The sequence below is a fragment of the Pyxicephalus adspersus genome, chromosome 3 (assembly GCF_032062135.1).
Source record: "Pyxicephalus adspersus chromosome 3, UCB_Pads_2.0, whole genome shotgun sequence".
Classification (NCBI taxonomy): Eukaryota; Metazoa; Chordata; class Amphibia; order Anura; family Pyxicephalidae; genus Pyxicephalus; species Pyxicephalus adspersus.
The window spans coordinates 23498510-23564722 of record NC_092860.1 but is presented as its reverse complement, the minus strand read 5'-3'; the positions used below and the strand labels follow the sequence as shown (position 1 = coordinate 23564722).

At 37.6% G+C, this 66213-nt stretch overlaps 2 protein-coding genes across 2 annotated transcripts in view; one reads left to right on the top strand and one right to left on the bottom strand.

The window, feature by feature from the left end:
* Positions 1-19915: 19915 nt before the first annotated feature.
* On the bottom strand, positions 19916-39847 carry USH1G (USH1 protein network component sans). Its single transcript, XM_072403939.1, has 3 exons — positions 39684-39847; positions 21002-21385; positions 19916-20759 (listed from the first exon to the last, which is right to left on the bottom strand). The coding sequence occupies exons 1-3, from the start codon at positions 39845-39847 to the stop codon at positions 19916-19918; spliced, it is 1392 nt and encodes a 463-aa protein (XP_072260040.1).
* A 13703-nt stretch (positions 39848-53550) lies between these two features.
* LOC140325855 (proton channel OTOP2-like) overlaps positions 53551-66213 on the top strand; it is a 24591-nt gene continuing 11928 nt past the window's right edge. The window contains exon 1 of the mRNA XM_072403938.1: positions 53551-53726. The gene's annotated coding sequence lies outside the window, so the exon portion shown is untranslated. The remainder of the gene's footprint in view (positions 53727-66213) is intronic.

Here is a 66213-nt window from a genome sequence, read left to right as displayed (position 1 = left end):
TGCATGGCCCTGTACAACAAGAGAGAAGACCATGTTTATAATATTTACTGTTACTAAAAGACTAGAAGAGGATCATGCATGGTACAGATTTGGACAGTGGCCTCCCCATAGGCGATCAAGGCTGTGCGTAACACCATTCACTAAAGTCCAATCCTTGTTTCTTAACTCTGATGTATTTAGTAAAAAAGGAAGTTTTGATTTTTTTTTTGAACCACACATTTGCCACTTTTATACTATTTACACATGCACTGTTATTTCATTCATTTGTAATTCTGCCTATCCATCCATGAGGTTTGCACAGTTTTGCAGCAAAGCCCTGCTTGGAAAGAAGGGAATTTAATATTTATCAGCAAGTTTTACTTTCCCTTTTCATCCCTGTGACTGAAGAGAAAAAAAAGATAAGCAGTATATTGATAAGCTCATTGCCATGTCATTGGACCTGATTTATTAAAGCTTTCCAAGGCTGAAGAGGATACATCTTCATCAGTGAAGCTGGGTGATCCAGCAAACCTGGAATAGATTTCTTAAAATTAATTTGCTATTTCTTAGCAAATGTTTTCAATCCTGGTCCTTAATCATTCCAGTTTTGCTGGATCACCCAGCTTTACTGATAAAATGTTTATTTTCTCCAGCCTTGGAGAGCTTTAATAAATCCGGCCCATTGTGTCTTCTCCTCTTTTCAGTGCAGGTTGGCTCTCTCTGCTGGTCTCCTGTACAAGGATTGCAAGAGGCTGATCAGGTACCGATCAGAATCACATTTAAAATAAGTACATGCAATGATGTATTAATTGATTCCTTTAATTCTTTACTTTTCTGCATGCCCATAGTTCATCTTTAATTATCTAACTGTATAATTCCAACTCATCCATTGATAAGCATCAAAGTTGTTCCTGCAAAGTCATATTTTTACAAATGATGCAGCACCAGTATTTATTTTCCACACATGAAGGACATGACAGATATTTGTGTCAGGGCCATCAAATCACCAACTGAGATCAAAAACCAACCAAAATGAGACACTAACAAAAGGTTAATGATTTGACTGTGGGGTCAGATATAAAATGATTCATATAGTAACTAGGCAAGCATGATGTTAATTATTTCTTTCTGTTGTTTGCTTGCCCTTGGTAAGATGACATTGGTACACAAGTTCGGGCTTCTCTGTTTTACTTCTCTTGATTTTTCCCCAAATATGTACATAGTTGGGAACTTAGAATGGCCACATGATGATGAACCAGAAAGCAGGCATATTTCCGCAAATGATGATGGGGGGTATGAGTTTCCATTGTACTTCCTGTTGCATCTGTGAAATAGGAAGTTGAGGCAAACAGTAAAAAATATTCCTGACTCATTCCACAACTAAAACAAAACAATTTAGCTAAATATTTACCTTTTTTGAATATTTTTTTAGTGTTTGACTTTTTTATATTGAGGTGTGATAATACTTGTTTTAGAAATGCCAGGGAAATGTCAAAACTGCCCTTGCTCCCCATCCCAACACTGAAAACTCCTTATGTCAAGAGGTTAAGTAAATTCATTTTTACTTACCTTACCCCTGGCTACCCTGGCAGCCACCACTCTCCTCTTCCCACCATCATTCAGGGCTGTGGGGGAACCCTCTGCACCCTAACATACAATGCATTGTACATGGTGACATCTATGTGTCTCAGTAAAGGCTTTGGGAGATCACTTAGGGAATAGGAAGCCTGCGAGAGTGTGGAATAAGATTTAAATACAGTCGGCTGCATTTCCCTCGAATTTAGCATATGGTTGTTGGCTGTGAAAACTTCCAGCAGTTATGATCCTTGAACCCCTATACTATTTTTCAGAAACTAAAAACAAATATAAGTGTAATTTATAAAATAGTGTGCATGGTAAATTTACCATTCCGTAATTCTTCAATATCCAATTGTCTTAAGGAACAAGAAAACTTTTTTTCACTTTCCTCTGGATCAGCTTTGCGTATAAGCTTCTGAACAGAGAATGTTGGTTTTTCTAATATATATATATATATATATATGTGTGTGTGTTTTTTTTCTTTATTTAAAGAAACCAGTGCATTTTATTTAAACTTGACTTACTATGTAATGATATAATTTCAATGTATTCCCTCCTGCAAAGTTTTTAGATTTTTTTTTGATTCACATTTTGTGGTGGACTAGTAAAATGTAAGATGAGGTTATAATTAGTTACATAGTAAGTCAGGATGAAAAAAGACACAAGTCCATCAATGTCAACCACTAGTAAAATAAACATATCCCCGATATAAAACCGTATGAACAGAGCTGGTCCGGGGAAAGAATACAATTTGCTTCAACAGGGGAGAAAAATTAATTCCAGAATCCATGAGGCAATCGGATGTTCCCTGGATCAACAGTCACTGTTATTTTTACTTTAAAGCCTTAATACCCAGTTATATTCTGTGCTTCTAGAAATCATCCAGCTTTTTCTTAAAGCAATCTATAGTAGTTGCTGAAACTATTTCCTGAGAGAGCTGATTCCACATTTTCACAGACCTTACAGTGAAGAATCCTTCCTTATCCAGAGCTTAAACTTCTTTTCCTCCAAACGCAAAGAGTGTCACCTTTAATGATCCTAAAGTGAACAGTTAGGACTATAATGACTCTCTGATATCTCCCTATAGCATTACATCTAAATGTATTCTTAGTCCTCTACTAAAGGGAGCCAAAGGTGACCAAGCTACTCAAATAACCACATCTACAGGACTGATCTGTACACAGGAGTCCAGTTATAAAGCAGTGAATCTGACATTCCCATCCCCATCTGACACATGGATCTGGAAGACTGTCCACTAGGGAATGTTTCACTGCTTGTCAGATTCATTGCTTTGTAAATAGACCCCATAGATTAGGTTAATCAAATAAAATTAGTCCACTTGGACCCCAACAGTGAACAACATCAGGTCTCGTATCAATAGCAGAAATTTTGACATATTGAGACCATTGTGATGTAGATGTGTTCAAGTGGGAAATAAAAGACAAGAGTAAGTAAATTTTGTCAGCCACATATGAATTTTGTATGCCGTTTTATAAGATATGTATGTGTACGCATTTGATCTTTATTGTAATAATTTGTATTATATTACTGTATCAGTTGTAAATAGTATTGCATGCTGTTTTTATTGTATTACTGTATCAGCTGTAAATAGTATTGCATGCTGTTTTTATTGCGTACTGTAAGATTTGTATCAATATATATGGCTTTTTTTCTATGACTTTCTGTGGTTTTGTAATCTATGCACAGGCTGACTGTGAATGTACATCTGGCCCCTGTGCAATCTCTTTGTATTGGGTATGGTCAGTGCTAATCCTGTTTGTAAAAGTTTGTTCAGCACACATATCCTATAAAAAAAATCAACAATGATGGAACCCGAGTTGGCATTCAGACAATAGCCTGAAGGATATTTGTATTTGCTCCTTCACCTTGTGAGTGCAATAACAATTTTTGTATTGGAGTAGGTTTACATTAATAAACTGTAATAAATGCTCTGCTTAGTAATGCTTCAGAGATCAAATTCTTGGAGCTGTAGGAAGCTTTGACATCAGGGCCTCCTATTCAGACATATGGCTGATGTAATGGGCCTGATTTATTAAAGCTCTCCAAGGCTGGAGACACTTTCATCAGGGAGCCTGTGTGATCCACAAACCTGGAATGGATTTCTTCACATCATTTGCTTTTTGCTAGCAAATGTTTTGAATCCTGGACCATATCCATTGCAGGTCTGCCGGATCGCCCAGCTTTACTGATGACAGTGTATCTTCTCCAGCCTTGGACAGCTTTATTAAATCAGGCCCAATAGAAGAAAGAAGAATCAGAATTTTAGGGGGACATTGAAGAGAAACCAAAAGATGAATTGTTGGCAGAACTGGCTGTACATGAAATTTACCAAAATTTTCTCTGTTGGAAATAATTATGGTATTGGTGCCACATCCAGTGTTTGTATCAAAAAACCTCCCATCCACAAAGATTTTTAAGCCCTTTTTTTTATTTAATTCACATACATACACACTAGTTCTTCAAACCATAATTTCGGCATTAAAACGTGAGCTTTACCTTACTGTATGTCCTTCAAAAATGTGTTCATATACAAATGATACAAATTTAGTCCCAATTTCTTTTTGATATGTTTCACAGACTCTGCTTCTTCAGGAACCAAGAGATTGACATAAAAAAAAAGCTGCGGCAAACATAACACTGTATTTATTTACCAAAACCTGCATAGTTTCTCATCCTAATCAAATAATGATGGATAACTATTAGCTATTAATTTGATTGCTGGTCCCTACACAGTGCAGGGGATGGTTGGTGATTCTAGAGCAAGGATTGTAGAGTCAGATTTCAACAAGTTTGGTGAGTTTCAGCCATCTTCAGGAAATCTGCATTTTGCTATAAGTATTATTCTCTGGCAAAATAAATTCAAAATTCTGAACTGTTTTCTCATGTCTGGTAACAAATCCCAGGTAACTTTTCTTTCAATGTATTCTTTACAGGGGGAAAGAAGTATAATTCGTTACTGCCATCTTGTGACCATACATTGTAAATACAGCCACCATGATCATGATTCTTTTTTGGTATACTTTCTATTTTATTAGGTAAATTCTCTTTACAGGCTAAAAGACTTAGGGCCTATTCACACCTGCAGTATAAAAAAACACCCGAGAGCAGCAAACGGCACCACAGCTAAGAACCCTTGCATGCAACTGCAGCCAGGTTGCAATTCTTCAAGTAGCAAAAACCCAAAAGTCACTTGTCACTATGAGCAACTATACCCAACCTGCCACAGCTGCATGCAAAAATGGTTCACAACTCCTCTTGAGAGATTAGGGCTGCGGTTAGGCCTTTGGCAGACTGCTACAGCTCACTGAGAGCCTGAAATGGCCCTGGGGGCTTATTCACACTTGTGAAAACTGTGTTATATGTTCAGAAAAGGCACTTTACCAACATGCATGGCAACAATCCTCCTCTATGTGCAGTGCCAACCCACTGTACAGCTGAGCCCAATGTGCATCAGTGCAACCCAATGCACAATATAGGTAGTTTTGGTTTATTTAAATAATAATCTCAACAAACCTTGACACATTCCATATCACACATTACAGTGCATTACCACAATACAATTGAATGCTTGAGTGTGAATGGGCCCCTAAAATAAAAATGTGCTCATATGGGGCAAAGCAACTGGCTATCATAAAGCAAAACCTTCTACCTTCCTCTGCAGACTATAGGTTTCTGAAACAGGTGAGAGCCAGGTCATGTGACTCAAAGCTGATTCAGGATTATGCAACCTCCATTGTTCAATATTATTTAGCACAGTAATGTCACCCTTGTTATCTGAATAAACAATATTTTTCCATTTAAAATGTTGCTGTTCTCAAGAAACAGAAGTCATGTCATGTCTTGGCCATGCAACAAAAATGAGATTTCAGCATTTATAGTTTTTAAGCTGTTGGACATTCTTATTTCAGAAATACAAATCATAAACCTTTAACTCTCTCCTTGAATCACTGACTAAGGTGATACAAGACTCTACTACTATTGGGTTCTACTGATGCGAGGGGGTGCTGAGTAGTTCCTGGCTTTGCCCCCTTCCAGATAAAACTGAAAAATGAGTGTGGGGGCATATGACAGCCTAATGATATTTGCACAGTTACATACTAAGATATTAGGCTGTCATATGCCCCCACACTCATTTCTCTATTTCATCTAGAAGGGGGCAAAGCCAGGAACTTCTCTGCACCCCCTCATATATTTATTGCTATGCAATAGACACTGTCTACCAAAGAGATTTGTATAAAAACTGAACTTCATGTAGGAAGTGGGAGCCTACAAATTATATTGTATCTATACACAAAACTTTTTTTTTACTCTTTGGATAAAAAAAGTTTTGGATAAAAAAAGTATCAGGTCTTACTAAGGGAAGAAGAAATCTCTCTTTAGAAAGTGAATTATCACTCTGCAAGGAATAATTCACCTATGTATATACTTGATTATAAACCTATACTCAACCAAGGTACATACTTTTAGCTAATACTACAGAAAACCTGCTTTGACTGAAGAATAAACCTAGGGCACAAAATGGAATCGTAATTGCTAACAGTCAAAACAGTCATTGATATAAACAGCAATAAAAGTATTGTGAATAAATAGATTCATGGTGTATTTTATTTTGTTTTTATTTAAAAGGAAAAAAAAATGTAAAATTGCACAGGCTCAGTCTGTATCCTTGTTGTCCTTTTGTAGTGGGTATGCTTTGAGTGGGTTATGAAAATCACTTTTGTGGATGGTAGTTGGCCACTAATGGATGGCACTGTGTCCACATGTGTAAAATGTGTAAGAAACTTTTTAATAACAGCATTTATCTCCGACGATTTAGTGTTTAGTTTGTTACACAGGTTATGTAAGGGCACAGCGCCATCCACTGGGGTGTGACTGTAGTTCAAACCAAGCTTTTTTTAATGCTATTGAGGCCAAAAATCTTGGAATATATTTAACTATCCACAGTAGTTTAGTGAATGATGCAAAGTTTTTGTTTGTTTGTTTTTTTGTATTTTCTTGCATGTGATTAAGTATTCTTTGCTAAATAGATTTTTTTTACCACTTTTAGTAAGCATACCCTTTCATTATCTTGCAGATCCTAAACCTTTAGCAAATCAACTCCATTATGTCATTTCTCCTTTTTTTCCTCCCTCATTCCATCAGCCAGTTTGTATAGCACACCTAATTAGCGCCATCCATCCATTTACTCCTTCTGTTCAGGGATTGTAAGAGGCTGATATAATTCAAATACAGTCACTACACGAGTTGCATTAAAATTACATTTAATGATTTATTGATGACAACAGAGCTGCATTGTTGTATCTTTTATATCTCCCTTGGGTGCAGCCTTATATAAAAATTCCTGTGAGTATCACACTTAATTTCCACCAGCTGAAAATTAAATACAACCAAGACTATCAGCTATTTATATCTAAATAGAAAAAAACACAATCAGGACGTCCTTCACCGATGTATAGAATGTATCAGGGCAATCATTTTTCCCCTGTGTCAGAGCAGCATTGTTTATTGCACTCTGTTCTATGGGAATACTTGGCCCAGTTAATTATTTTATTATGTATTTTAAATATAAATATTCATCCATGTCATGTAATTATATTTTCAATTTTTTGTTCAATAATAGATCATCTGAGTGTTGCATACTAAGTTTTTTTTTAAAAAAAGAGAAATGTTGGACAGACACTTACCTGTAGTTGGTGGGTGGCCAATCTTCGGAAATCCAGCTCTCCAATAATATATTGTATATTCATGTATTACACATTGATACAGTGCCACAGGGAAATCAGTAGACAAACTTTGTTTTATTACAGGTCATTAGAACATAGGCCAATAGGTTTTACTTGCTGAGATATTTTACCTGTACTATTACTACTACTAACAATTGTTTTATTTTATGAATTATTTTATTATTTATTATTGTATTAATCAATTATTATTGTTTTCGGTCGGTGTCCTAGACATCATTACCAGACAGCACAACCTGATTTTTGGTTTTTCTATCGACTATGCTGCTTATAAGTAACATAGACTGATGCAGGACTTACTGGGCCTGTCATTGGACAGCAAGAGAGCAGCAGCAGAGTGAAAAGCTAATCCCTATGTTATCCTGTCCTTTAACAACATAGGACTGATTGGCTCAGAATTGTGCTCCTTCCTCTCCAAGCTTTAGTGCTAAAAGAAACGGATGAATATGGTTGTAATGTTATGTCAGAGTCAGGTCCATATGAAAAATAAATTTGTTCATGATTAAATACAAAGGGCGACCTGATCACAATTATTGTATAGTGACATATAATAATATTTTAATAAAAGTGTATGTGATGTGGGTGGATCCATTGCAGAGTCCAAAAAGTGGCAGCCTACTGCCTACTTATGTTTAATCTCTAGCTAATTTTGTAGAATAATAATAACTAATTGTAGGATTAGCACTGCACCAAAACTTTGGCATGTATAATTATCTGACATGACACAAGCCTTGCTTCATTTTCTCTTCACAGGCTCACCAATTGTATTTGTCTGTTAGAAAGTATACATTGGTTCTGGAAATAGAAGAAAAAAGGAGATCCAAAAAACGTAAAGTCCTACAAACCATTGACAAATTTCATAGAATTACAGATATAAAAAAATAAAAATTGTTATTGTCATTAGGACTTATGAAAACTGGAAAAACGTTTATCCCTTTTCTTTAGTAGTCAAATAGATACAATTACAATATTACTGAATGGAAACCTGTTCTCCAAGTTCCAATTTTTACTGTAATACTCTTGAGACAAGATCTAAATTTATAAATGCAGGTTGGTGGAATCCAATGGCTGAAGTACAACATCATCCCGAGTCTTCCTTTGCCTATATTCCTCTTTGGCAGCACATTTTCAAGTGCAAAGATAAAACTGTGTACTCCATCCTAAGCAAATCTCATATCTTAATGGCTAAATAAAATCTAATTACTGGCATAGGTTTTACAGATAATGAAATAAGCTCTGCCCAAAGGCTTGCAAACATAAGCATGGGGCTCCATATAAACGTAAATTATCTCACATTCATATTTAATCCTTCGTTTGGATAGAAAAGGAGGAGGCTGTTATTGCAGTAAAAATTAGGAGATTATACAAAGGAGGACATGAGATGAAATTGTACCTCTGAAGACCAAAATACTGTTTTCTGGCCTATATATAAAAAAGAGATACATGGCATACCTCTGAAGCATCCAGTACAACATTTTTTTTAGGTATTAAGAAAAAAATTATTGTACATGCTTGGCCATTGCTTAGAAGAGCTTTTCTTAGCCTTTTTATCCACAAGGAACCCTTAAAATAGTTTTCAGGTCTTGGGAAACCCCTACTAAAACCAATTTATAGCCTCTTTAATTGGTGCCCAGTGGAAAGACTTCTGCCATCACAGCTTCTCCCTAAAAAACAGTTTTAAGAATCACAAAGACCTGATATTTGCACAGTTACATACTAAGATATTAGGCTGTCATATGCCCCCACACTCATTTTTCTATTTCATCTAGAAGGGGGCAAAGCCAGAAACTTCTTAGCACCCCCTTGTATATTTATTGCCATGAAATAGACATTGTCTACCAAAGAGATTTGTATAAAAACTGAACTCCATATAGGAAGTGGGAGCCTACAAATTATAATGTATCTACACACAAAACTTTTTTTTACTCTTTGGATAAAATGGAAGTATCAGGTTTTACTAATGGAAGAATAAATCTCTCTTTGGAAAGTGAATTATCACTCTGCAAGGAATAATTCACCTATGTATATACTCGATTATAAACCGATTCAAGTGTAAAAGGAGGTACATATTTTTAGCTAATACTACAGAAAACCTGCTTTGACTGAAGAATAAACCTAGGGCACAAAATGGAATCATAACAGTCAAAACAGCAATAAAAGTATTATGAATAAATATATTCATGGTTTATTGTATTTTGTTTTTATTTAAGAAAAAAAAATGTAAAATTGCACAGGCTCAGTCTGTATCCTTGTTGTCCCTTGTATTGGTTATGCTTTGAGTGGGTTATGATAGATCACTTTTGTGCATGGTTGTTGGCCACTAATGGATGGCACTGTGTCCTCATGTGTAAAATGTTTAGGAAACTCTTTAATAACAGCATTTGTCTCTGACTATTTAGTGTTGAGTTTGTTACGTTGGGTTATGTGGGGGCACAGCGCCATCCACTGGGGTGTGACTCCAGTACAAACTAAGCTTTTTTTATTGGCATTTTGAGGCCAAAAATCTTGGTTTATACTTGATTATCAACAGTAGCTTAGTGAATGATGCAAAGTTTTTGTTTGTTTTTTTTTTTTTGTATTTCCTTGCATGTGATTGAGTATTCTTTGCTAAATAGATTTTTTACCTCTTTTACTATACATACCCTTTCATTATCTTGCAGAGTGATCTCATTTAACAATGTGCCTAAACCTTTAGCAAATCAACTCCATTATGTCATTTCTCCTTATTTTCCTCCCTCATTCCATCAGCAAGTTTGTATACAGCACACCTAATTAGTGCTACCCATCCCTTTACTCCTTCTGTTCAGGGATTGCAAGAGGCTGATATAATTCATATACAGTCACTCTGTGACATTCTGTGAACTCCTGCACCATTCAACTTGGATCATGGTTCCTTTCACTAGAATAGATACACTTACAATATTACTGAATGGAAACCTGTTCTCCAAGTTCCAATTTTTACTGTAATGCTCTTGAGACAAGATCTAAATTTATAAATGCAGGTTGGTGGAATCCACTGGCTGAAGTACAACATCATCCCGAGTCTTCCTTTGCATAATTTCCTCTTTGGCAGCACATTTTCAAGTGCAAAGACGAAACTGTGTACTCCATCCTAGGCTAATCTCATATCTTAATGGCTGAATAAAATCTAATTACTGGCATAGGTTTTACAGATAATGAAATAAGCTCTGCCCAAAGGCTGGCAAACATAAGCATGGGGCTCCATATAAAAGTGTTCCCACATTCATATTTAATCCTTCGTTTGGATAGAAAAGGAGGAGGCTGTTATTGCAGTAAAAATTAGGAGATTATACAAAGGACATGAGATGAAATTGTACCTCCGAAGACCAAAATACTGTTTTGTGGCCTACATATAAAAAAGAGATACATTGCATACCTCGGGAGCATCCAGTACATTTTTTTAGGTATTAAGAAAAAAATTATTGTACATGCTTGGCCATTGCTTAGAAGAGCTTTTCTCAGCCTTTTTATCCACAAGGAACCCTTAAAATAGTTGCAATTCTGCCATTATAGTTGTGACTAGAATGCCACTTGTCATCATTGGTATCATTCAGCTGGCTCTATCATATGGCATTGACCCCAGAACTGTGTAGGAATCATGAAAAAGGAGGACAGTTGGTCACAGTTCGAGGAACCCCTAGCATTATCTGGAGGAACCCTGGCTTAAAAATGGCTGTTATGAAGCTCTCCAAGATTGGAGAAGATAGATCATCATGGGTGAACATGGGTGATCCAACAAACCTGAAATGGAATTCCTAAAATCATTTGCTATTTTTTGGCAAATGTTTAAAATTCTGAATCAGGTTTTCTGGATCATTCAAGTTCACCCATGATAGTTTATCTTCCCCAGTCTTGTAGAGCTTTAACAAACCAGGCACATTGTTTTATTACATATATACCCATTACTCTACAGATTAAAGTGTACGTAAAGGCAAATATTTTTTTTCTTTATATTTTGGTTAGAGCTGGGAGGGGTAGTCTACCAATCAATTTTTTTGCTGACTGTATTAGGGAGATGCACTCTTCTAAAATCCTACAGGAGGAACTAAAGGTAAGGAATAAATAATTTATTGGGAAAATGTTTTTCTGAAATTTAAAATGAGAAATCTTTTATTTTGCAGAAAATTTTATTTCCTGTTGAGTCTCCAGGGCCTTTCTCTAGATCAGCGGTTGGCAACCGGTGGTCCGTGAGGTGGTCTGTGGCTCTGGCTGTTCTCAGGACCCCGCTGATCATGTCCCCCATATGGACACAACAAAAGTTGTGCTATTGCCCTCCCCGAGGATGTTTAGCAAGCACGTCTGAATCTGCAATGGGAGAGTGAGCTCTCTACTCCTTTGGGTGACACATGGCTCCTTGCATATGTGTGGTCCAGTTTCCTGACCTGGCGCATGCTCACTCGCTTCTACTACATGCCACCGCATTTAATATTATGAATTTAGTGGTCTGTGAGATTCCAAATGTTGACGACCACTGTATATCAAATTTCATTCGAAATATCTGGAATATGGAGCTTTCTAGTATGTTTATTTCCCTGGTAGTTAAGCTTGATGGACTTGTCTTTTTACTAATGACTTCTCTGCTCATAACCTCATCACACGCACGGCTCTAAGACGGCTCTAGAGCTGTCCCAACTCTCTGGAATGGTCTTCCTCATTCTATTTGGCTTGCTCCTACTTTCTGCTCATTTAAAGAGCACTCAATATCTATTTTTTCATACTTGCCTACCCGTCTTCTTCTTTCTCTTAAACCCTAACTACTTCCCACCATTACATATCTTTCCTCCTATTGTATCCGAAATATCTGGAATATGGAGCTTTCTAGTATGTTTATTTCCCTAGTAGTTGAGCTTGATGGACGTGTCTTTTTTACAAACTGACTAACTGTATATGTAACTAAGTGAAGTGAGTTCTCAGTGGGACACAGACAGCAAAAAATAACCCTTCCCTATACCATACATCCTAACAAATGTTTTGGCTATACATGCACTTTAATTAATTCTGTGGTCATGGTATTTCAACAAATCACCATATGTAAAGATATACAATCACTATATATACAATACACATCTACCATTTACACAAAGTCATCAACATAGAGACATAGCACCTAAATACATTGAAAACTCAGATTATGTGATCATATGGCCCAATAGGAATAAAACACCCCCAAAAAAGTGATTGAAATTGTGTTGTTTTTCTTGTCACTGTTGCAATAGAAAAGGTTTCATAACATATTCATTGTAGTAAAACATAAGCAACTTTAAATGTGTTTACTGCTCGCATAGAATCAAAACTAAAGTTCACCGGCCAATATAAAATCAACAGCAGATCTTACTATAGATCCCCAAATAAAAGTAAGAATAGATGATTAATAATGATCTTCAGAAGGGATTATATTTTGGTGGAACCGCATGGTGGAGGCATTTGATATATCAAGACAAAAAAGAGGAATATTGTGAGTGCACAACATAGGAGTATAGAAAAGGAGTATGGATAGTAATGATCAGCTCCAGTAAAAAGTAGTGAACAGAGCTGGGAAGGATTACCGGTACATGTGTTGGGTTAAACCTGTCTATAACTCCACTGCAGAGACCTCCACTCATTTTCATTCCTACAAAGGACACAAACTGATCACAATAATTGGCCTGAATAGTTAAATATTGTATACAGTAGATTTCAAATGTAGAGGATTCTTTATAGAGATGAGTGAATGTTGACAACTATTGACGCCAGATATCCTTAGAAATTAGCTTTGCTGTGGTTTCCCCCTGCATTGCAAGGGATACATATTTGTTTTATCTAGGGGGTGATATGCTGAGTTACTTTCTGTATTTCTCTCTTTCCTAGCAGCTGGTACTGTTCGGAAACTCTTGGCACCTTCATTAAACTTCAGGAACACTGGTCTTGCATTGTATGTGATGTTACCAAACAAGTGGCTTTGTTGGACTAGTCATTCAACAAGTAGAAATCCTGCAGCTTGCAACACTGAGAAATTTGCTTTATTCATCATCCTCCAGCCTAACAAGCAATTAAACCATATGAGATGGGGGGATGGACAAAAGTCCATCCATTGACCTGTGTGTGTCAAGTTCTTATAGGTAAATGGAGGGGTAGAAGTGTTTGCCTTTTTTCCTAAATGTCAATAGGAAGAGTGGTTTGATGGATGTTCACTGCACATCAGTTCTGTCTCTATATGAATTGGTGACTTTCATATGGGACCAATGCAATGACCCAATACAATCCTAAAGTAACAAAGGTTCAGAAGGTGAACTTTTTAAGTTTTTTTGAAAATTGTGGATATCAGTAGATTGGAGGAAGTTCAGAGAATGGCAATGGAACAGAACCAGAAGGAGTGAGAAGGAACTATAGAGTAACATTCATATAGGACCCATTTGTGGTTAGTGTGTGTAATGGAAGATCTCGTTCTTGCAGTTAATAAAAAAAACTAGTTATATTCCTAAATTGTTAAAAAGGGGCATTTTTTAAAAAAAAAGTGCCTAGCTGTAGTTGGCTTCAGTAACTCTAAGCCGCATACACAGAACTTCTTGCAGCTAATGTCTATCAAAACAAGGCCAAAATCTCTGCTTGTTCAGGTCTTACTGAAGCAAAAGCTTTATTGTGACAGCTAAGCAACTCTCCTTTTTTAAAAGTAATCATTATTAGGTTACAATTTGTTTTAAACTCTATTTTTTTTCTTTGCAATCATTTGTGCCCCAATGTTTTCTCTTGTCTGTCCTAGCTATCAACTTTACAAACCATCTTGAAATAGATCTGACCTACCTAAGATGATATTACATGTACATTGATACCTAAAAATATTACATTTATTTAAGGATTAGTAGTTGTATTGGAAACAAATCAGAAGCTTTTAATAGCTAATTATCTAATAACTAAACTACAACTATCATACTTTTATCTACAGATACTTTTAACAAAGGAGCTTATTGAGACCATTAATGAAGTTGTTCATCTTCCTGCTTCCTAATGACCCTGGAGAAGTCTTTTGTATGCAGAAACTAGAACTTATCATTAAGTGAATATGGAAATCCTGTCTGGGATGTAGCTTTTTAATAATACATATAAATGACTTGTGTTTTGTGCTTCTACCTAATGGGCAGCTTCTGAACATTTTTTTATTGATCGCAAACTAATATATATTTGTACAAATATACTAAAGCCCTAATTTAAAAAATATATTAAAATCAAGGAAAAGTTTGTGCTCCTGTTGGGATTTATAACGTTGAGGACATTTCCCCTTGGGAGAGAAAGTGATGGCAAAAATTTCCAGTTAGGACACAAACCCTCTCAAAAACACAAAAGGTGTTTTCTTTTTTATCCTTGCACACAGTTCTTTTTGTGTTCTTTTTTGTTGCGTTTTTTTTGGCACAACTTCCAAAGTTCAGTTCCTCTTCCGACTAATTTGAAAACACAGACGCCTTCATTTGTGTCTTTAACATCTGCCTGGAGTTCAGCTTAGTATATTATAAGTCATCCCATAGATAGCCAGTCATTACCCTAAAAAAGGTCAGGTAGAAATATATTGCCCTGTCCTTACACAACTCATGCCAATACTATGTAGAAACCCTTCTAGAGAGAAAATACTTAACAAGCAGGAAAGTCTTCTTTTGTGATAATTTATGTTCCTGTCTACATGGGGCACTCCTAATTCTGAATGCGAGAAGAGTTGGCCTGATAATCACACGGAAGTCTGGAATGATATGGGGAAATTGCTTCTATTAATATTTATATTATTACTAAGACCAGTCTGTTTGAGATTGACAACTGAATGGAGGATGTTTTATTGGCATTTTAGCTTTATGAAAGGTGAATGAATCACATTTTTTGATAATAAAACCTCAACTTTCAAAGAACCTTTGAAACTGAAATCTGGTTGGTTGATTTTGGTAATTTGAAAAGTTCTTTATTTCAGTCTAAATCATAGGACCAAGCAGTATCATGGAAGTGTGAAGTCTAAAAAAATAAAACTTAATTAAAAATGTTCAATGGTTTATGCCACTTAAAAATAATATGAAAGTTGGGGGAATGAAGAAAAGATAGGAAAAGCAATGATGCCTTTAAATTCTGCTGTTGAAGAAAAAAACTTAAAACCACAAAGGCCCAACTTATCAGAAACCCAAAAACCACTTCCTAAAAAAAAGTGCTTACAAGTAAAAGATAAAGAGGTCAGACAGCAATAAAATGGCTGAATACAATCATAAAAAAATCAGTTCTTTAAGAATAAAATTATCAGAGGAGCTCCATGACAGAGAAGAAGAACAATCTCAGGAAAGGTGAGAGAAGATCGTAAGATGAAATTCATGTGGGAAGATCTGCTAGGAAAGAAACTAAGGGACTTCTTTGTGGTTATTCTAGAAAAGTTGATGGGCAGAGATGGTGTCCCATTTACCCTCAATATATTTTGAGAGCAAGTGGAACATTCTGATAGCAGGAGGATTAGCACAGCAGTTTGGTGGGTTAGGTCAGAATTTGGCAGTCTGTGTAAGAGAAGAATGATAGCAAGATGGGGCCAAGAGTTCAATTGGGGGCCAATCTGGTGCTATGGTGCTTCTCCTTTGGAGAATTCCTGAATTCTGGGAAGCTGGGAACAAGGGTGAAGATTAGTCAAGACTTTAGGTTGGAGGAATGGTATGGATAATTGTGGTATTGTTTTTTATTAAATTAGTGAATAAATAAATGGATCGCTGTACCCAACTCATGACCGATCCATGAAGCATAGTCCAGGTATTTATTTGGGTATGGAAAACTGATGAATACCCCAGTCAGGTATTAACGTGGTGTTTAGAAAACAAAAGGTCCAAATGGAAGAAACACTATCCAGAAGCTGGCATTGACTTGGCAGGACTAAATAATAGCTAACAAAAGTGTGCCAAGGCTAGCGTGGCAATAGCACTGGGAAGACAGGGGAATGCAGGAGAGGAGAGAAGGATGAGTACGATTAGGTTAGGAAGCATTGGTGTGTATATACATAGTCTATATTGTTGCATATTGAATAAATATATTAGCATTTTGTTATTAAATGCATGTGATATGTCCAGTCCTAGAACTTAGAGCGGACTATTTTATAAATGTTTTTACCCAAAAATTGCACATTTTTCCCAAAAGAAAATGTATGACCCTTAAGTAAAAGTTGATCCACACATTTTTTAATTCAATCAAATGTAAACAATTTGTAAAAGCTGTGTGAATCTTTGGTGAAAACATTTATAAATACGACCCATACTGTACAAAAAATATGTATTTTCTGTATTGCAAATTTTGCATAGTCACGACCCTCGTTCCCAACATGTTTCCATGTTTTTACAAGATTGGATGACTCCTATAATGGCTGTGAGGCAGATAGATCTAGAAGACAAACCCTTGGAGAACAAACATGTACTGGTCATGCTGGAAATGTACATGACGTGATATGTTACTTCCCTATTCTCCTGGTAAACAGGTGGGCTATGCACCTCAGATCTGCAGGCACACTCCTATAAGTCATTAAAAAATGATTTAGTTTAGGTGACACCATATTGGCCCTGTCTAAAGAAAGGAAATTACAGTGCACTGGAGATATAAAAAGGACACAATACAATAATATATAACACAGGCATTTTCCACAGGAAAAAAAATCATAATATAGAAATGAATAGTATTTTTTACAGCTCACAAAAATATGTAAATAAAATCCATGCATTTGCTTTAAACAATAATCAAAAAAATATTAAATGGTAAAATCATTCTATTGTCACTATTAGTTTTCAAGCTGACTTCAAGGACCTTAACTATCCAGTCCAGGACAAACATAAGCATCGAACTGGGAAGCTACCCCACAGGTCTGGGTAAAAATGGCAATCCCAACCCCCAATATAAAATGCTATTCATAGCCAATACTACTCATGTACTCGTGAAATCTTTTTACAAAACATTGCATAAAGCAAACAAATGGAATTTGAAAATACATGCCGGTAAACCTGGATACAGAGGTAAATGTTCTTGGCACCTGAGTGAATCGCGAGGTATGGGAGAGTTTCGGGTCTCCTCTAGTGGCACATATTTGGCCTGTGGCAGTCACTATCTTGTATGAGTCCGCCAAGTTTTCTGGCACGGTAAATCAGTCCTTGCTCACTCACGTCATGCCACTATCTGTAAAGAAACAAGAATGTGACAACATCTATTTAAGGATAAAATGAAGGTACTTATAACCTCCATCTACTTTAAAGACAACATTCTCAAGAAGGGCTTGAGGGGTCAGTGGCCCATTTACAGCACAAACATTTTTACACAGAGCACATACAAAACAGGGATACAGAAACCACCGTACCCATAACACATGGTGCATGCACAAAACACACAATGTTCCCTAAAAGAGGTCACAGCTGTAACCATTCTCCTGCAATATCAGTATTAATAATTAATTCAATCCGTACCTCACTCTCATAGTTCCAAAATCACCCTCATATTCCAAAAAAACATGCAGTTAGATTAGTTGGCTTCCCCCCAAAATTGACCTTAGACTATAATAATGACATATGACTATGGTAAGGACATTAGATTGTGAACCCTTCTGAGGGACAGTTAGTGGCATGACTGTAGACTTTGTAAAGCGCTGCATAATATGTTGGTGCTATATAAATACTGTGCAATATTATTAATATTACAAAGCAAGGCATCCTTTTACTCCTACAAACAGTCCACACTGATATCACATAAAAGACTCCCCTTTATTTATCCCCATCCTTTATCCAATTGGGATCCTCCAGTCACATTAACAAAAGATCCTATTTACCCTGATCTTGCATGGTCAAATGGTATATTTAGGAATTAGCCAGGTAATGTCACACTGCCATCAAATGTTTATATTCTTATACTAAAATGACTAGAATGCAAGATAATAAGCCATAAGTAGGTTTCCACACTGTTCACAAATTGGATTTCTGAATATATCCAATTGTCTCTTTAAAAGGTAATAAATATACAAGTTCAACAACTCCATAGAATGACTGTACAAAGAGAAGTCACCCCATATCATTCTATTTCAGGATCAGAAAAACAGATATTTTTTCAGCTGGCTCTTACCTGTTAAGGGTAGAAATGATTTAGGCAGCTATAAAGACATCTGTGATGTAGGAAAGGGTTTGCACCCACCAAACCCCATGTTTATCACACTTAACTGACTCATGTGGGAGCTTGGGACATTCAAAACCAGTATACAGAGCAGAGGAAGACTGAGTAACATTCCTTCCATGAACTCTTCTGTAAAAATGAACCTAGATCCCTGAACCCCTGACTATTATACTGGTATCCCAATGTTTCTATAGCTGTTGCTGGAAAAAAAAGTAAATTGGATACACTTTGTTTAGGCTCAATACAGGGGAGGCACTAGGGGTCTAATACATTTACCTCCTTGTGATAGTAAATCATTTAAGTAAAATAAAATGTATGAAATAAAGTATACAATACAAAATATTAACTTGCTCCCATGCACATATACATACATGCTCAATGCCCAACATATACTGGGTATCTATGGACACATCAAAGTAAAAGGGATAGTTCTAAGGCCATCATGTACACCTAACTCTGTAAAGGTTTTTAAAGTGTCATATATTGACAATTTGGAATATCCTAGTTTGGTACAGTTTTTCCGACACGTGCTGTCACACTTGGGGAGACAGGGCCACTAGGGGCCACTATGGCTTGCACAGAAATGGTGTGAGCCCTGAGAAGGGCAAGGACGCAGAATAAGAACAAGTTCTTCTCCAGAGCCTCTAGTGGTGAGGATGTTGCACTGCTGGTTACTGCCAGGTTGAAGTCCTTGGGCACACCAGGGCCAGAAAAATTGTCAAGAAAGGCTGGAGTCAGGCAGCAAGCAAGAGAGGTCAGGTCACAACCAGGGGTCAAATACCAGGGATCCAGGAAATAGACTCCAGTGACACAGGGGCCACAGGAGACACTGGATTTAACAGAAGGCACAGGTGACACAGGAATATCCACATACAGAGAGGTACACTGGAACAGCACAAGGAAATTGGCTGGGTAACAACAGACTGGGCAACAAGTGGTTATCACAGGAGCTGAACAGGGAGACCACTAAATTAACCAGCAGGTGTACAGGAAATCTCAGCAGAGCTAGGAGGGTTGGCACTAGAAGAGACAAGTTGCACAAACACTGAGTACTGTGTCTGAGCTAGCTAAATAGTCAGGGATGATTAAGAGGCTATTTCTTGATTGGCCGGCAGGATTAGTGAAACCGATAAAGCTTGGAAGTGCAGGCATGTTCAAAGGTAAAACTGCCTGGCTGTGCAGGAGAGAGGCACATTAGTGTGCTTTAGTGAGGAAGAGGTAAGTGTGACCCGTGCATTTTTGACACAAAAAATGAAAAAGGCTTTTAGCCCCTGGACACCCCAAGTTAGAGTCACTCTTTAGCGCTTTATACTTTCGGATGTGTCCTATTGTGACAATGCTCATTTTTTTCCTTTGAATACATCTAACATTTACCTAATATTAGCATGTAAATCCCTGAATGAGGTTGGCCTTGATGTTGGCCAAAGATCATGTTATCATTGAAATACTTACAGCTCAGTATCTTCTATTGATAGGGGTCTATCTAGTGCCTGTTTTCTTCTTTGGATACCATCAAGGATTTTTTTTCGAGGTCCCAAAGGAATGCGTATACTTTTAAGATCATTGTCTGAACAAAGTGTCAAGGCTGCCAGATCTATCTTCTCACCCTGCAAAAGAGTGAAAAACTCAGACATCTGCAGAGATGCTAAGAAAGTCTCCAGGGGGCTGGTGTCTGGTTCCTCTTCATCATCCAACCCTAACTCTTCCTCTTCCCATGGCAGCTCCTGCTCATTTCTACCCTGAAGACTACTGGCACTGCCAATACTATCGTCTAAACTTGAAGAACGCTTGAGTCGGCTATGAAGCTTCACCTGCATACTTTCCAAGTTAAGTCCATTGTCTTCTTTACTGCCTATTCCAAACAGCCCACTGCTCAGATAGTTTCTTCTAAAAACCATAGTGCCAAGGCCTGGTCTGGTGAAAAGTGAATCATGTCCAGAGTCAGTGCTGACTTCAGAGTGAGTTGAATCCACATGGAGTCCGGGGTCACTGACAGCCCTTGATAATGAATCTTCCTCATGAGCAAACATATCACGGAGATGTTGTCGCCCTCGATCCCGGGGACTAGCATAAGTGCCTTGCTTCACAAACATGACATCATTACCTAACTGCAGTCCAGAAAGTGAGCGCACACTTTTCCGACCATCTTCATATATCTTAAATGTTCCATCATTCTGCTTCCTTTTTTCCAGTTTCTTCTGCATCTTTGATTTGCCCTTCGTAGTGCCTGCAGTGTGAGAATATGGCATGGTGGCAAGTAATGTGGCACTTGGAAAGCGCTGGCTTACTGAGCTGGGGAAAAGAGAAGATGTATTAGTTTTTGCTCTATTATTCTGTTTATTTAACAGGTTATGTACATAAAATGATAATATTGGGATATAATTATCAATAGTTTATTAGTCATTTCGCCCAACATTCCCTTCTTCTATTTATCATCTATGTATCATTAGTAGCAATTCACCAAAGATTCCCCCAAAAAAACTCCCTGTGATTTGGCAATAGGTAATTATAGTAATAAAGGGTTATTCAGATACCTGGAGAAGCTGGAGAAGCTCATAGTATCAGAATGGTCAGACATCTCCTTTCGGTAACGTCGTTCCATCCGCTCATGATGCTTGCGTTGCAGTTTTGCACAATCACGAATGCGTTTTTCTGCCTCACGGAAGGCACGGTCCTTTAGTTTAGAAACCAGCTTGGGATTTAAACCGTTCTGCTTGGCTGCAATGGAATCCAGATAACGCACGCACTCCATGTGGCCCTTTGTGGCAGCCATATCCAGTGGCGTATGGTAGTCATTATCCAGACACCAGATGTTGGCCCCGAAAGACACCAGAAAGGATAAGCAATTCAGATGCCCATTGGCAGCAGCCAAATGCAAAGGCGTGTTTCCCCAAATGTCACATTTATCTGGATCCCCCCTATAAGAGACACATCAGGTATAGATTAAAATAAGATAAAATGCATATAGCTACTAAGAATAAAGCAACTGTAAAAACGCAGGCTGATCATATATTTATTACATTATATATTATAATGAAAAAAGATTTAAAAGTGACACAATCTGAATGCTGTATAACTTATTATCATACTAATTACTTTATGCAGATTGTTGCACTTTTAGCTAATTTTTGGTGTGCCTAGCAAAATGTGTTTTCAGCTTGTTCAGTCTAGTAAATTCTACCATAACTCTTGTATTACAATAAATAAAATTAGTGTAACACACACACATATATACATAAAATTGACCACCGTAACATATACAGGCCATCACATTTTTATTCTTTTTATATTGATATATCTGTAAGCCTGAAGAAGGAGGGGAAGCTTGTACCAAAAATGCATTTGCTGTATATAACACATTTGTAAATAAATGTATTAAATCACCAAGCTATATGACCATTTGCACCAAGCAGTTCAATTCTCACACCCAAATAGACCATATAATGATATACAACAATATTCAAAAATTTGCCTTAAAAGCATAAATAAGTAGTACTTTACTTTTGTAGGAAGTGGTGGGATCCAGCATTTGTACCCCAGCCAGAGAGTGAGCCTTCATAAACCTCATCGGGAGCGATCCCTAAGCATAGAACATGTTTCTTTTTTTATTATTATTAATAAACAGGATTTATATAGCACCAACATATTACGCAGCGCTGTACAAAAAAAAGGGGTTTCTTCTACTTACTGTTGCTTCAGCAGAGTATGGAAGAGGGATATCATTGCACGGTATGGTTGTTTAATGTCTAGCCAAACAGCAGGATTGGGGGACCTGGTGCTGCATGCTGAAATTACAAGTTAAATATCTGGGACACTTCCTGGTCTGTTTCTTTTAACTACTGAACCGTTTGTATTTATAGGGATACGAGAGGTACTATAAGAAAAATTTAGAAGATATTACAGCTTTGGGGATATCTAGATTCACACGTCACCCTCCTTCCCTAATTGCCACATGCAATACACTGATTCTTGTTTTAGGCTAGTTCTGATCAATAAAGGTACTGGTACCCATATATATTCCTAAATGAACAAAACCACACCCTGAAATGAATGCTTATGAGGCTTTATTTCCAATTAGGGGGTTTGAGACATTTGTAATGTAGTTTCTGGTCAGTTCAGGATTAGTATTTACTAAGGGCCCATCCTCAGCCCTTGAGCACTTTCAACACTTTTTGATGATTTCTTATCAGAATTAAAACAGGTTCTTTCAAATTTCACAAATCCACACCTGCAGGTAAGCTCAACTGCAGCAACGTAGAATGGGACAGGTCCAGCTCAGAACACATCAGGAAGGTCACTGGTTTTTGCAAAAGAGATGAGGATGATGAGGTGTAAGTGATTCTCCATATTAAACAATAATTGCATAATGCAGTTAGACTTAAATATAATAAGAAAGGCAGGGCACTTGGCCAAGATAGCACCATGTTTCAAAGTGGTAATTAATAATTTACCTAATGATTTTGCAGTGCAAAGTAAACAGATCATGTAATCACCTTCCCCCAACCCAAAAATATATACTGGGAAATGCCCCAAACTATAAACCAGTTAACTTTATGCAGAAAAATGTTTGTTTATTTGTAAAAAATTCTACAATCAAGTTCTCCTATTTTCCTATTTTTGGTCTGTGAAATATACAGGTAAATACCTTTTGTTATTGCTTATGTATGTTAAAAATATATAGGTCCTATTAGAAACATGGTGACCTTGTGGTCACCAATGGGGCCAGTGAGATCACCAATGTTCATGTCTTTACAAAAGACTGGCTACATTCTGCCTTATGGAGGAAAGCCATATCATCCTTTGGTTATACAGCACCTTGCCTCCCTGGTCATTACTTTATTGCTTGCTGCCTGCTTTTAGGTAACATTAAATTGGGTACCATGATTTTTTTTTGGTGGTAACTTATAGATAATACAACAATTACTGTTATATATATCCTGCCTATGGGTAGTCACTGAAACCCCCCTATCACCCCCTGCTCATTCACGCTTGGTAACAATATGGCTTCTGACAATGCCAATTGTGTTTGTATTCTGACAGTCTCCAAAAATGTTAACCTCTATATTCCCTGATAAAATGTATGTAATTCACAATGAAGGTCCTTTAAATTTAGTTTACAAGACCTTTTCTTTAAAAAAATATATATACAAATGTTTCAAAGCAAATAAAAATAAGAAAAATCATAAACAATTATCATACAAATTTGTTGAAATACTTGAAGTATTTTTTCGAAATGCCAATGAACAATTAGATTATTATTTCCAACCCAATAACTCACTGGAGAGTGCCAGTGTGAAAGAATTTCCTGTCTACAGCAGGGTGGGAACACCTCCTGGAAAATCCCACAACTTCCAAGTTTAAAGTAGATACTGGGAAGGCAAACTTTACAGGTCACAAGGCACAAATGATAAATGTTGTAATAGTAATACAAATTATACACTTGTCAAACACATACCAATGGTAAAGGAGAAAACAAATTTACAGCACACGTCACACATCAAAGCAGCATGGGTTACAATTATGTGATCATAATGTCAGTAAGTAAGTAAAGTAAGCAAGCAAGTAAATTACATGCAAGCTGGATGCCTCCATAAAATAAAAGCTTTTTCCTGACCAATAAACATTTTCACTTTTAGATTTAGTTAGCTGAAACATTTATTTTTTTGACAATCATATGCATTTGAAAGGCTAATATATATACTGGTATACTCATTATATATATTGTAATATGTAATGTATATATTACTGTATATATTCAAATATAAACCAAAGTACCACTTGAGTATAAACCTAGGGCAAAAAAATGACCTCCTGATAATATTAAAGTAGAACGATAGTTTCACAAAAAAAAACTGTGAACAAGCAGTACTTTTATTGGAGAAGGGACAGGTTCCTTCTGCAATAAAACATACTTAGCAGCCTGTTCTTGATATTTTTCTAAAAGTACACTAAGCTACTTATACTCATTGTAGGATGCTGGATATGCTGAGTATACTGGCATTATTATTGTTATTATTTTTTTTTAACAGGATTTATATAGCGCCAACCTATTACGCAGCGCTGTACATTAAATAGGGGTTGCAGATGCCAGACAGATACAGTAAGACAGGAGGAGAGGACTCTGCCTGAAGAGCTTATAATCCAAGCATTCCCCAGGGCCGGGGAATTAATTAATTGCTGTGTGCATGTGCTGGAGTTATGTCATCCCGGCATCATAGCAATCAAAATGGCCAAAGATCCGACACCTGGAAGAGGACAAAAAGAATGCCTGGCCTGGCACCTGACAATGGAGTGAGGACAGGTAAGTGCAAATTATTGCAGAATTTTTTTTTTATTGCAAAAAGAACATCGCCTGTCCCTTCTGCAACAAAGGACTTGCTCAATTATTTAAAAGAATATTGCATATTTGCTAGATAATTTACCATCCTCCATTATCTGTTGTTTAGTGTAGAATGGTGCTTCTTTTAATGACAGACGCTTTTCTTTCACCTTCTTTTGCTATAGGAGCCTCAGGGTTTTCTGTACAGGTAGTGAGGGCCAACAGAGTAGTTTAGTTTTCTCAATGGCCACAAGCAGTGTCTCTGTGCAATGCAACTAAAATTCCCAATTCTAGAAACGCCAAATGGTTCCTATTTATCTAACAATAGATCTGTGTTCTAGGACTTTAAAAGGACAGCACAAACATCTCTCTGCATAGCATTAAATTCATTAAACCGTTGGTTCTTCTTCATCGGTTATGTAGCTTTTATTATTGTCATATAAAACATTTATGACATATTCCAGCACAATGTGGGCTTAGTTCCGCAGGCTTCTATCCCGAACATTTGCATCTTTACACCTGCACACACAACCTGCAGGATAACCATTTCATACACATACATTATTCATGGTCTTGGGTTAGTGAGAAGGAGGAATGTAACCGAGCCTATGAGAGGGAATGGTGACTCACACACGACAGTGATCCTTATGCAGTGACCTCTTCACAGACACTTTACAGTATCCAGAGACACTGGGTCTATATAAAACACCAACAAGAAATCCAGTGATTTGTTATACCCCTAAACGCTACTTTTAAATAATTGCATGCATTTTAGAAACACACATACCGTGTATGACTACAGACATCAACCCAAAAGAATTGTTCAGGATTGTAGAGATCCTTATTACTGAACTCCAAACAAGTATAAAATACTAATAATTAGTAATAATAATAATATAATATAAATACTATGTAATAAAATATACCACAAACACAGCTCTAGATTCTTTATTAAATCACTAAATATATTTTTTTAATGTAAGCTGTGTAATTATTTGAATCTGACCTAGAGTCATCCTATTGAAGTCTCATATATAGCATGCTGAATCTGACCTGGGGTCATCCCAGTACCATCTCCTATACAACAAGACATGGAAGGGATCTGAGGATTGGTACTCAAATATCTAAAAAAAAGCTTATGGGACAGAGTAGGGGACAACTTTAGTAGTCTGTTGCTGCTCTTTCGCTGCTAAGCATGGAGGGAGGACACCACTGAATTCCCTCTTTACAAATGATTTTATTAACCTGGCTATGCTATGCTGTTTGAGAGGTTGTAAAACTCAGGAAAAACTCTGGAAAAGTTTCATATAAGTTTTTAATATGTGCATATATGTCTGTTTTTCTGGAGTTTAATTTTAAACATATCTCAGTAGCAATGCTTAATCTTCTAGGGCAGAAGAAAAATTAAGGGACCCTGGATGTGCCATTAAAGTGAACCTGTCAATCAACCTGTGCGCTGTTCATAAGAGAATTTTATCTCTATGGAGGATGAAGTTGATTACAGCTTTGCACATTGGGTTCTTTGCTTACTGTTGGTGTGATTGATTTCAAAGAATTTATAGTGGATACACACCTCTAGAGCAGCGGTCACCAACCAGTGGTCCGTGAGAAACTTTTGGTGGTCCACAAAAACATTGGACATTTTTTGCAATTTTTTTATTATATATGTTTTATTAATAATAAATTCTAATAAATTCTTATATTCTGAATGACAATTATCACCTTTATATTGAATAAAATTCACGAACTGTACTAAAGACGTAAAAACAAGGGAGGCGCAGCGTGACGTCAGTGTGGTGTTATGTTGTATGAGGCAACCTCTGCCGAGCCGTACACTTCAGTATTGTTCCCACCATTACAACAGTCACCTTGCTCCACCAATACCGATTCTCATCAGATTGTTTTATTTTATTTTTGATTCTCAGATGTTCTTTTAGGTAAGTATGACCTTAACTGTGTATTTTCTTTAACTGTTATATTTATTGGCATCAAATAGTTTGACTTTGATACCTATCATTTCTTGTTTGGTCTTAGATCTTAGATTCAAATGAAATAAACCCATAATGAGTGAGAAAAAGCAAACAAATATTTAGCATTTCTTTAGTTATACCAAATATAATGCAACTAATGATAATAGTAACAATAGTAATACTTCACTTAACCGTGAGCTGATCAATGAATCAGAGCCTCCACAGTCCTTGTCAGGCACCATTAGGAGGATCATTATTTTACAAAAATTTTTATCTTGTTTAAAAAATTCATATTAATGGTCCTCAGGATTTAAAATGATAAATTTGAGGTCCGAAAGGTTGGCAACCGCTGCTCTAGAGCTCCCAGTTATGAATTCCCTAGCAATGTACTGGAGCAGGTAACTTTAGAGCTTGACTTGATTTTGATATTAATACTTGTACATTATCATCTTTAAGTATTTACTAAATTATAGGTTTGAAAAACATTTGTGCAAATATCACACAACATAAAAATGTGCAACTTATTTTCTACACTTTCTATGTATTCAGAAAATATGAAACTGGACTTTAAGTCATTTTTTGCCCTACATTTTATTGTTTAAACATATAAAAACAAAAGACAAAAATGATCCATTCCTGAAGGTAAAGAAATGTTTTAAGAGTACAAAAATGTATATTATAAAAATGGTTATTATATTATTATCCCACTGGCTGTTCAAAACTCAAAATAATAAAATAAGAATGTGTTCTGTATGTGAACAATTTAATCAATGCTCCTATCAGCCACTCATTCAATGATTACAGTCCTGCATTTTGTTAATCACTAAGACCTACAATTTCAAGTATTCAGCCTTGTACCTGTTAACAGAGTACCAACAAGGAAGCTTTGCCTTCCTAAAGGTATAAGGTATCACACATGCATGCATTAAGCAATCTCAAAGCAATAGAAGTACTTGATAGAGCAACACATGTTCAGGTACAGCCTTTAAAATGTACTACAATGATATATGTACCTTATGTCATATACACAAAATGTTGCCAACCAATTATTTTAAAATAAAATGTGATTTTTGAGAATGTATAACATCTGATATATATATATATATATATATATATATATATATATATATATATAATGTATACTCTATTTAGTACAATGTATATAATATTCATTTTATGTTCTTTAGGCATGCCCCCAGCAGTGGAACCAAACCCCCAGAATCACAGACTAGCAGAAGCAATGTGTTGAGTCAGGTGGATAGATAAAAGGAAAAGTGCTTTGGGTTGATTTCATTTCCTTTTTCTTATGCACTACTTAAGCCCGCAGGAGGGGGAGAGGGGGTTACGGTACAGAGTGCTGGGCGTTTGCAGTTCAAATCCAACTGGTTGGTAGGCAATCAAAGTTAAGCAATAATCTATACCTATCCAAGTTCATGTCACGGTGGATTTTCCTTTGTGCAGTGGCAGGCCCTGGATAATCCCAGTTTCTTCTTGAAGTAGTACCTTCCTGCAGGTCCCTTCTTCAGCAGCTTCTCCGCAACAACAGATGAGCCTCCAAGTGCTGGAAACCCCAGCAATCCGTAGCCCAGGCCCTAGCCCAGCCAGAGCCAAGGTATATCCTGACCTGTAACCCCAGAGTCCTATTTTCTTATCATCAGAGTGCCCTCTGGCTCATCCCAACCACTTATCATTTATGAAGTGCCCACCTAAACGGCCGCCAATTTCATCCATAGAGCAAGGGTGGTGATTGGCTCCCACCTCACTAGAACCGAGTCCCTCCCGAACAACAGGAGGTAGTCAAAAAACAATTCTAAAACTTTACCCCTTCTAACTTAAAGGGACCACAAAATTCTACTGAATGTACCACAGTATAACATGAAGTTGCCAATCTCCTCTATTTCTATAAAGTTCATGTAGCAATATTACAGAAATATATTCATAGACTGGGTTATAAATTAGTGAGGCATATATGTCTGTGGACAAGGAGCTTCATTTCTATGGACAATTACAAGTTGATTACAGTAATCCACATTGGATTCTATGCTTAAAGCTGGTGGTAGTGACTTCTAGGAAAAGTTTGGTGGATACACACCTCAGGGGTCCCTGTCATGAAGTCTGTAATAGCCCTCTGTATGGAAAAGGGGAATGCAGGGGGAACGCCGCAGCAATTCACTTATCACTGATGGTGATCAGATGGTCTGGAGATCCCTGGAGTGTTTCTTGATTTTTATGTTAGTGTCAGCAAAGTTCCCAGACTATTATTCAATTGACAAAAGTTAGAGACAGCGTTTTCTGAGGATAACATTGATTTGCTGAATTAACTAGCAAATCTCTAAAGTTCACCTCTTTATTTTTTATTATTTATGAGCCTAATCAGATAGGACCAGATAGATTGATGTGTAATATCTCCTTTGGGTCAACCCAAAACACTGAATTTATTCTGCAACCACAAATTAGTGACGTATAATGAACTATGTAATTATCCATTTTGCAAGAGACTTAGTCTGCTACCTTGTGTTGCAATTCTGGGAAACTGAGGCTACGACATTGCAAACTATTTAAGTGCAATACACTATGGGCTTAGTACAGACGTTTTCCCAAGTGTTTAACCTGAGCCAATGTTTGAAATTCCCATGCATTCCAATGGGCTAATCTAAATGCAGGGTAAACATGGTAAAACGTGCGAAACGCTTGAAAATTGAATTTAATGGAGGCTTTTACAAGCATATTTAAGCTTTGTAGGAAAACTTCTATTGAAAACAATGGGGCTTTTTAAAAGAGTTTTAAGCAGGACTTTGGAATCTGGAAGCCCCTTTTATTAAGGAGACTCCCAGATCTCCACCACCCCACCCTGGGGAATGAGTACAGGAGTACATAAAACCCCTTACTCATTCCCTGAAAGGGTTTAAAATATGTGTAAAATGAGGCTTTAATGGTAAAGTAATTTATTAAATGTGTGTTTTGTGTAACTTGAACTTTTTTTTCTACAGGTTATCCCACAATAAAACAATGATTCCCACGGCTGCATTCATGACATGAGCACAGTCACAAGACTCCTGACAGTGTGGGATCCCCGGGCATTAGAGGGCAAATGAGGACAAGTCTCCCCATTCACCTCTAGTGCTTTGTGATTGGCTGCGGAAAGGGAAACCCCGATGACTCTTGAGCCGTCATCAGGATGTCTCATGTCACAAATGCAGCCATGGGAATCATCCTTTCATTGTGGGATAACCTCTAGAAAAAAAAGTTTGTTACACAAAACACACACATTGAATAAATTACTTTAACATTAAAGCATCATCTTTTTTTTACACATATTTTAAACCCTTTCAGCAAATAAATAAGAGGTTTTATGTACCCCTTCCCTGAAAGGGTTAAAAGTAAACCTTTTATAAACGCTTGTAAAATCACGGTAAAACGCAATTATAGGTGTTAATAGGAGTTTTTTAGCGTTTTAAAGACAAGCTTTAAAATGCTTGTAAAAGTGCATAAACCCGCATATATATATTAAATCTGTCCGTGTAGACGCAGCCTAAAAGACATTTAGCAATGACAACATCACCATTTTAATAGTAAATGGAATAGGGCTTTGTGGTAGTTTCTTAAATCTAAGGTCAGAACAATCTAGGTAAATTAAATGTAATTAAACAATTTAAACTGTAGGCTGTGGTTGGCAGCAATGTATATCCCTTTGAATAGGCCATAGCTATGACCCTGTAGGTTGCAAAAGAAGACCTCACAGAAGTTGGACAGCCCTGGTCTAAATTGTAAATGGCAATAATCAATTACTGAAATAAATGTTTGTGAAATATTTTGTTTACATGGACTTTTAGGACCTATGAATGTGTACTTAGAATTCACTAAGAACAATATAAATTACAAATATAGTTGAATGTATTTCCATCTATAAATTTTGACGGCTTACAGGAGATAGAAAAATTGAGATCTTACTAGCCTATAATTGGCTCAGGTTTTAATGGATAGTGGACGGCTTAACAAGCCAGGCTACTAACGATAGTGACGATTTACCAGCTGAATCACACTACAAAACATTATTAAATGAATGAGTAAGAAAGGAGATCAGCAGTCACAAATATTTGTGGAAAAGTCAAATAGGTCAGTTTATTGTAAAGGAGGATCCAAGAAGCACTTCTTCATACTTTACACACACATCATTTTTGTGGGAGTTCCACAACAATAGAGCTCTGCTGACATGAAATTGTTGGCTTGAAAAGTTTTGACCCACCCTCTTGCTGTCTATAAATCTCAGTGGCTACATAGGGAAAAAATGGCTGCTTGGAAACAGAAAAATCTAGATTATGAAGTAAGAAGTAAGATACAACTTCTTTTCAATACGTTGACCATGTTCAGAAACTTTCACTGTAGGAATTTAATGGATAAATATGGCTGACATAATGGTCACATAACATGACCACCTATGGTCCACTTATATCACGAAGGAGAACTCCATTTCAAACGTGTTAGATCTGAACAGACACAGAAGTATGATGGGGGTTCGTTACTGCTGTAAACAACCATAACTTTAGATGCTGGTGCTCACCATAGGGGCATGTTTAACTCACACACAGAAATTACAAAGAAGAAAGCCCAACTTTAATAAAGATCACAAAACTTTGGTTTCTGTATTGTAAACACTACTGAGAATGACATTCAAATATCCACATAGTATATAGTTTACATCTCTGGATTTGACTTTTTGACCTCTGGCTGATGTAATTTATTCACTCTTACTACTCAAATGTGTTATACTCAAAGGAGTTTACAATAACTAAACCAAAGTTTTTTGGATTTTCCTTTAGTGCGTCCTTTTCTTCTATGTATCAGATTTGAATTTATTAAAAAGCTACATATATTTTTTAAAAAAGGTATTGTGTACAAATACTACAGTGATTAGCACATTCATAGAAACTTTACATATGGTGGACAATGGCATTTAAGAAAACAGACTATTAAAAATAAAAGAGGCTTTACATGTTAAATGCAGAGAAACAGTTATCTTTGATATTACAGGACACACATTTTTACTGCACTAATTAGTCCTAAAATTTCCCCAGCATATACTGAATACCCATTTAAATATATACTTGCAAGGCATGACAATGAAAAAATAAGTTCTAAACATCTCCATTCCAGAAAATACCAGGTCACATATTAGATAAAAACAGCACCGAATACCAGGTCAAATGTATGCACTTAGTCTGCTTGCATTTAAAAGACCTTAGGCATGTAATATTAATTTCAGTTCTGTGTTAATTGTAGAGTTAAACTTTATATATCAAGACACTCCAATTTTTGCCATTATAAACTAGAAACTGCATTATAAACTGCATGTTTTTGGAATGTGGGTTTCCTCCCATAATATGATGGCCCTATACAAATACTGTGTAATAATAATAATAATATTCTTGACCTTAGTAACACATATATCTGCCTAATTACTACTGTATCTATGCGTGGCAATGGCTGAGTCACCCTGAGCCATAAAGGCAAGTCTGAAGGTAGAATGTCATGTTAACCAACACACATCTTCAACAACAATGCTACCATTTTTAAACACAAAGGAAACTAAAGTATGTTGATGTGACCAATCAGAATGGCATTGTATTACATAAATAAAATAAAATAGTTAATGTTTGGCAATATTATGGTAAAATACTGCAGTCAGATATATAAAATCAGAACAAGTGTAAAGAAGATATTAGTCAGCATTTGTTTAGACAAAACTTATTACCATCCATACATGTGCCAATTGACTTAATGACTGATGGAACTTTGATTTGTTAGGCATGATTCACTGCTATAGGTGCTCCCAGCTGGGCACAGCTACTATCTTTGTGCTTAGCTTTTAGCAAAGATGTTCAGCTGCAAAAGGGAATGTTGTGGGGTGTCATATTTGGACACCATATGACCAGCAAATGTTATTATTAGTAAAACGGAAATAAATAAACAAACATATTGTGTAGATTCTAGGGATTAACCTGTTCTATGAACAGACAATGTATGCTATATGCCCCTGAACTTATTCTATAGGGAGAGGTAGTGAATATCTGAAGGCCTCCTTATTAAAAGAAGATTCCCAGGTTCCCATAAGCTCCCCACCTGCACACCCCCACAACACTAGGGTCAAGTTGTGAGGATAGGGCCCCCTTTCCCAACAATGGCATTTGCCCTTCGTTGGTCTAGTTTTGCCATAGTAAAGGATGCTACATTTTCTCCCTTACTTCTTTGCACCCAAGACTCCATAAGATCTTTTATGGTTAAGAGGGGGAGGGGGGCACACACTCGCTGCTCCGTTTATTATCCACAGGGACAAGGTTAAAAGCCTGGTTGAGTGTCTGGGAACCCCTTCACTACTCCCAACTGCCTCCACTGCCCTGTCTGATTTGCTCAGGGATTGTGTGCATGCCATGCAGCTCCCTTTTTCTCTGTACCATCCTTGGTAGACCTGGGTAGGCGCCTAGGCTCCCCTGATAATCTGAAAAGATTTGGTCGAAGCAAAAGAGAACACGGTCTTCCAGCAACCTTATTTGCGCCAATGTCCCTTCTGCAATTAAACATACTGCAAGGTATGCAAGGCCTGCCCCGACAGAAGGGGGACAGGTGAGTGTATTTAAAATGGCAGCTAAGGTTATTTTATAGCAGAAGGGCCATTGACTGCAACCAGGCGTGGTTGCAGTTTATTCGTTTTTGGGTAATGGAGCAGTGTACTTCATAGTTCAGAGACTGTTTTTTACTTGCATTGCACTGTGTGTCTTTGGACATATTGAGTCTCGATGAGTTGAAGGCAAAGCAGGTCAAACTCAACCTCTCCACTGCATTGAAATTCATACAAGGAAATAAGTCATAGGGTCAGAAACATTTTCTCTATACTTCTTCAGAATAGTCAAAGGATTAAAACAAGAGAAATTGCATAACAGCCAGACAACTAGGACGTTGGCAATGAAAGCTTTAATGTTTTTTTTTTTTACAGGAAATATTTCATTAAGTCCTTTAAAAGGTAATTAAAATTCCAGTTTAAAATATTTACATACATTCCAGGTGCAAAAAACAAAAGGCTTACATAAATGTCCAGTTCATTGGAATTAAAAAATTAGCCCTGGCCTAAGAAGAGAAGCCTGAGTTCTCCCAACATGCTGACTCTTGTTCTCTGTGGCAAAGCAACAATTTCACTGCAGAAGTCCAACATGCCCCTTACTGAGCCAGAGCTCTCCAAACAGCAGAGAACACATCGGACCTCTGCAACATGACCACTGCTTTCCTACACAAAGGGTCCCAGTCTGCAACTGCTAGCCAAGGAAAGATCTTTCTACTCTAGGCTTTGGTTGCTTTAGAATTGGTTTTGAAGAAATGAAGAGACATGTTGTTGTTGTCTGTGTGCGCTGCTGGAGTAGTGGGGGTATTCATGTAAATGAAGTCCCCAGTACTAGGATCCCTACCTATACTGTAAGCTGAAATAGTATTATAATAATAAAGAGGTCAACCAAAAAATACCAAAATTAGGTAAGGGTAAGGGATATGGAGGGTGGTGGGGGGGGTTGTTGCATGATGCAAAAAACATTACCTCCAGTTATTCAGTAGTACCAGGATACGCCAGTTGCCATATATATATATTTATACTATTTATATATACAGTTTCTCTAGCAAAAGGCCAACATCAATACCAGAGTGCAACAAACAAATAATAACTCTTCTGCATGTTGTATTTACCTACACTAAATTAAGTTGCATTAAAATATGTGTTGCCTCCATAATTATGTATAGTGACTTTTTGTTTATTTAAAATGCATGTAAACCATATTAAAAAAGTTTCTTTTCTTTATTGCTTACCTTTGACATGTTAAATATATTATTAAAAGAGTTTGGTTTTATCTTTGGTACTTTGAGTGCAAAAAAAGTATAATTCTAGGAGAGCTGTCGTGTGTCTTCTGCTCGCTGTCTGTGTTATCTAAAGCAGCAGTCCCCAACCTATGGTTGGTCCGCAAGAAAATTTTGGAAGTCCGCTTCTTTGGCTGGTGCACCTTTCAATGGGGACAGGAGAAGGACCCCACTTGGGGGGGTGCACCAGCCAGAGCCGCAGACCATGTCTTCTGTATGCATCGCAGACTCAGGGCCGTGGACGAGTTGTGTCTCAGACTTGCGATGGGAGAGTGGTCGGGCTCTGGCATCATGAAGTCACTCTGGGGGACATTTCTACCCCTTTGAGTGACATACAGCTCCCCACACATACGGCTCTCCGGAGTCCATAAATTTAGTGGTCCATGACATCCAAAAGGTTGGGGACCACCGATCTAAAGGAAAGTAATGAGTCCTTATAGTTATACTTATTTTGGGACTACAGAATGATTTAGATCTATGTTGTCAAGATTGTGGTGGGTTTGTCTATTTTTGTCCAGGGGCAACACTAGCACGCAGGACCCAGGGCACATGCCCCAAATCTCTTGCTAGGTCAGCTGCCAACTAACAATATCTCTGTTGTCTATGGAATCGCAACATGTCAATTACTGGCATCCAGATTTGTTCTGCAGAGATATGAGGAAGCCAGCCTTAAACAGGACACACTAGTCAACTCTATATTTCCTGCATTTAGTAAATTACCAATACCTGACCCCAAAACCCTGTAAATTACATGTAACTGCACCCTACTCTCAGTATATTACGTACTGCTAACTCTTGCACTCTTTACATATTTATGGCCACTGTACCGTGTATGTTACATACTCATGACACACTGATTTGGTTCCATAGTTCTGCACTCTGTGTGTTACTTACTGCTGTCTCTTGCACCTTGTACATATGTACAGGCTGTATGGAGCACACTCTTGCCCCTGCACCATAAAATGCACTTTAGTAGGCACATTACATACTCCTGATCTCTGAACCCATTTTACTGGGATATACAGTACATTTCTTATACTCTTGACTACTAGAATCTGTTTGTTGGGCTGCGTGGTACTTTAACTACTGTGTGCTGGGTTGTAAATAATACCCCCGATAAAAAAAAATTATCAGTTGACTGTTAATAAATGAACAAAAACAAGAAATAGTGAAATATGACTGGTTGACAAGATTTTGTACACATCTAGTGTTTTGTACTACCCTAGAAAATTGTATTGCTAAGCATTCTTTGATGAAATCTATATTGTGACAGCCACCGCGTTTAATTACATTTCCGTGATGTGACTCACATAAAAGTCTCGCCAATGCTGAAGTTTATGTTAGGTAAATGGAATGTTTTAACTACTTATTGCATAGATATTTAATTACTGTAAGTTGATTTTGCCAAATGGCAAAGGTTGTGAAATACATGGAAACCCTTTTGCTTGCTGTGTCTCATTAAAGAGATTTATATCCCCTTTATGTCACAATGATGATGATGATATATCTACAAAGTGTAGTAAATTCCCAACATGGTCACCAGAACAAGTGTCACCAGTAAAAGATTTTTGCCTGCTTTTTTGGTGGCAACTCCTAACTTTCGATTTCCTATGACTTTTTAATTATGTAAGAGTGGTCTCCAGGACAAATGCAGAGAGGAATCTATGATTCATATCGTATATATTGTATATCATAGAGACATGAACAGCAAAAAAAACCTCAAAGGGTTCTCATCTCATTCTTTTATTTTCCCCTACTGTACATATCCCTTAACACAGCCATTCTCAACCCGGGTTCTGTGGAACCCTAGGTTTTCCTCCAGAGGCTGCCAGGGCTGTGGGTGACTGTCCTTCTATCTGATAATACCTGCACAGTTTAGGGTCAAATCCCACAAGAATGGTCGGTATGGTTTTTTTTCTGTCTATAAGCATTGAATTTGGACCACCATAGTACATTCTTCACTGCCCAGAGACAACTAGTCAGATGTGTTAAATACCTGTTAACTCCACGACATGCTGTGCTTCCTCCCTTTGGACCGAATAGAAGACCTCAAAGCATACAAAAATGCGGTAGATATTCTATACACCCATAAATGTGAATGCATGCAGTTACTGGTGAGCAGTGCAGAGGTAGCATTTCAACAAATGAGCCACTGGAAAGGTAAAGCCTAGTTCACACACAATCCCCTAACATTTGTTCTCAACTGACTAGTTCCCATCGGTTTTCTTCGGTCAGAAGTCCTAAAACACACTTGTATGATATCTTACCCTACAAATAATGGGGCGCGGTGAAACACAGGACAGTTGGAAGCTCTCAATATGATTTGCCTCATTCTTGATATACAAAACATGACTTGTGAACTCCTGGCTGATATATATCAACATGGATCTGTGCAATCTGTACATGTCAGGTCAAAGGACCCAAAGCTCTGTTGCTTGCGATCATGTGATTATTGAAATTCATGTTCACTTTAGATCTGGTCATTTTATCAAACTTGGGAATGTGACAAAATTGAAAATCGCCCTGTGTATACTAGTCGTATGTTCAGAGATTCTTCTTTTAGCAGGTGTGTGATTCTTTTCAATCGACCCTGAATGTCTCCACCAATTGATTGGCTCCACCAAACCAGGACTTGTAGATGACCAAAGGTAAAACCCCCTTGCCACTTCCTACCCTTCTGAAAAAATCCAAATAACAGGAAGAAAGCAGAAAAAAACTTCTTGCTTCTAAAGATATTGGTGTGCAACTTGCAACACAGTGTACATGGAAGTGTTTCCACCATACAAATGATTGTAAAGCTAGACTTGACTTAAAGCAAGATGCAATCTTAGAAAGTAACTGACCTCTTAAGGTTATGCCTAAAAAAAGCAAAAAGAGAGTAAAGAACTACCAGTATTCCTTACCTGCATTGTCTGTGCTCTCTCAGCAGATCATTTTTCTCATTACGAACCTACCATACCCTGCTCCACGCTATGGGCCTGATTTAATAAAGCTCTCCAAGGCTGGAGAGGATTCACTTTCATCAGTGAAGCTGGGTGATCCAGCAAACCTGAAATGGATTTCTTCAATGTAATTTGCTAGCAAATGCTTTGAATTCTGGAGCAGATTCATCCCAGGTTTGCTGGATCACCCAGCTTCACTGGTGAAAATGTATTCAGCCTTGGAGAGCTTTAATAAATCATGGCCTGTGTCTCTGTATGAAGGTGGCTTTGCTTCCTCACACAAGAACCTCCAGCAAGGAAAACAGTGATCAGCACAGTATTAGCATTACCAAATCTTACTCTAGTCAGAGGCCACAGTGCCTTAGTGATCACTGAACCTTTTTAACAAAATGTTAGCAATATCACCACTCATATTTCTATTCATAAATAATATTTATTTATGATAGATGAAAATCAGTAACAGAGACACAGACCATAACCAAAAATTTGTGCATAGGGAACCTGTAGAAACAGCAAGCTGCTGTACAATTAGGGAGTGCCACAGAGAATCAATATTTTACAGCTCATCTCTAAATCCCAATGATCGCTGGTAGGCCAATGACCATAACTTCTGAAAATCCAGAATCCAAGGCACTCAAAGCAAAAATACTTCCTTTATTAGCAGCTTCACAAAAAAAATGTGTCCTGGTCTGAATGCTGCCTCCCCTTCTTTATAAAATTGAAAAGCTGAATGGGATTCTAACCTTTTTCTACTCTATGAAAAAGGTTAGTTTTGTATGGACATAAAGAAGAACCAATGTCTGGAGATACTCACCTCCACTACACCAATGCAACATATGAAAGCTCCCTTGTCACACCAACATCCTCCATCTTCTCCTGGATGTTGGGTCTTTGGCCATATTGATATGCCACCATGGGTGTATTAGTTCTGGCAAAAGGTAAATGCTGCCATTGTACACCCAATAGTGCAAAGAAGATTGCAACGTACCCGTACGGAGTGAATGAACATGTGCATATAATATCTAATGACCGCTGATCAGCCATCTACTGCTTTGACCACAGCAATGGTATGGTATAAAAGTCACAATTCGTTGTCATTGTGAATCACTAGTCCATGCATCTTGAATCTGTCAACATTGTGCTAAACATCCCCAGTTCATGCACAGGATCATACAGAGGGCAGAACAAATGGATGAGAGTTGTGGTGTGTTTTTGAGATCTCAGTTGATAGTCATGACCTATGTCAAAAGTCAATGGATTCACCCAAAGAAGTTAATCATCCATCTGCCAATCTAATTATTTCACCATTTTTACTAGTGATCTACTGATCACTACTACTCATTAGATGGCAATTCACTGTGTATGGAAACACAATATCCCTTTTCTGTATTCCAAAAAAATCCCCTTATGCTTTTAGTTTTATATCTGATCAGTTCACATTAAGCTTTGGTTTACATTTCATCACTAACATTTTGAACTAAAGTATGTACAACATAAAAAAGTACCTAACTTTCCAAACCATCATCTTCAATACCATTATTATAGACATTGTTTACACTTCATAAATCATCATGAGCATCAATAATCCTGTGCAATACTATCCAGGCTGCACTGTTTGCACTGTGTGACCTGTAAGTCACTTCACATGCAATGTACAGTGTATATATTATCACTGATCCTAATATTAATATTATTTTAATATTATTAAACAGGATTTTTATAGTGCCAACATATAATGCACCGCTGTACATTAAATAAGGGGTGCAAATGACAGACAGTGGCACAGGAAGAGAGGACCCTGCCCTGAAGAGCTTACAATCTAGCATGTTCTATGGTTTAAAGCCAAGTTTATTCTCTATATGCCTATTACAATACTGCATGCCCGTCCTTATTTAATGTACAGCGCTGCATAACATGTTGGCACTATATAAATCCTGTTTATTATTATTTTAATCATTTCTGGCATCACAACACCAACAAGGAATTGATATATAACTGGAGGCATGAAGTTGGCATTTTGCATGGCATTGTTTAGAAATGTCAGTGCCCTGGCAGGGGGTATACAGAACTCTAGAAGTTTAGGACTTACCCCCGGCTGACAATGACTCGCAGAGCTCCTAGGTGCCCATGATAAGCTGCCCATAGGGTCGGAGTCATGCCATCCTCATCGGGTGAGTTCAGATCTCTTCTGGTCGCTTCTTTTAGCACGTCCAGGAACCCGTCCCGGGCGGCTCGGTGATAACGCCCGTCCATGCTGCATGACCTGGGGAGCCGGAGTTACTTCTCTGCTCCTCTATCCAACGAATCCTCCTTCCACACATAGCATGCATCCTTGTATCCCTACAGATGAGCATGCTCGGATCCCCTCCTCCCCCAACACTATGCAGAGTGCTCATGTGTAGCATGGACATCGGCCGCTAATTCACTCTTCTATTAATGTTTCATGATGACTTTTCCACAATGGTTTTTCCATGATAACTGTTTCATGATGAATCTTCCATGATGACTTTTATTTTTTTTTAAACCTCTGCTATAACTTTTCCATGATGACTTCTCTAATATACCTCATCCATGACAATTTTTTCTTAGGTGATTTTTCCATAACTTTTCCATAATGACTTCGCCATGATAAATGTTTAATGATAACTTTTCCATGATGACTGTTTCATAATAACTTTTCCTAAAAGAATTTTCCATGATGGCTTCTCTATTATACCTCATCCATGACAATTTTTATGATGATTTTTTCATGACTTGTCCATTATAAATACTTCATGATGGCTTTTCCATAATGATTTTTCCATGATAACTGTTTCATGATGAATCTTCTATAATGACTTCTCCATCATACCTCCGAGATGATAACTTTTCCATGATGACTTTTATAGATAATTTTTCCATGATGACTTTCCATGATAACTGTTTAATGATGACTTTTCCATGATAACTGTTTAATGATGACTCATTCATGATGACTTTCCATAAATACTTCATGATGGCTTTTCCATAATGATTTTTCCATGATAACTGTTTCATGATGAATCTTCTATAATGACTTCTCCATCATACCCCCGAGATGATAACTTTTCCATGATGACTTTTATAGATAATTTTTCCATGATGACTTTCCATGATAACTGTTTCAAAATGAATCTTCCACCATAACTTTTATTTTTTTATACCTCTGCCATGATAATTTTTCCATGATGACTTTTCCATGATAACTGTTTAATGATGACTCCTGTTCATGATGACTTTCCATAATGATTTTTCTATAATAATTGTTTCATGATGACTTTTCTATGATGACTTTTCTATGATATCTCCGACATGATAACTTTTACATGATGACTTTTAAAGATAATTTTTCCATGATGACTTCTTCATTATAACTCCACCATGACTTTTCCATGATGACTTTAAAAGATTAATTTTTCCATGATGATTTCCCCATTATACCTCCTCCATGATAACTCTTCTATAATGTCTCTTCCATGATAATCATTAATTGCAGTGTGCAGGGGAACATATGCTTTGTTAGCTCTTTTTTTATATATATAACTATGGTATCTTTACTTATTATCTATGATCTTCCTTCTATTTATTACATTATTTATTAAGGCATAGATCCTTGTATATTACTCCAAACCCGTGTTTCTCAAGTAGGGCTTTTCAAAAAGTTTGGCAGGGATTCCTTGAGCAATGAGCAGTTTTTGACTCCTGGGGCAGTTTAAGTAACACCAATGATCTTTTGGATCTGAAAGGGTGATATTCTTCTTACTGGCTAGCAATGTAAGAGGAGTTCTCCCTACTGACAATTACACAAGGGTGTACTATGAGCTCTAAATAGTGTATATATACTAGGGGTTCCTTGAAGACTTATTTCAAAGGTTTCCTCATGTTAAAAAAGAGAAATACTGTTCTATACTATTCTGCAGTAAAGGTAAAAATGGTAATAAACCATTCAAACCAGAATAGAGATATCAAGTGGTTACTTGTGGGGAAGCTTTTAGTCCAAATCTTAGTTTAAACAGTTGATGGATATTCCTATCCTACCTTATGTCTGATCTGCTTTGTTAGCAATGCAAATGTGCCTCACTGGCTGTCCCTTGCCCATCACTTTTATTCATTGAATTTCAAATCTCTTAAACATAGAGGCTCAGTATTACATGTGTTCTTTAGCACAGCTTCCATTTTTCAGGAATCTATGTACAACATACTGTCAGTCCCAACCACCAATTAGAATCTATCAACATTGTGCAGATCACAATACTAGCAAGAGTGTTACTGGGTATAAATATGATACGGAATGAAAACAAAAGTATTCTATTTATTAAATGTATTAGCGTCTTATTGGTGGTAAAAGGAGGAGCCAGGGAGAGCAAAATATAAGCATATTAAACTTCAGCTTTATTGCAAACCCCTCAGTGCATACGTACCTTCCTTTGCCCACTGCTTTAATCATCTGCAAAGAACTAAGAAATATTGTGTACCACCACATATGGAGGAACATATGACTGCCTCCCCTTCTTATTATATGACAGCACTGGTGCATGGCCTGGCTATTTAACATGGAGTCGACAATAATGGGAAACAGTCATTACCTATATGTAAACTTCAACTAAAACAAGAGGACATTTAGGCAAGTACTTTTAGGAGTATTTGCTGCTTGGGGAGGGGAGCATAAAAGTGGCCGGAGACAAAGTTTGCAGATTAGATGAGTATATCGTCCTCCACAAGGTCAGTAATAGTTAGATCCAGGGGGATGGATTAGGTGGGGGTTAGTAAGGATGGGAAATATTTTTACTTTGCCTGGAGTTTGGCTTCCACCTTTGCTTTGATTTGCAACAGGCTGTAATGCACTGCAAGGGGCAGAAAGTCTTCTATTGGGTTTGAGATTTGAGATACCTCAGCAGCATTGTTTGGTGGTGGCCTCTTCCAGCCTACTTAGCAGTATTGTCCTTGTGGGGTTCTTGTACATGAATGTCGTCTCCACATAGAAACCCAAGAAGGTATATATTTATATATATATATATATATATCCAACACTGACAAAGCCCAGTGTCACCAAGCTGCCCCCACCATCCCTGTATGTGGTGTCACAGTGCAGCTCCACCTCCACTATCACCTTGTCACTCAATCTATTGTCAGGTGTCTGGTATCACTGCCAGGAAGAAGATTGTATAACTCAAGCAAATCCACCCCTCCTGAGATCACAAGTCAATGTATTGTATTAGCATGTAGATTGATTGTAAAACACACACCAGTTATCCAATAAATGTAAATGTGTCATCAATGTAAAAGTGCTCCTGCAGAACGTATATCTTCATCAATGACATGACATGAGTACAATTATTGGGTATTAGTTTAAACTAATTGCATTTGTCTAATTTTGTGACTGCATTTTAATGGGTAAGTAAAGGTTTTAATAAAAAGAATGTTACAGTGCATGCAAAGTAAGAAAGGGTTATAATGCTCATTAGGTTATTTTTTATAATTTTTTAGGAGTTTACTGAAATCCTTATCAATGCCATTTAAAAAGCTGTAAGGACCCTGTTTTGCATTAATCCATTTCCTGGACTTTTCAACATATATTACACATAAACACTTCACTGTATTAACATCAGGAAACCTAACATGAAAAGTCATATAGACACCACTGAATTTGAGTTTTCTTTTTAGGAAAATGCAATTAAAAAAATAATTAAAATAAATGCAATCAAAAAAGAATTTGCCAATTATAATAATTGCACAGTATTTATATAGTACCGACATATTACACAGCCCTTTATAATCATTGTCATGTCACAAATTACCGTCATAGTCATATGTCTTTAATACAGTAAATTTTGGAGGTGAAAGCCAATTAATCTAAGTACACGTTTTTGGAATGTGGGAGGAAACTGGAAAACTCATGCAAACTCCATGCAGATAGCATCCGGCCAAGGTTTGAACCTGGGACCTAGCGCTGCAAAGGCCAGCGTGCTAACCACTGACTGTGTTGTAGGCTGCCTTTGCCTACAACACACAAAGCTTTAGCAAACTAAATGTCATCCAGTTTAGGTTTAAAAATACTTTTAGGATTTAATATTTATAGTATCAGCTGGCCAGCATTGCACGTCCATATGACTGGAAAAAGGGTAACCAGAATATCTTATTATTTGGTGAAAAGTCCCACTAGAAATTAAACTGGTTCACAATTAAACACTTTACTTTTGTCTGATTTAATGCAGAACTAAGGTCTTTATTGCAGAAAAGCACAGGTGATATACCTTCTGCAATAAAACATACTTACCTACCTGAAAAAAAAGCACATTTTTTGGGCTGCCGGAACTGAATGAACCCCAGCGCACATGTGTCATGTCATCTCTGCCTGGCCAATCAAGATGGCTGAAGATCGCAACCAAGAAGAACAGAAGAAAGAACAAGACATCAAAATACCACTCATTAGTATCTCAATACATATACAGTAGGTTTTAGGTTTAAATCAATTGGAATATCTATTCCAATGGGAAACTTCCATCCATTCACACATTCTGGTAAACCTAATACCACTTCATAAATTCATAACTTAGTTGTAGAATGTCTGAAGACGATCCAGCAAACCTGGAATGGATTTCTTAAAAGTCATTTGTTAGCAAATGTTTTCAATCCTGGACCAGATCCATTTCAGGTTTGCTGGATCACCCAGCTTCACTGATGAAAGTGTATCCTCTCCAGCCTTGGCGAGCTTTAATACATCAGAACCCCCCGACACAGGAGGAGAAGATCCTGCCCAAAATAGCTTACACATTAAAAGTGGGAAAGTAAGAGGGGTATATAGTGATAAAACCCCTAGTAAACAGTAATATTCAAACTGCTGGTGCTTCATGACGATAGCAATCATGTCAGTTGAGCATCACTTTTATAAAAACGCAGACGTCAAATGTGCTGTCATATCTGATATTGGTGATCATCATGATTCCTTGGTTAATAATTATTATTACACAGTATTTATATAGCACCATCATATTACACAGCGCTGTACAAAGTCCATAGTCATGTCACTAGCTGTACCTCAAAGGGGCTCACAATTTAATGCCCCTACCTCAGTGATATGTCTTTTATACAGTCTATGGCAGGGGTGGGCAAACTTTTTCAGTCAGGGGCCACATAAAAAAATTTTGAAAGAGGGGCCGGGCTGATGGGAGAGTGGGCAGGGTTATGCCATCATGACACCACTGAACCTGACGTCATAAAGCCACCCATTCTCCCATCTAAGCCTGTGCCGGGACACAGCCCACCCACCTCCACAAGCCAGGATGTGTTCGGCAGCTCTGGCCGGTGCACCTCCCCCAGCTGGGGCCTTCTCCTGACCCTGCTCAGGGGGTCACCAGCCAGAGCCACAGAACACCCAAAGGGCCAGAGAAACCACTTTGATTGGGACATAGTTTGCTCATGCCTGACCTAAAGTAAATTTTTTTTGTTTTAATGATATTTATTGAAATTTTTTATATAAACATAAAAAAGACAGTAAAGACAGATACAATAGTTACAACAAAAAAAAAGATCATATCATGATCCAGACTATCCAATACTGTAGTGGCGTCATCCATTCTAGATTCCATGGCTGCTATACGCTGGCCTATCTCCCGTATGTCACGCTTCAATTCCGAAGCAATAGATGCCATAGCCTGTGTTAGCTCCTCACGAATCATGCTTCTCAATTTTTGTATAAAAAGAGAATCTTCATGCAAGGATCGTTCAGGAGGATCGCTCAGGAGAGCGTCTGTGCTATCCTCAGAGTGGTGTCCTGGAGGAGAAGTGGAAGACGCTGGGAGAGACGGCATCGGCGCCATCTTGGTTTTTGAGGCCACGCCGCGGGATGAATTCTGCTGCGCCGCAGGACGCTTGGATTTGGAAGCCGGACCCATGTAATTCGCTGCCCAGTGCCACAGCAAATCGCTAGGAACCCAAAAAGATGTCGGTCGTCCGTAGGGAGAGCTACGTTTCTCGCTATAAGCCCAGAGCCGAGCGGAGCCTAGCACGGAAACATCCGGTAGTCAGGCCACGCGCATGCGCCTCCTCTAAAGTAAATTTTTTGGGGGGAGCCAATTAACCTAACTGGGGGAGGAAGCCCACATAAACACGGGGAGAACCTGCAAACTCAAGCAGATAGTGCCCTGACCAAGATTCGAAACTGGGACCAAGTGCTGTAAAGGCCAGAGTGCTAACCTCTGAGTGACTATGATATCTGATTTCTATGTTTTTGCTTGTATGCTTACCTTCTTTTATCTCCTGCATCACCGCCTTTATTTTTACCATTGATTCATTTCTCTGTGACTTCCCACATTTCTGTGCTGGCCCCCATGAGGATGCAGAGCACAATACTGTGTATGCACACCTCCATGACACTGAAAAGGTAAGAGAAAGAGCCAAGCTATATATATATTTTTTTTTCTGCTAAACATAGGATTCTTTATTGTGAGGAAAGACAAGTAACAAGGGAAAGTAAAGATTCACTTTAGATGTAACTGCTTTACTGGTCTATGTAAACTATATAGCCTTGCCCTCTGCTGGCTGCTAATTACAACACTGCTTCTTTGGTATACTGGTACACAAAAAAAAAACTTTTAGGACTTTTAAGTAATGCGGTGATAACCTTCTCCAAAATACTTTGGTAATAAAGAATGTTATAATAATAAATGGTCTAATAAATGATACAATTATTTATAGTAATACAGGGGCCTATGACATTTGAAAATCGTGCTCTATGTTTAGGTACATAGCAGTACTTTTAGAATTAAGGGAAAGTTTTCTATTTTTATGATTTTTCTTAACTATTGTCTGAGTAAGATCAAATATAGTATCTGGCACACTAATGTCCAAGGAATAAATTTACTGTAAAGAAAAATAAAACGTCACATTATAACTGTGATGTTTGGGGCTCTCACAAGGTTTCCAAGGACTGTGACAAGCATAGCACAGATAAATCTCCTAGGGCTCTTTTTTAAAACAGGGAATCAGACATTCCCTCTTGGGAATATTCCAGGTCCTTGGGTCTCAATGGCAGTAATTGATTCCTACGAGGGAATGTCAGATTCCCTGTTCCATAAATATAGCCCTTAGTGACTGGATGGTGCCAGTAACATGATCACTAACTTGTTATGGATATTATTGCATTTTTGCATGTTCCATGTTGTGATGCAATTAAAACTAATCTCCAATCTGCTGCTAAACAACCAACTCCGTCCGTTCACCCCTCAAAACCAAATTTTCCTATAGAAAAAAAAGAATTAAACATATACTGTATATATTGATAGGCAATATATAGTTAATGAACAAATAGCTATATATATATATATATATATATATATATCCGTCTGTCCTCACCTAAATTTGTGGTCATATAGGGACTGATTTCAGGTTTGCTGGATCACCCAGCTTCACCGATGAAAGTGTATCCTCTCCAGCCCTGGAGAGCTTTAATAAATCAGGTTCATAATGTTCTATGTCCTCTTTTTTTCTGTGTACAGGACGTGCGGTCCTTCGTTAGATGTCCATATCACTCCTTCTATGACTTGAACACTTTCTTATTGAATGCCCAGCAGTGGATTAGGAAGAGAATGATGATGGCAAAAGAAGGCCATTTGGCATGAGCTCATCTACAGTACTGGCTTACCTATCCTTCTCATATGGAAATAGTGCTAGGATGAGAAATTGGACAGCAGACATCAGTGAGTATAAAAAAAGATTTCAAACGGTAAAAAAAAAATGTTGGTGGTTAAGATTGGAGGATGTAAATGGGAGGGAAGAACATCAGGGGTGTTAGTTTTGCCTGGATATGAGCTTTAAGGACGATGTTGCTCTATGGAGAATCAGAAATGTTACTTTTAGCACACTTTTGATGCATTAGGCTGGTGAGAGTTGCAAGAAATAATAATTTACTGGCATTTTGGAAACTAAACAATAGATGCTAACAGATATGATCTTAGTACCTAATGTGTGTGCCAAATTTGTGCCAATCTTAGACTTAAGTACACACTTTGCACCTACTTGAGCTGTATCTGATGAAATACAGGGAAGTCACATTTCCAGTTAAAGCCACATTGGAATTTAACATTTTTCTGACCACAGCTTCCTTTATTGGTATCTCAGTGGTGCGTTAAAGCACTTACCAGCAATAATGCGTCTGTTAGATGGACATTTAAAATTGATGAATCACAGGCAAGTAAATACAGTGATACTTTATCATGTTTCATATCAATGAAGAGTGACTATGGGAAACTTATGTCATCATTTCCCTCTCCTTCTTGAACATAGAGACCTCTTACCATTCAACTACACAGTCATTAGAGGAAAATGATTAAAAATAATTTCCACTCTATTACCAGAATATACTTAGCAGGTGATGTCACATCTTAGTTACTTTTATATTTTTTGCAAGAACATTTATTACCTGGGTGCAGTTCATCCTGAGGTTGAACTTTATTACAATAGGAGGTATTAGTGGTTTGATTACCAATCATTTCTCAGAATGCTCCTAGAATGCTTAATACCCTGTCCCAGATGAGGTTAGGTCAGTTCTACCAGTAGTTTACAGGTTCAGGTAGGAACAGCCTCTGCCAGATTTGTACTTTTTATCCCTAGGCCAGCTAGGGGTGAATGTGTTAGGGCAACTATGATGTTAATGGAGGGTCATTTGATGGGAACCATGATAGATGTGGCCAGAACATCCCTATGCTAAGTACATGTATGCAATATAATGATAATATTACAGGCACTATAGCAGTACAAATGCCACCCTATTTGACCACGTCCCCCTAGGCCACACCATAAGTGGCCTTGTGAGAAATCCGTCCGTGCCTCTTTCACATCTTTACTATGGGAAAGGGAAGCAGCTTTCTGGAAACTATGAATAGAGATCGGTGATGGTGGGCTAGGAGCAAGGTGGCTGGACTTATAGGGGGCATCTAGAAATGGTAATCTAAGCAGAAGCCAACAAGGTCTACTTTTGCCTTCGACTGTTAGTCAAACTGAATGTGGTGATCCGTCTACCGTGCTGCTCATAGTTCTTCTAGCAAGAGAGAAAAATGTACCTGAAGACCCACAGTGCAAGCATCTCTCTCCTAAATGTATTCTGTCAATCTCTTTCCAATTCTCCTTTACCTTCTTGGCTAGTCATTAGATGACCTTTCATTAGTGGGACATCTTGAACAAAAAGAAGCCTCCACCATGATGGCAGTTTCAACACGAGACATAGACCAAAACAAGACATAGTAAATTAGTAATGGTAAAAATGTTCAACTTCTGGGTGCCTAAAGGAAATATTGCAACCAATCCTTTGTTTTCTACATACTTTTTTGAGGACTTCTTCCATGGTTCTTTCATGATATCATCATGTAGTTAAAGAAATGGCTTTTATGTTTAGTATAGTTACATTGGGTATAATATGTGGGGTAGTGTACCTTCTGATTGGAGAAAAAAAGAAAGAGTGTGCTTAGTGCTTATTTCCAGACAAGATATAGGGAAGAATGTTGGCAGATATGGGGCTAAGATTAATTAGGCTGCTGATCCAGTTAGTGTACATGTTATCCTCTGGATTACTTGTGGAATTTCTGCTTTAGTCATGGTGTTTTTGTCCATTTAATTTGTCTTTTTGTTTGATCTGTTACCTCTTCTTCTCAGTATTTATAAGTTCATTTTCCGGGATGTACATTACAGTTTGTAGATTTTGTGGTTTAAGGGGATTGAGAGTGCTATTCTAATAATCTAATGTTTGACTATCAAAGCTGATTCATCTTCCTCCTTATATACAGCTGGGCTTAAACATTGGTATTATCATCTTTATCTTCACGTTATGAAATTGCCAAAAAATAAGGTAACGCAAAATCACCAAAACCTTCTTGGTCCTTATATTCTTTTAGACAGATCTGGACCTTATACTCATGCTTTATTTTATCTGTACTAAACCAATCACACCCCTTCACCCCTCAATAATTCATTAAAAAGGGGCTTCCTGGCTTTAACACCCCAACACCCACCCCCAATTCTGTCCTTATATGTTGTATTATATTTTACTACACAAAAAAATTGGCTTACTTTCCTGGACAAATTGGGGTCCCAATGAGGAGTTGGCTTGCTAATGGGCATGTATCATCATTGTTAGCAATGGGCCTGATTTATTGCTGGATCACCCGGCTTCACTGTTGAAAGTGTATTCTCTCCAGCCTTGGAGAGCTTCAATAAATAGGGCCCAATGTAACAACCACCAGCCGATAGGAGTGCACCCCTCATGTATCATATAAACAAACTAAAAGCTGTTGTGTACAGTAGTCAACATATATATCTTCTCCCACCAGCCCTGTATAGCATAAACACACTGTATGCTCTTCATTTGGGATTTTATCCTCACTGCCACACAAAGTACTAAGATAAGGGAACTTACAAGACTTGATTATTTACATAGCATTAAAACTTTGTATCATGCACGCTTAGCAGCAGTCCACACACCAGCAGGCTAAGAAGGGCCATCACGGGATAAGGTTAACTCTGGTATCCCTTGCCAAACACACCTGATGCATGGACTGTTGCTAAGCGTGCTGGAAAGTCTATGCGCAGGGGTGTGGGCTGAGAGGGCATCTTTCACACTCCTCTTTCCTCATGTCTACCTAATCTATGAACCTATCTATGAATTTACTCTACAAATTGTATATAAATGTACATTCAGGTGTTACTTTTAGATATGTGAAGAAGAGACAAGTTTAACTTCTGTTCTTGTTACCCTTGAAGAAAAGTTAACCCTCTTCTTGTCCCATGCAGAACCAGCTGCCACCACCATGCTGGAAAAATAAACATGTGTTTACAGATAGTTTTCATGGGTGGTTGGCACCCAACTTCAACTGTGAATTCCTCAAAGGTCACACTTAGCCCAACCTGTCGTTATTACATAGCAGCCACCTCTGTGCGAACAAGTCCTAAGGTCTTATTTAATGTGTGGTTAATAATACTTACTAAGGTAAGTATACATGAGCATGTGGTTCTACAAAGACAGGTGGCATGTACTGTATGTATATAGTATGCTGGAAAGTGTAGTTCTACAAAGACAGAATCAATGGATAGTGTTGGTGGAATATCTCACTATTCGATTCAACAGCTATTCGATCGAATAGGGGGATATTGTTCGGGTGATCAATTGTCAAATTCGAACACTATTAAAGTCAATGATGAGAAAATTTGTTTTTTTTTTCAGGAATGTAAAGAACTGCAAGAGCAATCGGGCAGCAGAGCTGACAGTTGTATTTGTTCTTGGATAGAGTTTCTCTATCCATGAACACAGGAGTCCTGTGTTCCTGAATAGAGAAACTCTATCCAGGAATAGGGATAGTGCTCCCTGATTGGCTGAGGAAAGCTTTCCTCAGCCAATCAGAGAGCACTAGAAGTTTTGAATGGGGAGACTTGTCCCTATTTAACCTCTAGTGCCTGGGATCGCACACTGTTCTCAATAAATGCAACCGTGGCAGCATTTATTGAGAAGATCCCCGGGGCACTGGAGGCTAAATGAGTACAAGTTTCCCCATTCATCACCTCTAGTGCTCTGTGATTGGCTGGGGAAAGGAAAATCCTGATGACGCTTGAGCTGACACTGATAGGAGGATGCAGCCGTGGGAATCATCCTGTCATTGTGGGATAACCTGTTAAAAAATAAAAGTTAGTTACACAAATCACACACATTCAATAAATTACTTTAACATTCATTTTTTAACACATTTTTTACACACAATTTGAACAACCATTTTCAGGTCGAATATAAGGACAACCCAAATTCAAACACCTACAGTATCAATGGATGTATAGTGTACATAAGAGTGTGCAAGTAATATGACAAAAAGGGGTTTATTCCTCATTTAAATAAATTGGGCAAAGTCATGCAAAAACAGAAAAAAAAAAAAAAGTTTAGCACACATAAAAAATAGTTTTTAAAGCACCCAATAGAACACACATTTGCAAGGACAATGGGAAACTGTAGTGCTAAAGAGGCACACATAGGGCCTGATTTATTAAAGCTCTCCAAAACTGGATTGGATAGACTATCATGGGAGAACCTGGGGAATATGGCAAAACCATAATGTAATTAAAGTGGCCTGGAACATGTAGTTCTACAGAAATTAAGAAAATGTTAATATAGTATTTGTTTTGGAGATATTAAAATTGGAAGTATGCTAAGGTTTGTATTGTATGGTGGCTGCAAAAGTGTTAGCGCACTGGTAGAATTTACAGCTTACAGCAAGCTGAAAGAATTTATGTCATACCGTTGCCTTGTGTAGGACGTCTGAGAATGTACAAATAGAAAGATTTACAGTGTGAATATTTGCAGTTCATACAAGTGGCATTCTCCATTTCTTTGTTACATGGTATATATCTTTTGTATTTGCTCTGCACTGATCACAAGGCTCTTTTCATATCCCCTAGGATAGGGTGACCCCTTGCAGTATATGGATATGCCATTGTGTCCAATGATGAACATCATTTATGTTCATATATTTGGATAAACAATGTCTAATATATAACTTAAGGGTCTGAATTTAAGTATTTAGATTTCCTCTGCTTTAATAAAATTGTTAACATTATGTTCATTTACTCATGGTATTCTCTATAATCGAGGTCCATGAGTTCCATATAACATCTTATTATTGTTGAATTTCTGGTAACTCAATCCGAGAGTGCTGTAGCAGGTCTTTTATTTACAAAGTATCTATACTATAATAAATGTACTTTGATTCATACAAGAGGAGGCTGATGACTTTATAATGATGAATAAAATCAAGTTCTGGTTGGAATTGGGTCAAGTCAATAACTAACTTGGGATGAGGTTCTAGTTCATCCTTACCATGGGTATGATGAAAATTCTTCATATCTGAGATCTATGTGGCCTTTAATTCATGGCCAGCAGGATGAGAAGAACCAAAACGGAGCCATTTGGATAAGACAGCCCCCTCTCTATCAAAAGAGGGCACCTTGGTGTCAGTGTATAGGAAGCTGTTCCAGAGAAAGCTGGCAGACTGGCACACTCTTTGGATAATCCACCCCTTTGGTGCCATTGTGTGTGTTTTATTTGAGGTTAGCGGTAACTCCTAGCTGGTCTCCTGTTCATAACATGCTTTTTGTTTTTTTGCTGCAAGGTGGGTCTGGTAAAGCTTGATGCCAAAACTACCTGAATAAAAACCTTTTTTTAAAACTGCAATACATTTGATTGGGTACTGTCGTGCATAATCAATGCTAATTGCAAAAAATAAAAAATAATTCAGTAGCCAAATTGTCAATGAAAACTGTACTTTTCTATAACATCATGTACAGCTTTAAGACATCCCTCAAGCATAGTTTTCAAAAGGTGTTTTTGTATATTCAATGTTGTCCTGGGGACCATATAAAAATATCCTCTCCCTGCTGTTCATGAGTTGTTTTTTTGGCAATGCCCAGTTTTCTATTGCTTTTTTTTGGCAGTAGATTGCCAATTGCCTAAATGCCTGAATTGATGACCAAAGTTTTCTCCTATAGAACTTTCTATAGGTGCAGCTTTGCTGAGCTCAGTTAATTAAACAAGAGCAGATTTACTCATCTAGTGACAATTGATTTGCCTAAAGCTAGAGAATTAAGAAAACATAACATAACTTCAATAAACTACAAATAATTAATTCACCTGTCTATTACCTATAACAATAAAACAATGGCAAGAGTTACACAGCTTTAAGTCAATTGATTGTGTGATGAAAGTTATTAAACTATTTAATGTTGACGACATCCAGTGAAGTACATGACCCAATCTTCATAAAGCCCCTCCTTCAGTATCCAGGCAAAGCCAAAACCCCTGCCAGGCTGGTATTACAGATTACAGTAATCGTGCAGCCTGTGGGTGTTGGTCCCACTAGTGAAAAACTTTCATGAACAGTATTCTTAGCTCCACGCATAGCACCTCCTGTAATAATTCTTCTGGGAGTGTCATACTCCTATAGAACCTGTTGGTCTACAACCTAAGTTACTTTTAGAAGTTCTGCTGATTTACCAGGAAGGAACAATAGTCAGCACTAAATGGTTACACAAATATACTTAGATCAGCACTGATCGCTGTCACTGCATCTCTCACCTGCAGCAGGTAAGATCCTCATTGTAATGGCAACTCAAACCATAGCACATGCTGGAACCTTTCGGCTTTTAAAGTGCTTTAACTTGAGTTTCTTCCATTCTAGATTCACAATTATTTGTTAAATTGGTTGTTTATTTCCTTTTGCACAATGTTTATCCTGTAGATTACGTTTTACTTGATTGGATAGCCTTGGTCCAATTATTATGGAGATCTTTAGATTGCTATTGACAGATGGTACAGTCATATCTGATTTGGTGTTCTGTACTTTAATTAAATTAAAAGTAATAGACATTTCTGGAATTTTTTATAGCCTAATTCAAATTTTACATTAACCAAGGACGTCCTTGACATTCTTAGTTAGGCTGGATCTTAAATATGACATATTTTGAAATATATTTGAATTCAATTGACATTTTTGAGTTTTACTAACTGTACAAGAACTATGAATGCCAATATGATAGTATTTGATAAAATAAAAAATGTAATATAAGATAAAAGAAAATGTGATATGATGAGAAATGGTCCTGTAACAATGGCAATCTATGGCAGTTTGTCTGTAATGTTAGCAGTTTCTAGCAATCTCTCTGTAATATGGGCAGCCTCTATTTATGTCCACACACCAGTAAATGTGTGAATGCAGGATATCAGACTTATAATATTTTTTAGAATAATAACACCAATTCTGCATAAGGTTATATTTACTGTAAATGTTATACTAACCTAGGCACATTTAAAGAATGATACAATTTGGAATAAAATTCAGTCCAACTTTCATAAAAGAATCTATTTACACAAATATGTACTTAGAAGCTGTGTTGAGAAATATTATGCAGAAATGAATGAATATGGTAATGTACCCTTGTAGGTTTATTCAATAGACAGCTCTGGAGATAACACAATGAGCCTGATTTAATAAAGTCTGGTGAAAGTAGACTATTTTGGGTGAACATGGGTGATCCAACAAACTTGGCCTAGTATTTAAAACACTTAGCATATAACAGAAATTATTTTAAGAAATCAATTCCAAGTTTGCTGGATCTTTCACGTTCTCCCATGATAGCATATCTTCTTCAGTCTTAGAGAAGAAGATATCAGGAAAAAGAGTTTAACCCAAACAATCAGAACTTACTAGTGACTTTGGTTATTGAAAAACTGTCTTGTATATATTTGCTTATACTTTGCATATTATCTGCCCCCCCCCCCCACTAAAATCAAATAAATGTATATATGCATATGCAGCATGGCTCTCAACTATCCCCATTTGGAGGGTTTATACCTCTATCTAATCTCACGTTGGTCCTTTTGGTCTCACGTTTGGATCTGATTTATATCTCTAGAAAAAAATGTACCATATAACTGGGTAAAGCATTTAGATTGCACCACACTTTCAACCCAACCATAATTGGTATATTAAAGGAAACATAGCACAGGAAGTAATAATTAGATATAAATCTGGATATTACAGAATGCACAGTAGTTTTTGGTTCATGTTTCAACATTTCACAACAAATAATTGCAGTTGCCTCATTACAGCAGCAGAATCTGGTCTATAAAAGAAATTATTAGGTATTATTATATAACAGGTCCAAATATAAACATCAGTGCATTGGGAGGACATGACTCTGATGGGTACTTATTCATCACCTGGCTATGATAGCTAGGGCTTTTTATTTATTATAGTAGCACTTGCAGGTCGTGTGGGAGAACACCAAACCTCAAAATATATCAACTGAACTACTAAAATATTCTGGCTTAATTCATGCACTTTTTTCATTTATGGTCCTTTTATTGCTATTTTCATTAACTTTGTCATAATGATGTAAGACCTACTATAGAATATAAAAAATTATATAATATTAACTATATAATGGATGTTTTTTAAACTTTGACTGCTGTTGGTTTAAAACATGTAGTGTTACTATTAAGGTATTTTGAAATAGTAAGGGTTTTAAAGGCTTTTTTTCTCAATTTTGTACATTTTTTGTAACAAAAAGACATCACCAAATAAATGAGTAAAATCACTGATTAAAAAAGTAGGAAGAAATTTTAAAGACTGATGATTAGTAACTGTAATAAGGAATAGCCACAGAGAAATACACAGATCAAACTTTATCCCTTTGATCCACATATAAATAAACAAACACTGTGTAACAATAGTGTTGTTAAATTGGAATTCTCAATTGCACTTGCAGACAAGATCTTTCTGTGTCATTTTGCAGCCACTCCTTTAATACAAAACAAGTCTCAGCTGTCATTTTGACAGCCAGGATTCACTGATAAAAGCCGGGGGTGTGGTGGCGGGGTACAGGGAGCAGAGTATAGGCAACTTGACCAAATACTTAAAGAATACTAAGAAAAATGCATCTCCTCTCTCTTTTGTGTTGCTTTGTACAATTAAAACTACATATAAATAATAAATCCAAAGGCAAATAGTTAAGATATGTTTATAGGGGATGTTTTATCTTTTCAAGCTTGCTAACTGGACAGTGAGAGAGCAACCATAGAGAGATGAGGCCATCTCTGTGGTCCTTTCTTCTATCATCATGTCCATTGTCAATACGTTTGCATGCAGTACCCTTGATTGGATCCTAGATTTGTCGTTTGATCAAACAGACATTACAAAAGGCTGATACCAAATCAAATTCTCTCTGTTTGTAAATATGTATTGATGAACACAGAGCTGCTATGCCTTGTGTCCTATATCTTCCTGGAAGAAAAAAAGAGTATTAGTAGACCCGTGGACTGTTGATGGGGAAGACACCAAAACAGAAGTATGTCAATGGAATTACGGACAATGGGGGTTTAACCAGAAGGACCAAAAGCAGATTATTAGGGGAGACAGTCTCACAATGTCCTGAAATAGTGGAGGTGACACTAGGGATGTGATAAATGGCCCAGGGCTTAGATGAAAGTTTAGGAAATAAAAGGGGCAATGTAGCTGAGATCACTATTGGACACCAGACAGTGGGTATATATATATATATATATATATATATATATATATATGGGATATATGTAATATTTGGTGTGGTACATTGAATAAATGCAAAGGGCTGTTCGACATGCATTTAATGCTGTGGGAACATTCTAAGGCATTGGATTTAGGCTCCAATCTCTGTGGAGGTGCGAGTTCATATCTCACCATTGCCAATCACAAGCTTTTAAGGTTTATCTCTTTCCTCACAAACACGGGTCAGGAAGGTGACCCTTGTGGCTTCTGGATCTGTTCAAGTTGGTTGTTCCAGTTTGACCCAGGGTGTTTCCCCCCTGTCCAAATTATGGACAGTTCTCCGACCCTGACATGGCTGGCTGGAGCAAGGCTCTGCCTAGGGGAAAAGCGTTAGGATTACAGCCGCTGACAAGGCCATTTCTCCCACACACTCTCAAGCAGCGACAACTCTTTTGGGGGTCCTTAAAAGATAAGGAAGCAAGATTCTCAATAAGCAAGCCGCCTTTGTTTTATGACTTTATCCTTCAGATCGGTAAGAACATAGTCGGCAGGATTTGAACCTGCACGGGGTCCATCGCCCCTGACCACTCAGCCACAACTACCTGCTAATTGCTGCCTCTGCTTCCCGATCCTGAGAGTGTAGGGGGTAGGAGTGGAGCCTGTACAGAGAGAGCCTGATGGATTTCTCTACGTTCCTCATCCAGGTCACCCTGACACAGACAGCTGTGTGCTTGAGGATAGCATGGCCAAGCAGTCTAAGGTGCTGGATTAAGGCTTCGGCCTCTTCGGGGCTGTGGGTTCGAATGCCATTGCCACGCTTTTCTCTTTCATTGCAAAAATCATAAAGGCCGAGTATGTTGTGACCTTAGTGCTTTGTAACAGTGGATGAGGGATTAACATACAAAAGCAGTGGCATGGCAGGATAAGATAAAGATTATGATCATAAATAAATGATTCACAAATTTTACTATTTCTTATGTTTTATGAGTTTTATGAGGGATTAGTATAAATTTACTGCTTGCGCAGGGGTACCTTAGACTCCAATTCATATTTTAAGGTGCTCTACCCACTTTTATTCATTCCAACCACATAAACATAAAATATCATCCATGGTTTTCCTTTGCAGGGGATCAGTATGATCAAAAAATTAAAGTGTAGCCTCCTGCCGTTCTCTTACACACTCACACCAGATCTAAATTTTTGGGAGGCCCCTTACATACAGTCCCGAACCGCTTGGCCCTAGTCTCCAACGCCATCCCTGTCTCAAATACACGCTCCCTTTATTCATCAGCTATGTGCTTCCAGCCACTTTTTATTTGTGGCCTGGGAGAAGGTAGAAATGTTTGCCCTACCAAATTCTTCCATTACACTTCAGATCTGAACTGAATCCCAAATAAGAAGCTGTAAATCTGCACAATCACTTGATGCTTCTTAATACCCTCTGAATTTAGCATCACATATTTCATTTAACTACAGTATGTAAAAAAATATTTAAAGCCCTGAATAACGGGTAACAAATGTCTTCTCTAAATAATGATGAAGCCTAACGTATTAATAACCCCATTTCTTAAAATTTTATATAGGCTTCAATATGTTCATTTACTTTCAGACCGAAGCTAATTTTAAGATTTTAATGACCTAATATATGGTTTCTATGTGCGTAGCTAAATTCTATCCTCGTGCTTTGGTTTGGTTGTGGTTAGCTGGCCACTATGCTTCACGTTTGGTGGGAATGCACTAAAGTGAAGAAATTCTGGAGAAGTATCTCTAATCCTAGTACATCAAATGTTTAGTTATATCTTCCTAGCACCTAGAATGATTGTTGCCACACATTGGAAAAACCTAATTGCGTTAGACCTGGCAAACATAAATAAACTAGGTGGTGATTAAAGACATCTTACATCATTTTCATACAATGTGAGATCTGTGGATCCATTATCTATCAGGGACACGCTAGGATAAGGTTAGCTAGTTCTTTTAGTATTTAGATTTCCCATTTCTTCTTCCTGGCTAAGCGAGAAAAAAGATTTCACAGTCCCTTATTTCTGAGGTTTCCTCATGTTGAGAACATTTAATAAGCAAGTCAACTAACAATTATTCTTCTGGTATGTATGAGCAGGGTTCTTCCTTATGCTCATTCTTGCTCCCCTTTCAATGAATCTTTATTTTTCTCTCCTTTTGTTATCCACCTGTCTCTATAGAATTTTTTACAGGTTGATATTCAAAAATCCGGCCATTGATAATTCGGTTTTCAAATTTACACTTTTTTCTGGAGGCGCCGTTTATGTTTTGATGGCTCTGTACTCCTGAATCAGCTGTTGGGTTTTGCTTGCACGAGCTTTCCTTCTCATTTATTTGCTGCTGGATAGCCCCATTATGGATTCAGCATCTATTTAAAGGACTGTACAGGTAGTCATTTTCTGTTAAATATATACAGCATATATACCTGTAAAAAATCCGGAATTTTCGAAAACCCGCCACTCCTCAGGTTGCCAGATTTTTAAATGTCAACCTGTACTTTATAAATACTTTTTAACTCTGCTGCTTTCATTAAAATAATATCTGGTTATCCATTCTGAGAAATGCCATGTGTCCATCACTGGAGATGTCCTATGTGGAAATATGTGCAATTTATGGAGATTTAACAATGCTGGAAAAACAATAAATATTAATATATATAATATTTGTATGTTTTGGCAATTGTTACCATTGGAAATCAAACAATCAATCACAGTGTATAGCTGTGCCATAGAGAACCAATGAGACTGCCATGTCCCAATGGACGTATTGTTCATTGGCCACAATATTACGGCTGGCATTGCATGCATCACTGCTGCACAGTTCTCTTAGGTAGCCTGGCTGTTGATAGGTTTCCATTACTTGTGGTTCTTTGAAGGTTAACAGGACATGCTGGGATTTACATTGTCATAAAGAATAGAAAATTAATAACACTGTCCAATCTGTTTTGATGCAGACTTAAGACCACATTGCCTGATTATGTCTTTAGAAGGACATATCCATATTTGTTTGGACATCATATAAGGACAGTGAGTTCTTTCCGGGCAGATGCTGGTTCAGAAATGGCAGTCATATAAATCTTACTTCCTGTGAAGTTATTGGTTGTATGTTTTAAATACTGTATCTATTGCAGTCAGATCACTGGGGGTGTGATGGCTTTTGAAAATGCTTCTTCTGATGTCAAGGATGATTTTGTTAATGATAACATAAGGAAACTTTCCACATAACAGTTGGCACCAAAATAGGTATGCCCATTGTAAGGTGGCCTTTGTATGTCTGGGGAGAACTGGTAAATCTTGGATTACTAATCCAGTCCTCCCACAGGGGCACAAACAGGCAGAAATTATTTTGGATACAAGCCCCTTAACTTGTTGGAAGATCAGAACAGGTAAATATGTGAACAGATGAAGCAAACACTAATATAAATGGAGTTTGCCATGTGCAAAGCTTTATACCATCGAAAAGGGGGGGGCATACACTGTTCACAATTTTTATTATGTTGTTTGATATGTTCAACTGAAACACTGAAACCAATAAAAACTTTGTTGATTGATTGAGGGGGAGAGTGTAAGTCTATTGATAGTCGTAAAACTATTGACTGCATGGAGCAAAACAAAGTCAGTGTTTTCAACGATATTCAATGAGAGTTCTGCTAAAATCTGATCGATATTGAAAGGTGTAAGGCTGTAATCTAGGTAAGTGATTGATATCAGGGAGAAGAGACCATTTACTTGATCCTAGGAACATCTGTGTATGGCCACCAGTTAGCTACATACACATGCTACATGATTGTTGCCCAAGATGAACTGTTGGGATCGTCTCAGGTGAAAATCTAGTACGTGTACAGCGGTCCCCTGATGTCATTCACCCGCCACTGAAAAGAAAAATTGTTTCCAGAGACAGAAATCTAATATCTGTACAAGGCTTTAGTCTGAATACACACTTGCAATTATAGTTGTTGGAAAGCATCTTTCACGATCCTTTCCAATGACTAAGCAATGCACAATGCATGAATGAGTGCTGTACATACAGCGCCATTCTGCTTTACGGAGAGGGGAGGGGGAGAATGATGAAGCGGCAACCTGCTGCGCGCTCTCCTCCTTCCCTTGCATTAGGATCGTTCGTGGTCCATCGTGGTCCATGGACGATGGGCGCTGGATGCCAGATTCTTGTCCGATATCGGCCCCGAGCCGAATATCAGGCGAGAGCCATTGAACGTGTATACATAGCTTTAGTCTGGTCAGTCAGTGTGTAAACAATGGGGTTTCCATGTGGCTGACTGATATTACCATTAGATGCCTTCAATATAGGAGAAGCATGGGTAAGGTAAGCTGTAATGAGCACTTCTGATATTGGAAATGCTTGTTACCGGCACTGTGAGTTTCCTAATCCACTCACATATGTCATATATGGTCATCAAAGGAGTGGCATCAGCTCAAGTCATTTACTACAAGCCAATGAAAGGGGATATAGGCAGCAATATATCCATCACAATGTCTTTTATTGTGCGTTGCAAAACGCTACATTAACACAGCACAATTCTTTTAAGAAAGCCCTAACACAGGAGAATATGGTCCTTTCTATATTTTTTAGCTCAGTGAATTTACATCATGTGTTGGTGCACTGGCTCTGTAGATGGTTTTGTTGTATGACTTTGGGCAATAATCTAGCTGCCCTTGGAAACACCCATATGCTCAGATAATTCCATTCAAGTGCATGCTTTATACTAGGTCATCTAATATATACCTATTTGGTTTTTGGTGCTGTAAAGTGTCTGCGCCACACTTCAACATCATCAAACAGGTGTGTGGCCACAGTGGTACTGTGACATCCAAAAATAGTAAAAAGCCAACATTTAAAAGTAGAAGCTTTGGTGTTTTTAGGTTTTTATTTTTATCTGTATCCCTGGTGGTCGAGGGAGACGGAAGGATATCTTCCAATATTGACCCCTCTTTCTCTGACCTTTAAGAATGGAAATTTCTCCAATGAGACAAATTGTGGGTTATATTTTAAACAAAAGTGATTTGACTTTATTTGTTTAAAGCACTGCATAATATGTTAGTGCTAAATAAATACATAATACTAGTAATAGGCTTGCAACACCGTCACAAAGGCAACTGTATCAATAGGGTTACTGGCATCAAAGACTGTGCCAAGCATATGTTGTATTTCCCCTCTTATGGGCAGCTTCTGGAAGCCCACTTTAGTCTTCTTCTTCACAGGATGGATAGTGAAAAAGCCTTGCACTAATTCTGCTATGTGCACATTAACCTTTGGCTCCCAGAAGTTCTCTTCGGATCTTTCCATTTATTCAGTCAGATATTGGATGTTGCCACACATCTACCTGCAAATAGTAATGGGCCAGACTTCATGTTCCCCTAAATGTTTGTTCACTACTGAAACATGAAGGATGGGGTGAATATTAAAGGAATCAGGCAAACAGTTTTCCTTAACAACAAACTTCAGTATTAGACCACAGGCACTGAAAGCATTTGACAAAACATAATCAAATTTCAAAATTTTCCAGGAGGAACCCTCATTGGTTGCTGGGAGGCTACATGAGTCCTTTGAACTTCCATAAGAATGGATGTGGTCACTACACACAATACAAAATTATGTTTTACAAAATATGTGTAGTAGATTGCCACACACCTAACATTCGTTTCTAAGATCTCGAAAAGCAAGCCACACAACCTCAATTCTGGTCCACCCGTATCTAATAGTTTTTAATCACACCCATTTCTTGTAATAAAAACGTGTCTCAGTTAAAGCACATGGACTATTCTATTAAAAAAGGCACACCTGGGAGGTGTCATCTCAGAGATAAAGAAGTACGCATGACTACCGGGAGTGGTGTGCAAGGTTATTCTGGTGAGATAAGGATTTTTTTTATAGAAGGAAGTGGGCTCCCATCACCAACCTCCTATTGCTGGCTATCATACTAATCCAGTGGGGTCACTATTCAAGATTTATATTTATTGCAAAATGTTTTCCTCCAAAAACACTGAGGTTAGTTGGAAACGGCCCGGCAATTGGCATTTAGCAGTGGCAGCTTTTTATTATAAGTATCTCTAGCGAAAACTATATATGTTAGATATGCTTTAAAGCACCAGTAAGGCCTCACTTGGAATATGCAGTCCAATGTTGGGAACAAGTTTACAAAAAAAGATTATGTGGAAATGGTCAGATTGCAAAGAAGGGTAAATACAGTAATAGGAGGTATGGAAGAAATACAGTGAGGAAAGATTAGCTGAACTATATTGTATTGAAATGTATTCTCCGTTGGGAAGAGACATGTAAGGAGATCCACATAGTGTTCTTGGTGAAAAAAATTTCACTTTCAGGTTTTTGAAAAGGACAAGGGGGTACTCTTTATGTCTGGAGGAACAGAGATTTAATGTCCCCTGATAGACTTTCTTCGTAAGAGTTGTGAAAATGTGGTATAGACCAGTGGTCCTCAACCTTGCACCTGCACGGACTCTGAACCATGCATGCGTAGGGAGCCGTGTGTCATTTAAGGAGTGACGTCATGAAGCCAGAACCTGCCCACTCTCCAATCGCATGTCTGGGCCTGCAATGGGAGAGTGGAAGGGTTGTGTCCAGAGACACAACCCACCCACCGTCCTGAGTCTGCGATGCGTACTGGAGACATAGTTTGCGGCTCTGGCCGGTGCGCCCCCCCAAGCGAGGTCCTTCTCCTGACACTGCTGGCCAGAGCTGCGGCCCACCTGGGGGTTGGGGACCCCTGGTATAGACTCATTTAATATATATTAAGTTAATATATTAAAATTAAAGTAATGTATTTTTTCCTGAAAGCAAAAACATATTTGGCTATTAATTTTTAAAAGCAAAAGCACACAAGACTGCAAATATTTACATATGCATATTTAACTGTGACTAATATGTTTGTTCTTTCTTGCCTTTAGAGCAGCTGTAGGCATAAAGTTCTGAATTCGCTAGTTTTTAATTCACATATTTATTTAGTTTTTTTAATGGTCTCCATTGAGAGTTCATCTGAGTTCGGCAAGAACAAGACCTCGTGGCGAATCACAAGGCTGTTCTCGCTTACATGTTCTGTAAATGAGAAAGGTCTGATTCGCTGCGAGATCTAAATACAAATTTTGCTCACTCATCCCTAATTGTATACGGACATTGTTTTTTCTCTCTGTATGGCATTGCTGTCATTTTAGTGAAAATTCTCTTCTTGGCTAGAGTAACAATTTGTTTTTATTTGGATCCTGGGATTAAAACATTTAGGATCCCCTGGTGTAGTAATCCAATGAACAGAATAGACAAAACAAAAAGTCTATATACTAATGGAAAGATTAGTTAGACCTAATTAAGTGTTAATGGTGGAAAAAGTTTTATTAAAGTGTTTTGCTTTTTGTTTTTACAATGGCATGTTTCCTGGAACTAACATGTGCAGATTAAAGGACATCATTGATTTGTACATAACCACTCATTATGAGTCAAAGGTACAAGCACCCGCTGATACAGCAGGATTAGGTTGTCAAACTTCAGATGACATTGTAAGAGTCGCTCCCTTGCCTTTGGGGTGGCCCGGCTTATATAAGGACTATAGTCATACTACAATATGAGTTGGTATTCCTATGGTTACTAGCCATATACAGTATATGCTGGTATTTGGCTGTGTTCTCTGATTCTTTAAAATGAAAATACAGTGGAACACGTGTTTACTGAGAGAGAACAGACAATACTGGTCAATAGTTCTTTTCTCTCAGCTAGCCTTTTAGGCAATATTTCAGGTCCTCTTGATGCAGGATTATTTTGTCACATATACAGTATAGGATCATTTAGTCCTTGTACATACATTGACTGATTATAATGATAATATAGAGATATACACATATACAGAATACATATAATATATTATATTATGCCTGAGTGCATTTTTTTAAATAAGGTCTATATAGTAATATTCCCCCATTACTTAAACCTATGTGTTGCTGTGCAATAATTTTAAATAACTGCTTCAGTTGAGTGTATGCAAGCATCCTCCATACCTGCAAAGAACAGTAAGGCCGTAATGCTGGGTGATCCTGGCACCGCCACATTGTTACACTGCCATGTTTTCAGCCTTACTGATGATAATAATACCTTATATTACATATGATAAAACACTGCATAAACCCCATTGCTACACTGTTACTGTAAGCCTGTTTCCTGACTATTTGTATATGTGTCCTCAACTAATAGTTTTAAAAAAACTTTCATTCATCACCGTACCTCTAAACTTGGAGAGATTTTTTTTTTTAATATGGATCTGTATAGAAAATATCTTTCAATGTTGGAAAAAATGTTCATATCACTGTACTTTACTTTAAAAACCTTTACATTTCTTTACAGTGTCTGCTGTAATGATGGCTTCAAATATCAGGACTTCAGTTCTCTTACATTTTGCTTTTTTTTTATTATTATATTAGACTCTTGGCAGCTTTCTAAGCTGTTAGAAACCAGACAAAACCCATCTCTGGCTTTGCAATAAAAGCTAATAGGGAGGTCAGGAATGGCTTACCTTAGGGCCATTCATGCTTTGTGAGATTTGTGCGTTTGTGTGATGCAGCACCAATATTTCTTAGAGGTACACCAACTCGGGGCTGTTTCAACAAACATGCATTGCAGCGGACCTGTTCACTGCTTGTTTAGAAATTGCTATTCATTTATTGATAGCTTAAGGTCCATAGTCTGGGAACAGGTACACTATAAACAGACCATACAATTTTGGCCATTCACATAATAGACACATTTCCCATGAAGAATTCTCTTTACCTGTAACCATGACTTTAATATCTGATTTGCAGGTCAATTTGGAAACGAAGTTGTCTTTCTCCAGTTCATCATATGATATATTCATCTGCCTGTCAATTGCAAACTGCAAAATACCTTATTAATAATTGTCAAACTTTCTTGGAACAAACTTTAAAGAAAGATCTAGTTTTGCTTACCCTCCCAACCTGACTTCTTTCCATCTCCAGCAATCCTTTTCAGGCAGAACAACATTTTGCCATTCTGCCTATTTCCCGTGAGCCCAGCCCGTCACATACATGCATGTCATCACACAGGCCTCACATTATCCAGGACTGAGCACTACTTAGTCCTTGAAGAATGCCACTTTCTGTTACAGGAAGAGTAGAAGGTGCTGATGATACCATTGGACAAGGTAGAAGGCTGCTGGAAAATTGGATGCATTAAATTTATTACAGATTTGCAGCTTAGATGGCCAGAAAAAAAGGGGAAAGAAAGCGTGTTCTGCACCTCTCCCTGTACCATACCAGACCCCATATATTATCTTAACATTCTCTATCTGTAAATTAGATAATTTATTAATGCACATTACATGCAGATTCTTTACCGGAATGTTTAGGTGAATGTCAGATTCACTGCTTTATGAAAAGACTTTCTAAATTGCTTTCTAGCATATATTATATTAGGTAGTTACTCATATGAAAATATTGAAGCCAGATACAACCAGGGAATTAGTATTTTCAGAAAGTGCTCACTATTGGC

Bases quoted from the DNA above. Each gene is read 5' to 3' on its own strand.
- USH1G (XM_072403939.1), bottom strand. From the start codon at position 39,847: ATGGACGGGCGTTATCACCGAGCCGCCCGGGACGGGTTCCTGGACGTG. The intron at 21,386-39,683 runs GTAAGTCCTAAA...TGTCTCTTATAG, and splicing joins CGAGTCATTGTCAGCCGGGG to GGGGGATCCAGATAAATGTG. The intron at 20,760-21,001 runs GTATCTGAATAA...TCTTTTCCCCAG, and splicing joins AGCTTCTCCAGCTTCTCCAG to CTCAGTAAGCCAGCGCTTTC.